The 68,679-nt window shown below is 43.0% G+C and overlaps 1 protein-coding gene across 1 annotated transcript; it reads right to left on the bottom strand.

Moving 5' to 3' along the window:
• Window positions 1-24,616: 24,616 nt before the first annotated feature.
• Window positions 24,617-50,639, bottom strand: vstm2b (V-set and transmembrane domain containing 2B). The gene is made up of 5 exons (XM_056384314.1): window positions 49,923-50,639; window positions 49,335-49,522; window positions 48,374-48,403; window positions 46,932-47,364; window positions 24,617-28,501 (listed from the first exon to the last, which is right to left on the bottom strand). The coding sequence occupies exons 1-5, from the start codon at window positions 49,984-49,986 to the stop codon at window positions 28,413-28,415; spliced, it is 804 nt and encodes a 267-aa protein (XP_056240289.1). The 5' UTR covers window positions 49,987-50,639; the 3' UTR covers window positions 24,617-28,412.
• Window positions 50,640-68,679: the final 18,040 nt, after the last annotated feature.

Genomic DNA, 68,679 nt, shown 5'->3' with positions numbered 1-68,679 from the left:
GTCAACAAAACCAGCCCAGGAACCACCATGACACCCTCCATAACAACACTTCTGACCAATGCAGCCCCAGAACCAGTTTTATATGAGATATGATGTATCATGAAAACCCCAAGTGCTTCTGGGATTTCTGCACAACATCTGAAACCAGCTCCTTCTGAGCGTCCACTTCCGCAGTGATTGACCAGGTGTGTTTGTGGAACTATGGAACTGGAACTATGTTAAACTCTATCGTCCATATTGAATAAATAGATAAACTCAAAATAAAACATCATAAAACTTACCATTATTCTGTTTTTAGGTATGACCTTGTATCAGTGGTAAACTCCAGTGTGGGACGAATAGTTTCCTGTTGCCACAAACCCATAAGCTTTCAGTATACTGAACTGTAACAGACCCTGACCCTGTCTAATGTTTACTCATGTTAACAGTGAACTGCAGTGGTCAGCTTTTGTTTTGCCCTTTTGTTTGTGTAATTGTCTCTAAGTGACAAATGAAATAGTGTTTTGTGCAGCTTTAGTGGAAAACACACAAGTGTTGTATAGTTTTATTAGTACTTCAGTCAGGGGTGGACAGTACAATTACAATTACAATTACTTTAGTACTTTACTTTGTATATTTCTCCAGTATTTGTTCTTTTTTTAAGTATTATTTTTATAAACTCCTGACTTTTCCTCCACTACACTTAAATACATATTGTTCTTTTGACTCCTCTACATTTCTATGAAGGACTCTTACTTTGAAGCAGAGCTTTCAGACAGTGAATGAATTTTATCAAATTTTGAAAATGTGATAGACCATACACTGTGTTCATCACAGCCAACTCCTCCACTGTCAGTCATGTTGAGGCAGAAGCTTCCTCACCAGAGACCATGGTCTGATCTGAGGTCTGTGTTTGAAGGTTTACAAATAAAGAAAAATTAATTTAGTGTGAAATGTTTGCTGTGTTTTGAAAGCACTGAGGTAACGTTTGCTTAACTCCAGACGAACCTTAAAACAGGCAGCTTGTAGTAGTTGACTGATCTTTTGTTGATTCAGCTGTTTTTATATCCATGTCTGTTCTACAGTCAGTCAAGTCAGTCAGTCAGTCAGTCAGTCAGTCAGTCAGTTCATTAGGTTCTGTAAATGTGGAAACAGCAATTTACTTTTGAATACTTCAGTATTTTTAAAATCAAGTACTGCAGTACTCTGGAGTAATCTGACTGAACAACGTTCACGTGTAACAGAGTCGTATTTGACCAGGAGGATCTACACTCTCACTCCAGTAATAGAGCTGTGGACTCTGTCCACCTCTGTTTGTACTAAACAAATGTGTCTGTAAAACATGATGATTACACAACTGTACATGAAGTATATAGAGTAGTTAAAATCAGCTCCAGCTCTGTTGATGCAGCTGGTTTGAGTTTCTGCACAATTCACCAGCAACCACCACAACACATCACTTCCTGTTTCTCTGATATAGGTCTGATGAAGTTGAGGGGTTGAATGATCATGTCTGACGCTGGAGACTGAGACACTCATGTTTATGTTTTAACTAATAAATTAAGTTTTCTCACAGAAACTTATATTATGAACATTATTAATTAACATTATAATGATTAATAGAACCTGCAGAGAGAGAGAGACATGAGGCAGGTAGAGGATTGAAAGAATGAAGGCCTGTGGAGGACAGATGCAGGGCTGCATGGATGGAGAGATGGAGAGATGGATGGCAGGTAGCAGTAGCAGCATTCCAGCAGCCAAGACTGGCCTCATTGTCCTGAGTGTGTGGGAACCTCTGAACACTTCCTTTAAGAGCGATTAACAGGAAACCTAAGACGCTGGATTACTGACCCTTCTCATGTTCACCTCAACCTGCTGCACATCAAGCCATTCAACCCCCGTTACTCATCCTCACACACATACACACACACACACACATGCACTGCTGTACAACAGAGCAACATTTTTTATGATATATGAAATAATCAGCCTCATATAATAATTTTTCTGAATCTATAAAAAATACCAAAAAAAATTATATTCAACAATTTAACAGCTCGACACATGACCTCTCCTCCCTCACCTCTCTATATTTGTTACCTGGAGGCTTCAGGTGATTGGACTGTGATTGACTTCAAGCTGTGATGTCACAGCTCTTTAACTGAGATCTAAGGTGAGCTCGGATGAATGTGAAAACAGACTCTGATGAGAAGGAGAGTGCAGACGGAGTGTAACGTTCCTGGGTGTGCTGGTGTCTTCATGAAATGTGTTTTGGACACACATCTGTCCTCCCCAGATGAAGATTCTTGATTATCTTGGTCTCTTCTCTGGTGCTAAAGGCAGACCACCCATTAGCACAGAAGAAGCCTCATGTTCAGATTGTGTTGAGCACATTGTGCTCAGCAGATGATGATCCCTCCATCAGCTCTCCTCCAGCGCCACCCTGAGGACAAACCTCTGTTCAGTTTGCCTGATGTCCAGTTGGAGGCAGGAGAGCAAACCATGAGCAGCTATTGTCCGTTTATTAGCTTCTGGTTCCTTCAGCTGTGGTGAGGCTGTGCTGGTGCAAAGGCCTGTGCTGCCATCTAGTGGTGAACACGGCTCATGACATCTGCACCATATTACAGTAAAATTGGAAATTGTTATAACAGCCTTAAAAGTCACAATTAATAATCTAGACGTAAACAAAAGGATCAACACATGACCAGGATTTACAACATTTACCATGATCCCATAATGACTGACAGGTCTGTTGATACAGACTGAGTCTAAATCTGAAGGTTTTCTAATGATGACATTTTCATCTGGCCCTTGAAGGTACGTTTGCTCCACAGTAACACACTCAGTAAACATTATTGTATGTAAATACCTCTTTCTAATCCAGGTGCCATTTTCTAGATCCACCTCTGCTGCTATTATAAACTTCTCTAGCAGAGCTAAAGGACTAGTTTTTCTCCTCCAGGTGCGTGTACATGGTCAGTTACTGGACTAAAACTGTGCCAACACCGAATCACAGCTGTCAGTAATGAATGTTGTTTCTAACATCTCTCAGTCAGGAACATTTGAGATTCTACTTATTCATATTCTACTGTTCCTGGTTTGAGTGGAGTCAGACTTTGAAACATTTAAAAGTTATTAAAGCTTGTTTGAAAACACTCTCATGCCTCTTATGATGTGTGCTAATTATACTTCAGTGATAATGAAGACAGTGCTTTTATTGTCTAACAGATTGGACTTTACTTTGGTGAGTAATTAAAGAGGCTCCATATCTTAAATGCATCAGAACATTTCAAACATCTAGTTTAATAGAGTCCATCCAAAGTGTTTCAAATAAAAATTGTGTACCTGCCTTCAGAACCTGCTTTCACTTTAAGACCCATGTGGAACAACTATCAAGTAGTAAGTACTAAAGTAGTAAGAGTTGGATTTTTGTACAGAAACAAATCATGTTTCTTTTCTGCTAATCTATTGTACAGTCGACAGTTCTGTCTGCTCTTGATTATGGTGATATTGTTTATATGTAAGTTTCTCCAACCACACTGAAGCCTCTTGACTCTATCACAGCCCACTGCGCTTCATCACGGGTGACACTTTTCTCACTCATCATTGCATCCTGTATATAAAGGAGGGATGATCCTCCTTAACAAAGCTGAAGGGAGAAGCATTGTATGGTGTTTATTTATAAGGCTCTGCTATAAAAACTACCTAGTTATCTCTGCTCTCTGGTTACAGCTAAACGTCAGGTCCCAGGACATTTTAACTTCAGATTAACCTCTTGTTCACATCAAACTCAGAAACATTCTGTAACTGCATCAGGTGCTTCATCTCCACATGCTGCTAAAGGAGGCTCCTGACACTTGTTCTTCAGATTCAGGACCTGTGAGACAGAAAAGACCTAAAACTGTAATCTCTGGCTTTGTATTAACACCTGTGGACTCAACAAAGGTAACAGCATCTGGATGAAGAACTTATGAAAGTGATAGCACAGGACTTCCACAAACTCTCCACAGTCACTGACACAAACACAAATGATCTTGACCCATTCTTCCATCCACCCATCCATCCATTTTCTTCCTCTTATCCAGGGTTGGGTCGCGGTGGGTAAACTGGGCATTCTAGACATCCCTCTCTCCAGTAACGCTTTCCAGCTCCACCTGGGGGATCCCGAGGCATTCCCAGGCCAGATGGGATATATAATCCCTCCAAGGTATACCCCGGGTCTCCTCCCAGTTGGACAGAGGAAGGTGTCCAGGAGGATCCCAATTAGATGCCTGAACCACCTCAACTGGCTCCTTTAGATAGATAGATAGATAGATAGATAGATAGATAGATAGATAGATAGATAGATAGATAGATAGATAGATAGATAGATAGATAGATAGATAGATAGATAGATAATAAAAACGGTTATTAATAAATAAACAATAATAATTAGATTAGTCCACTTCCTTTGGCTGAGGTGTTCTACAGCCTGATGGCAGTGGGAACAAAGGATCTCCTGAACCTCTCTGTTCTGCAGCGCAGTGAGATGAAACGTTTGCTGCAGCTGTAGCTGCTTCTCTGTCCTGCCAGAATGTTGTGGAGAGGATGGTTGATATTGTCCATGATGGCCTCCAACTTACATTGCATTTAGACATGAAGGAGCAGTGACTCTATTCCGAGCTCCTCCCCCTGTCCCTAAGGCTGAGCCCAGATACCCTGCAGAGGAAACCAATTTCAGCCGCTCGTATCCGCAATCTCATTCTTTCTGTCATTACCCAGAGCTGATGATCAGAGATGAGGGTTGGAACAAAGATCGACAAGTAAATTGAGAGCTTTGTCTTCAGGCTCAGATCCCTCTTCACCACAACGGTCCAGTACAACATCGACATTACTGCTGACACTGCACGGATCCATCTGTTGATCTCCAGCTCCATCTTACCCTCACTGTGAACAGGACCCTGACATACTTGAACTCCTTCACTTGGGGCAGCAACTCACCCCCAACTCAGAGGGGGTGCCAGGTCAAGACTCCCCCAACCTGGACTCATGATCCACTAAAATGGTGGGAAACTGTAATTCTGTTGTTCCCCGCGAATCAACCACCACCTCCACTCATCACATCAAACTGTAGCTATATGATACAGTTCACTGATATAAAAATGTAAGAGACAAGTTTTCACAGATAATTGTGGTCATTACATCAAAAACATTTTTTTTTAATTTGAATGGGAAGATCCTCTAATTAAATATGCAAGAAAAAGCTGTCCCGTACCAAAAGTTTGTAAGGATTAAAATTAAGTTCTGTGACGGCAAGTGATGTAGAGAAACAGAACAGTAACACAAAGTGTGTTTGTGTTTTTAATGGTGCACTATACTGACACCTGCTGGAGCATCAGAGCATTACATGACCTTCAGCTTCACTCACAACTACAAACCAAGAAATCTGCTCATCCTGACTGATGATGTAACTGATCATCCGAGTGTGTGTGATTCAGGTGAATCAGGGCATCAGTGAAATGGGATTAGATGGGATAAAGGTTAAATATTCCACCTATTGTCTTGTTTGGGATTTGTCAATGGCTCTGTTTGTAATATTTCCTTTGGTGTTTGTACAGTATTTTTATTTAACATTTTTATTTAGTTTAATTTAACAAATCACAGCTCAGAGTGCTACATTCAATTGAAGTATATATATAAGAAAAAAAATAACTAATTTTATAGGATCATTGATCTTAATGATAATGATCATGATTTATAAATTGATTGTTTTGATGTTTTGAATCAGAAATGATTCTCTGAAAATGAAATAGCAGCTAAAGCTGTTGAATAAATGTAGTGGTGTAAAGACATATTTGACACAAATTAACTAAAAAGGGATAAAAGGGAAATCAACTGATATAGACAGCACTGTGCACTGTTTTACTGTAGATGTTCAGATACTTCTCCATCATCATCATCATCATCATCATCATCATCATCAGGAGGTATCTTGCAGTAGAACGAGTCCAAAGACCTATCTTCAAAGACCAGGAGAACCAGGAGTCCTGCAGCAGATGGTCTGGCCCCCATAGAGTCCTGATCTCAGCATCATGGAGTCAGTCTGAATCGCATGAAGAGGCAGAAGAACTGAGACATGTTCTTCAAGATGCTGGAACAACGTACCTGACATGAGCCTGAAGAACTGTGAGCATGTGTACTGAGGAGAACTGGTACTAGTTTAAAGGCAAAGGGGGGTCACAGCAAATACTGATCCAATTCAGGTTTTTACTCTTTACTGCACTGGGATGAAGTTCACTGAGAAATTAAAACTCATTCATTTTCTACCGCTTATCCTCTAGTAGGGTCGCGGGGGGGCTGGAGCCTATCCCAGCATCTTTTCGGGCGAGAGGCAGGGTACACCCTGGACAGGTCGCCAGTCCATCGCAGGGCAAACACATAGAGACAGACAACCATTCACACTCACAGCCACACCTATGGTCAATTTAGATTATCCAATTAGTCTAGTCCCCATTTTGCATGTCTTTGGACTGTGGGAGGAAGCTGGAGAACCCGGAGAGAACCCACACTGGCACGGGGAGAACATGCAAACTCCACACAGAAAGATCCCGCGTCCGAGCCGGGACTCGAACCCGGCACCTTCTTGCTGTGAGGCGACAGCGCTAACCACTGCACTACCGCGCCGCCTGAAATTAAAACTGTTCATGGTTTTATTTCGAAAACCTCCTCACTTCATTTGAAGTGCTAAAACCCGTACACAGTGCAGTGGATATGAACCTTCTCTGAACTGAAACAACAGGAATCAGTCCAGAGTCATGTATCAGAGAGGAAACATGAGACTTTGTGGCTGTGTGTTTCAAACATGTGATTCAGTCTTGTGTTCTAACAGCTCAGGATCATTTCTATCCATCACTGACCTACAAAAAGTTCTACACGTATTTATCTCTTCTCAGTGTGATTATTGTGATGTACTTTATTCAGGTATCAGCCAGGCCTCCATCCACTGGAACTAACTGGTAAAATCTCATGATTCTCATACTCGCCTCCCTACACTGACAACTCTGCAAGGTCTTCTGGTCTTTCTCTTTTCAGAGCCTGAAGATGAACGTGTGAGCACAGCAAGTGGGTCAGGAAATTATTGTATGAGTCATACTACGAATATTATGTTGTATTGCTGCATCGTATTACCGCACTGTGCCATCTACACAACATTTCTGATGAAGTGTGCCTCCCATAATGCAGTGCAGCACGACACCACACAATGTCAGCCTCAGAGCTGAGCACAAAGTTGAGTCAGCAGCTCTCAATAAAGGATTTACTGCAGGACCTCTGCATTAGCAGCCATTATATTTTACACGTGTCCATGTGTGTATGTGTCCCACAATGTTAATTCATATACACGGTGTGTCATGCATGAGCACGCATACGTTCACTCACCGCCATGACCACAGTCAGTGCTGCTAATCTGCCGGCCCTTCAGCCTCCCTCCCTCCTGAACTAATTCAACCTGGACAGCCCACGCTGCAGCTAATCCAACTCCCTGGCATTTACATTTAGAATGCTTTTGGTTTATCAAATCATCCCAACATTGTGGTAAATTCACTTTCCCTAAATCCCCTTTGGAGAGGAGATTAAAATGGTGAAGCAAGGCAGGTCAGGGGGAAAATAAAGGCAAATTGAAAGGTGCTCATTTGTCAGCTCAGCCGCTTTCAGGGAAGCCTTATTGTGTCAAAATGTAATTAGTGCTCTTCAGAAAGCGTTTTCCAGGGGCCGGAGTGGTCTCTGTAATTCCAGAGGGCATTCACTGTGCCAGTGGGACACGTAGGCCGTGTCAAAGCCTAATGCTGTTCCTTTGTACAGCCCATCCACTGTCCACACAAACCGAATCATCCAAACATAATTATGGCCATCCAATATTGAAAATGGTTATTATGGCCTCTTAGATGAGATGCAGGTGGCTTATGATCTGTTTTTTTATCCTGTCAGTTTCACTTTATCACTCTGCCATCTCGTCTGCACAAACACAAACACAAACATACACACACACACACACACACACACACACACACACACCACACACACACACACACACACACACACACAAATACACAAAGCTGCATGGTAATGGATGGACCAGGAAAAATATGAGATGTCACTGTGGCATCAGACATCAGACAGTAAAAGAGCCGTTCTAATTTAGCAAGTGAAGCTTCTGAACAGCACAGGGCAAGAGTGTGTGTGTGTGTTTGTGTGTGTGTGTGTGTAAATGTGTGTGTGTGTGTGTGCGTAGACGTACATACCTGCACTCCAAAATGCATGTTTCTGAAATGGATCTTAGATTTACCCAACCAGTCAATTTAGATAACAAACACTGATCTAGTCTCTGTCCTTCTCATGGGCCCTCTGTTGACTGCTGAAGCCGAACATGCATGGTTAATGTGATGATATCACAGCCACAGTCTTCCTGCAGTCCACAGCTGCTGGGAGCACAAGAAAAACTAGAATGACCTCCTCGTGGTTGCCTGCCTCCTCCACTCAGACTAGTTTCAGGTTACGTCCCTGTTTATCCAGAGTCATATACTATATGAGCCACTTGTGTGAAATTTGGTCATAATTGCTGTGTGAAGTCTTGGGTAATCGCTATAAAGTGTTTTCTGAGGTCACTGTGACCTTTGACCAAATATCACCAAAATCTAATCAGTTCATCTTTGTGTCCGAGTGAATGTTTGTACCAAATTTGAAGATGTTCCAGTAAGACGCTGCTGAGATATTGTTTCAACGAGAACGGATGGACAGACAAACTGAGAACAATAGGGCTCTGGCTCTTGCCAGAGTGGAGACATAAAAACATCTTCATCAATTTGTCATGTGTTGTCAGATTGAGGTGTTTTCTGAATTATTTGTTTGTATTTTCTTAAGTTTCAGTGTGTTGGGCTCTCAGGGCCGCCGTAGTATACAGCTTTAGCTGTGTCTTTAAAAGTGACATCTGCTGAACATCCAGGTGCAGTAATGGGACAATGTGTGAATTTGTGTACCTATGACATCATTTCCAAAATAGCAGTGTGCCTGGTTAGAACATGGGACAAAATCAACTACTTTTTAAAATGCTTGTTTTTTGTTAATAAAGGTTTGATTCAATTCTAATGGTCTGAGGGATATGGAGGTGGCTCTGATGAAGACCCTGAAGACCCTGATTCCCAGCAACAACTACATGGAGAGTGAGGAGTCAAGTGGGCCTGGTGATTCAGATAGAAGAGAATCAAGCGATTAAGATGAAGTACCACAACCAAACATGAACAGTAGCAAAAACAACCGTCCAAGTTAAAACAATTTACAATTTAAAAGGAATACACTTTGACACTTAGACCCCGGCAGGAAGTGGATCACTGTGGGGAACAGTTCGTAGGAGTAAGTTTCCTCCTATTACAGGAAACTTCCCCAGTCAAGACACTAGTGGTGGTGATGAGGAGTAGAGCTTGCGGATGAGAACATCTTCATGTGAGGGAAACATGTAATTGAAAAAGGTCAGGCATCCACGGTTGAGGTGGTGAAGTGGTGGAGGTCGCACGAAATGAAAGCAGAGAGAGGACTCTTTTAAGGTTGATAGATTAAAGTGAAGTGGGTGGAGCTTAGAGGTGGCGGGAAATGTGCTTGTGACTTCATTCATTTCAGAGAGTTCAGAACAGCAGAAATGACTGAGTTATTGACAGAACAAAGACATTTGTACAGTGTAAAAAATCGAAATGCCACAGCAAACATCAGTGTTAAAGAACTTCCAATACTGACTGGCATCTACCTGTACAAGGGTCTCTGCCAAATGCCAGGAAATCATGCATACTCAGAAAATGATACAAGGTGTCCCGTGGTGGCTGACAACATATCATGCAACTGTTTTCATAGTTGAGTTCATGTTGGAGTTCCAGGGGATGTTCACACTGACCAGGTTGCACACTGGCCTATGAAACTACTTTTAAACAACATTTAGTCCTGTTTTGAAATGTTACAGTGTTTTCATCCTCATATCATCTACAGCATGATATGATATCTATGATACGACCATTTTCTATCGCATCAAGACTATCTGTCCCCCTTACATATTCCATATGTACGGGGGCTGACCCCAACGGGGGCAGCTGACGTGGATACTCTTTAAGACACATCACCTGTGGAGGCCACGCACTGATTAGCAACACGTGGTTATATAAGCACCACGCATGCGTAGCCTCTGTGATTCCTTGATTTCCACAGAGTCGAGCAGGCATTTGTATCTTGACATTTGAGTAGGAGAGTGAATGTAGCATTTGTGTTTGAAATCAGTGTGGTCCACTTACTTTGTAAGTGTGAGAGCTGGTCTACGGGCCCCTCTCTGGACTGCTGCATTGTCTGACACACACAGGCTGGTGAAAGCGTGGCAGCTTGTGGCACCAGGTTTTTCTGGTCTGCTGCTTGCTGGCAATTGTCCTACGTGAAATCGGACGTAGTCGGAGGAACCAGCGGGTGTGCTTTTCAACCGATCACTTTTACACCGTGGCTGAAGTGTGGCTTGTGTGTGTGTTGGCGACAGGGCTGTTTAACGCTCAGAGCCATGTTCCTCGTGGAATCCATTACATATGTAACTGTCTCAGGCTCATAGGACTCTTTTTCATCCCTTTCACCAGGGTTCTGGTGGGTGGTGCTGCACCCAAACCCTGCATTCCACTCTAAGATCTGGTCCGAGTCCCACGCTGGTCTGTCTGTTGAGCTACACCCTTTCCACCTTCCTCAAGATGGTGTTGTGGGGGTAAGTGAGACATCACTTATATGCCCTGTCAGGGCCTTGACAGTGTATATTCGTCGGACACGTCCCCACAGGACAACAGACCAGCTCTTGTGGATCAATCCAAGAGGCATACAAGCAGCAGGAAGGCCAGCCCTAATAGGGGTGCGTGCCCATTCTACATGGGGCCTCGCTACATCATGGGCATTATGCGAGGTGCTTCTCCATCTGAGATTTGGGTGGCGCCCCCTTGGTCGGCCCCATCCACGTTTATCAGGTTCTAGTGCATGAATGTGCCAGCCAGTACACCATTCCCTGAGCCAGGCTCCAAGGGACCAGGGCTCTTGCAATGAAGAGCTCCTTGTGATTCTCCTCCTCACAAACTCTTTTTAAAATAATCTGTGATTTGAGACATTTCTGCAAAAAAAAAAAAAACATACACGATGGGATGTAACGTTAATTTAGGGAAAGAAGTTGGGTGTGCTTGGATGTAAAAGAGATAATATTCATCTGTAGGGTTGTCACCTTTAATGTGAAAAAAGGTGGCAATTGGTTTTACTTGACATAACATGAACGAAAATACGGGACAAATTGTTTCCTGTATTGATTCAAAGTAGAGTAGCAGTAGTAGAGTATCGAGACTTAAGTACTAGAATTTTGTCAGGAAGCGGAGGCATCCCGTATTGATTCAGTACAGGATGCAGCATTTTATTTTCTGAGGATGAAGCCTCCATGTGTAATATTTGAATTTCAGAGATCTGTCTCTGTCCTCACACTGACTGATCAATCATAAAAGCGGTCATGTTGGTCTTGTAACAAATTAATGTCTAATCAGGATATTAATCAACATGAACATCTTTAAATGAATGTCTCTGATCTGCACTTTGACGTAGATGTTATGAATGAGGAAATGACGGGTTGTGTCAGAAGCTTCTTAAATCACAGCAGGAGGGGTGGAGACAGACAAAAAACCCAGGGTTTGTTGAAGAAAACCTGCCAGTAAGCAGGTTAGTTTCACAGAGTAAGTTACCATGGTAACTGACTCAGAGTTAAAGTGATTGCAGTTTCTAGAACTGAAAACCCAGAGTTTCCAAGAAACTCAAACCCACTTTCTGGAATAGACTCCTGGACCACAATAGAACCAACAGAGACAAAGACTAAATACACACAAGGAGAGTAGGTAACAAGACACAGGTGCAACACATGAGGGTGAGGGAATGTAGGGAAACATGGCAAAGACAGGAGGTAAAACAACAGAAATTAACTAAAATCCAAAGATAAAGTCTATATGGTCCTTTCAGGGTCAAACCATGATAAACTAAATAGTGAAAACATGGTGCTGATAAGTTTACTACATAAGTCAGTTAAGTTTGCTCAGTTTTCTACAGCTGTATTAGCTTGTTGAGAAGACCCCCGACATGATCTGTCCTATTTTCATTCAGTTTGTTCATGTTTGTGTTGCAAAACAAATCTAAGGAAGAATTTAATGTTAAATATAAACAGCTAAGTTATTATTTTGATATGGAAATGTCCAATGTAACATGTATTTAACATTACAGATCTTTGACACTAGAAGGTAGTATTTAAAAACATTTATGAAATGTGTTCCGCAAAAATGTGACCAAATGTGTTTTATATGGTCCATTTGGTCTGTTTTATATCCGCCATATTTTCCCTTTAAGGAGAGATGGGTCCAGGTGTTTGGCCAACAAATACCAACAAGTCCAACAATGACACAACAGAGCTTCAAACATCAAAACAAACCCAACCAGTATTAAATGCAGGTGGGGAGAAGCAGCCAACAACATCATCAGATTTCTGAAATGAAAACTGGGGACATTTACAGTTCAGTGCTAAATATATCATTAAAATATCCAATGTTTCTATCCAGGAAAAAAAAGGAGGTCCAGTTTCATGTATTTTGACCATGGTAACTGTTGTATTGTAATAAACAGTGGTTGGAGACAGGTGTTGAATTAGGACTTCTTAGGAGGGGGAGCCTTTGTCTGCAGTGTGGGGGAAATACTGTGATTTAAAACAGATTTTCTGCACTTTTACACCACCTAACCTCTTGGATTAAGTTAAGTAACAGCACCATGCACTAGTCTAGATTAGCTAGACTGAAGCGCAGTGAAAACCAAAAAATGCATCAACAACAGTTTAAAACTGGATCAGGACATGTAGTGATTATCAGAAGAATGACTGTTTCATATTTTTCAAACATTTTAATTTCTCTTAGCATGATATATACAGAAACAGACAGCAACCTATGGTAACAGACAGGAAAAGCCAGCAACAGCCAGTAACAGACAGCAACATACAGTAATAGCTAGTAAAAGACAGTCACAGACAGTAACAGACAGCAACATACAGTAACAGCCAGTAATAGACAGTCGCAGACAGTAACAGGCAGCAAGCCAATAATAGACAGTCACAGACAGCAACAGCTAGTAACAGACAGTCGCAGACAGCAACAGCCAGAAATACACAGTAACAGCCAGGAACAGACAATAACATAAAGTAACAGCCAGTAATAGACAGTAACAGCCAACAACAGCAAGTAACAGCCAGTAACAGCCAGCAACAGCCAGTAACAGCCACTAACATACAGTAACAGACAGTCACAGACAGTAACAGCCAGGAACAGACAATAACATAAAGTAACAGCGGCAATAACCAGTAACCGACAGTAACAGCCAGTAACAGCCAGGAACAGACAATAACATAAAGTAACAGCCAGCAACGGCCACTAACATACAGTAACAGCCAGTGACAGCCAGCAACAGTCAGTAACAGACAGTAACAGCCAGGAACAGACCATAACAGACAGTAACAGCCAGCAACAGCCAGTAACATTCACTAACAGCCAATAACAGATGGTCACAAACAGTAACAGCCAGCAACAGACAGTAACAGCCAGTAACAGACTGTCACTTAAGAGCAACATTAGCCTGAGTTGTTGTACTTCATAGGAAATCTGCCTCCTGGTGTGAGGGTTATACAAAAGGCCCGATCAGAGTCAGAGATCAGATATCAGGTCCAGACAGAGGTGACTAATGAAGCTTATCATTCTTCCTCCACAGATCCATCACTCAGGTTCAGGACTGTGCTCTTTACTACAGCTTTAGGTGGCTCTGAAAAGAGTCTTTGTGTTTTTTTTTAGATTAGGCCTGGAAGGAGATTAGGGTGTAGTGCTCTATGGACATCTGCCAAGCCACTGCACCAGCTGGAGAGGAAAGTAGGTTGTTAAATTCTCCCTCACTGACGTCGCCTCATCTGCGGCAGTCATGCTGCCCACATTGGTAATAAGCTTCACTGCCGTGTAAGGCTCTACAGACATGTTGACAGCATATACTTTGTTGTGGAGAAGGTGTATAAAATATTGTCAGCACCTCTTAGAACTGCCTAGAAGGTAAACACGAAGTTACATGATACTCCTTCTTGCATAGGGTCAATATGCATTACAGTAATTCAGGATCTGGCAGGTGATGTTTCTAAAAGCTCCTCTGCATCATGAAGTTTCTGTGTGCCACAAATACCTGACGTCTGGGCCCATGGCGGTACAGAGGTTTGACCGTGCAGCAGAGGGTCTCCAAAGACCAAATCCTAAATCCAAATCAACCAATCCTCCAAAGGCTCTAACTGTCCCTCAGAACTGTCCAGGGAACAAGGAGTGCACTTGAGAACTGCTCCCATCCAGAGCAGGCCAGTTCGATCCCCAGCACCTCCATTCCATTGTCGAAGTGTCCTTGGCTTAGATACTGAAGTCCAAATTGCCCCCAATGAACAAGCGCTGTATGAATGGGTGAATGTGACCTGTAGTATGAAGCACTTTGAGTTGTTGTTAAGCTTTACATAATTGCAGTCTGTAGTTTGGTAATGTAGCAAAATGGTGTCACCAGGTTGAAACACTGGTATGTGCAATGTGGTGCATTTTGACATTTAACTTGGCATATATAAAGTGAGGACACCTGCTGTACACCTGCTCCAGGTCCTTAAAAGTTTCAAAACAAAACTGTTCCAATAGAAAAAATATTTGGAATGATGTAGAGACTGTTCAAAGTATTAGACAAAAAAATAATTGATTGCTGGAATTTTAATGATAATTGTAATTATGTACTTTTTACAGTCATGAGAAATTTAATTAACTCTGAATATTAAGTAATATAAGTTATATTGCTGCTGTTGGGACTCATCATTCAAGAGACCAGATGTTTCTTTCCTCCAGTGGACAAAGGAACTCACACCCCACAGTTGCCCAATGTTCACACCTGGGGACGACCCTTCCCCCCAAGGACCTCACTGGCCAGCCAGTGTGGGTCAGCATGTGACATGTGACCCAAGGGTGTCACCAAACAAAACCAGATCTCTTGTCCCTCTTCTCTCTCTCTTCTCTTCTTGGCTTGCTCTGGAGAGCAGCTCCTGCTCTCTCCTCTCGGTTCTTCAAAGGGCAACAAGGCCCCAGCCCAGGTCAGCTCTGCTACCTGAGAAACCAGCTCTCTCGCCGGCCTGCTACCAGCAGCCTGCAAACACTCTTCTCCTCAACAGCATCGACCTGCTTCAGATTAACTCAGAGTGAACCAAGTTCTCTTCAGAATCAGCAGCTACGACACAAGGCCAGCTGATTTTCCAAGCAACAGGAGTCATAGCAGAGTTAGCATGGAACAGCTAACTCTGTGAGGAGAACAAAGGAGATAACAGCAAAGCAACACAGCCAGACAGGACTTTACTCCACCAGGAAACCTCCCAACTCAGTGGACTTTACACCAACACTGGAAAGGACCTCTTTGTTTGTTCCAAAGACTGGGTAACGTTAACTGACTGGGCCTAACCTTTCCCAGCACAGCACAGCACAGCACAGCATAGCTAAGCAGCAGAAGTCTTAACTTTGTTAATGTACTTGTTGATTGATGTCTTGTTGTTGTAATGTTTGCTTAGGTCGTGGTCAGTCATACAGTTAATCGAGTACTCGTATGTTCACACACATAGCAGTACGTCTCAGTTCTAGAACCTGCATGAAGCTAACCTCCTCCCTCTAACCTGGTACCTTTAGATTACATGAGCTAGGCTAACAAAGAAACACACCTTCCCTCTCACACACTCTAGGTGGTCTCAGTGGCCATTTTGAGTAGTTTCTTTGTTCAGGTCATGTGGTCACAGTGACCACTTTGAATCTGCCATCTTGCTTTTGTTTGTGTCCCCACAGACACACACACATATACCCCTACACACACACATACACACACGTGTATATACTAGATTAGACATTGTGTTTTACTCTACTCCATTGTAAATAAATGTCTTTAAGTAACTACTGGTGTGTTTAATGTTGCACAAGCATGAATACTGCCAACCTCTACTCGGTAGAATTCCAATCCTTCAACTTTAACTTACTGTTGATATGGTAATTTGGTTATAGTTAGTAAACTCTAATTGTTAATCAGAGTTCCAGATTAATGGTAATAAATTGAGACTGAAACCATATTGGCTATTTTGCCTATTAGTTTAGGCTGGTGCCCCAAGGACTTTAATTAATTTTAAAATTATTTAATATTAATATATTTAATACTAATATTTTCTTAATTTATGATAGCCAATAAATTGATAGACAACCGAAATCCAACATATTTGGTGTCCAGCTCATGAGGTAGAGCTCAGACCCAACACTGCTGTCAAATGATCAGATAGTGTTAGAGTAAAATAAAGATTTAAATTTACTTTGAATTCAATCAAATTTCATAACTTTTGTATCTGCAAAAAGTACTTGTTTTGATTGAACATTGATAATTTGTATTGATTTGACACATTTTTCTACAAGTTTCCTCCTTAGCAGATGATCTGTGTGCAACTAATGTCCAATCCAATGCATTTTTTTTTCAGTCCATTTGCCCAGCTCTCTGTATGTCCCAAAGAAGACCTCCACAGACCTACACTGTGGTCTGTAGTCCCAGAGGGAAATCCTGGATGCTTTGCCCCTGCAGTGGACAGTCCACCACATCCCTGATCATTTCTACCAGGCTCCACATGGCTCCTTTGTGCCACACTGTTAGAAATTCCCAGGGGGTTATAATACAGTTTATACAACAGTTAATTCTGATCAAGTAATGTGCCTGGACGAGAGGCATTCCATGAGTGCTGATATAAAGCACTGGGACATGGATAGGGCCAGTGAGAGAGTGACAGGAAAGTTGGGGAGAGAGAGAGGGGATGACATGCAGCAAGGGCCATGGGTTGGATTCAAACCCAGGCCACTGTAGTAAGGACCGAGTCTAAGTGGTATGCTCTCTAACAGAAGAGCCACCAGAGAGACTTTTAACTACATGTATCAGTCCACTTCACAGGTGTTTGACGAATTAGAGAAGAGCAAAAATGAAGCTAACACTGTACGGCAAACAGCATGGGCTTTGAACTGCTTTCAGACTTGGCTAAGTCCAAATAATAATAACATGGACAGTCTGCTGTGAAGACCGAGCTGAATACAGTCCCGAGGGAGTTTTATGGCTCCATCCGGACACCTAAATCTGTACAGCATCAGCAGCATCTTGGGCTTCAGGCTGGTTTAAAGTGTTATATCAATGAGCCTCTGGTTCGCCGTTCATGGAATTAAATGCAGGACCCAGAGCAGAATTCATATCAGCTAATAATTGTCACGGTTCAGTCCGTGCCTCCAGTTTCCCTGTCCTCCTTTGTTTCCCCTTCCCTTGTTTGTCTGTGTGTGTGTGTGTGTGTGTGTGTGTGTGTGTGTGTGTATGTGTGTGTGTGTGTGTTTGTGTGACAGAGCATGTGTGGCAGACCTGGTTACCCAGCACTCTGTTGACTCCACCCTGATTACATCATTCCATGTACCTGCTGTTCAACCCACTTGCCGGTCATCACCAATCAATTCACATTTGTTGTCACAATAATGTTTTCAAAGGTGTTTAAAATAAATATGAAGAGCAGGGAAAGACAAAACACACCACACCCCCGACCAGCGCATCTTAAAATATGCTGCAACAATAAGTCCAGACAATCCAAAAGGTTTACTCAACAAGGTCTGGTACGATATTTAGTTGCACTTTGGACGCAGGGGCAAGTAGGGGAACCTACTTACCTAAAATGTGACAAGAATGGAGCAAAGTATTTCAGTATGACATTCAACAAAGAAACAAAAGACCCACTGGAGAGAGACAGAGAAAATCGGAGGGGTGCGCTTTCAGAGGAGTGAGGAAATAACCTTTGCCAGGTAGCATCTCTTGAAAATACCTGACCATAATTTCCGGCAGGTGAAAAGGCCTTTATTTGCAGCACAGGAGGGTAACAGTGGCAACAGACAGCTTGTGGTATACTGCCGTTCCTCTCGGAGTAGAGCAGCTGTGACAAGTGCTACCCAGGATGTGCAAAGAGGCAGGGACACACACGTCTTACACCAACCACAGCCTGAGACCCACTGCCATACAGAAACTGTCTGATGCTGGACTCGAGGCGAGGGAGCGTATAAATGTTGACAGTCAGACATCTTCATTGTTCTTGCTCTGTCTGTGTTTAAAATCAAACATGGCTGACTTGCCCTGTCGACAAAGGAAATATTATGTATAAAAGAGGCAACACGTTGAACACTACTTACCAGATCTGGGTGTAAACAGTTTACACTCTAACCAAATTTGAAATCCACTGTTTCACTGTCTGCAAATATACATTAACCATTTAGCACAATGACATTAGAACACAGAGACCTCAGGAGATCCTGGACTTTTTTGGTATAAAACACTCCAGTCAACATTGTCCATACTCACACAGTATCATCATCAAATGTCATCTTCATTGGAGGGATGTTCCCTGTGAGATCAAATATAGAATATCTTCATAAGTTTTCTGCAACTTCTTTACAGTATGGTTTCTAGTTGTACAGTTTGCTGTCTGTGGCACTGGGAGTCAAATGTGGACTGCCTTTGATTGTTTATCCTGCATATATGTTTTTATTGTGCAAACCAGTGTCCCTCTGGTTTACAGTTTTTCTCAGTCGCTTTGGTACATTTCTCAGATCAGAATTGAAATTCTCAAAACTACTTGTTCAATCTTTACATCATTGTGTCACTTGTGCAAATCAAAAAAGCAGTTTCTCATTTCTATGAACAAGTTGCAAATGCTTTGGTTCATCATGCAAATGATTATGTAAAATTCTCTGCTGTTTCCTACATTATCAATTGCTTATGTCATGTTGATCAAAATGTATTATAATGGGTCTCTGTTGAATAGTCTCACCCCCCACAACATTTAGGCATTAGTTCATCGCATAAGTCTTTACATGCAAAATGGTTGAACAAGTTGTCATAAAATGTCAAGCATATCTCTATACATTTCCATTGGACTATTTTTTCTAAATCTGTCCTGAATTGGTAAATTGCTCCCAGGTGAATCTTGACTTTCTCTAACAAAGGGAAATGTGTGAAGCATTCGATCAACAAATGATCAACCACTTTTCTGAAATAGCTCAAAGGTGCAATTTACAATAATTGTCATCAAAACTTTAGCGATAGTTTACATCAGAACATCCCTCCAGAGTACATTTTTTTAAGGTAAACACAAGAAACTTGTGCTACAGAAAATAGACCAGACTCAGTTAATAGCTCCCTAAGCTTAACATGTCCTATGATAACTATTAATTTAGCTATACAGACTAATGAGCAGTGATAACTAACATGTGTTTGGGGTCATCAGGTGGGAACCTCCTTTCACCAGTGTTTCGTCTAGTTGGTCCCACGACACCTCCAGGAGGCTAGACAGTGATCACTGGCGTCCCAGAGTCACTCCCCTAATGCCAGCCATCACTGCTCCTCACAACACGACTATTTTCTTTATCTTGCCTATGCTACCACAAACAACACCATCATCTACCTCCCTCATTTTGAATGAGGGAGGTAGAATCAAGGAGAGATGCCTTTTTGAGCTAAACTCTCCCCCGCCAGATTAGGCTGTGCTCTCCCACGGAACAGTCAGCTCTATGAAATATACTTTCATTCTACTCCTAGACCACAAGACTATGTCAGGCCTTAGCTTTGTACTGGCTATTTCCTGGGGAACAACAAGCTTTCCTCCTAAATCTACCTGCATTTCCCAATCACAAGTACCTTCTAAGCTGCCTTGCCTTCTTGTTGTCTTACCAACTTTCTCTCCCTCTTGAACAAACTTGATTTTAACTCTCTTTATTTTAGGTCCTCCTAAATTTGCCTGCCTCCGTAACTCTTCAATTCCTGCAGCTAAGCTTTTTAAAACCTGGTTATGTCGCCACGTATACCTGCCTTGCGACAGACTAACCTTACAGCCTGACAGAATGTGCTTTAAAGTTGCAGTACCTGAACACAATGAACATAGTGGGTCTCCATTTACCCAGAGTTTTAGGTTCTGGGGAGTTGGCAGTACATCATAAGTTGTCCCTATCAAGAATCTAATACTACTTTCCTCCATGCTCCAGAGTTCTTTCCAGCTAAGCTTTTTCTTATCTACACCTTCCCAATTCACCCACTGTCCCTGCTTAGCCTGGGCCACTGCCTTAGCACCCCTTAATATTTCCTCCTGTCTACGAACCTGCTCCACGACTAGCTTTCTCTTCTCCTTGGGACCTGCTCTACTCCACACCGGTTTGCTTGGGCCAAGCCCCAAGCCTCCCCGGCCTATTTGGACATTACCCACAATCTCTGTATGCCTGAGCGTTGCTTCTGCCTCCTGCACTGCGATTCTTGGGTTCCACTTTCTCCCCTTGATTGGGTTTGGAACCACCTTACTAATTACCACATCTTTACTCCCAGATAACAGGAGCTCTGTCCTAACCTTGGTACATTTAAACTCCTCCACTAGACTAGTTACTGGGAGCTGAAGTATGCCTTTCCCATACAGTGCCACTGTGCTTAAACATCTAGGAGCCACTTCCTAATGTAAAAGCTAACTAATCTTTCCATTTTTTCTGCAGCAGATATTGGAATCTCATATACAGACAGTGGCCACATCAGCCTGGGAAATAACCCAAACTGCAGACACCACAGCTTCAACTTTCCTGGCAGCCCTGATTTATCTATTCTATCCAGTCCCTCAGCAACATCCTTCCGAAACTGCACTACCTGTTCTCCGCCATTCAAGTCTGCCTTGTACCACCAACCTAGACTCTTTACTGATTTTTCCCTAATTATTGGAATTTCCTCTTCGTCTATTACAAACTCCCTATCACTTAACTTCCCTCTGCTTATTGAGATATTTCAAGACTTACTAGGCTTGATTTTGATATTAGCCCACTTTAAGTTTTTATTAAGTCTCTCAAGTATTCTTTTCATACATGGCACCGTTGTAGTTATCAACGTCATGTCATCCATGTAGGCCCTAATTGGTGTAAGGCGCATCCCATCCTGCCGCCTCTCTCCACCTACAACCCACTTAGAAGCTCTAATGATTACCTCCATCGCCATTGTGAATGCCAATGGAGAAATCGTGCACCCTGCCATAATGCCTATTTCTAGCCTCTGAGATAGAAAAAAGAACATAATGACATACAGCTCACAGGCTCAGATACTTTCTACAGTTCAAGATGCTGTGGTGGAAGTGTGTATGTGCACATCTACATATCTCTTATTTGTTATGTGTGCCTGTGTGTAAGAGAGAGAGAGAGCGAGAGAGAAAGAGAGAGAGAGAGCTGCCCCAGCCTCACCCTGCCATCCCTCATGTTATCCCTCCTGACCTTGTTTAACCTGGAATCCAATCAGATTTGTGCAGAGACCGGAGGGCCCGTCAGATGTGTCAGCTCCAGCTCGCCATGGACTTCACTGCCAGATGTTCACTATGGCAGCTGCCTCACTCTGCTTATAAACTCTCACTGTTTCTTTCTCATCCTGCCTGACTGTTTCTGTGGATGTCTCTTTCCACTGTCTTCAGCCCTGTCTTTTCCCTAATGAATATATTTCTCTGCACAGATAATATTTGTCATTAGTTTTAGAGCATTCAGAGCAGGTAAAGCAAAAGAGCCAGGACTTGAGGACTTGATGACATGGTGAAGGACTTGATGAAATGATGGACTTGATGACACAATGAAGGACTCGATGACATGATAAAGGACTCGATGACATGATGAAGGACTCAATGACAAAATGAAGGACTCGATGACATGATGAAGGACTCAATGACAAAATGAAGGACTCGATGACATGATGAAGGACTTGATGACATGGTGAAGGACTTGATGAAACGATAAAGGACTCGATGACACAATGAAGGACTCGATGACATGATAAAGGACTCGATGACATGATGAAGGACTTGATGACATGATGAAGGACTTGATGAAACGATAAAGGATTTGATGACATGATGAAGGACTTGATGACACAATGAAGGACTTGATGAAACGATGGAGTTTATGACATGAAGAAGGACGCAATGAAGGAATCAAAGACAAGATGAAAGACTCCATGACCCGATGAAGCACTCGTTGGCATGGTTAAAGAATCAATGACACTATGAAGGACTCCATGATGTGATGAAGAACTCGATGATGTGATGAAGGACTCAGTGACATGATGAAGGACTTGATGAAATCATGGACTTGACACAATGAAGGACTTGATAACATGATGAAGGACTCGATGACATGATGAAGGACTTGATGACATGGTGAAGGACTCAATGACACGATGAAAGACTCAACATAATGAAGGACTTGATGAAATGATTAACTTGATGAAACAATAAAGGACTTAATGACATGATGAAGGACTCAATAAAATGATGACGGACTCAATGACATGAAGAAGGACTTGATGACATGGTGAAGGACTCGATGACATGGTGAAGGACTCGACACAGTGAAGGACTCAAATGATGAACTTGATGACACAATGAAGGACTCAACGATATGATAAAGGACTCAAGGACACGATGAAGAAGTTGATGACACGATGAAGAACTCGATGATGCGATGAAAGACTCGATGAAATGATGGAAATGACACAAGGAAGGACTCAATAACATGATGAAGGACTTGATGACACGGTGAAGGACTCAATGACATGATGAAGGACTCAATGACATGATGAAGGACTCAATGACATGATGAAGGACTCGACATGGGGAAGAACACGGTGAAGGACTCGATGATGGCCTGGTTCAACTTGGTAGTGCACACCTAGGAACACCTGTCCTCTCCTGGTACAGACTAACCACTGGACACAGAGACCAAACCAGTGTCAATCTTCTATCTACTGAGGCTGGACAGTATCAGCTAAAATCAATATCAGGATTAAGAGCCACAGAATCTATCTCAGTAATGATTTATAAACTATATGAATTACGGTCTATGTCCTCACAGTGGAGCTCCGATTAATACAGTGCACTAAACAATGAACAGAACAGAGTCTGTTCTATTGAACATATTCAGGGAAAACCTTTGTTTTAGGAAAATATTTTCAAATCTGTTCCAACCATCAAAATACTAAACAATCTGAATAAGATTATTATGACTTCTGTTATCTCGTTCTATCAGCAGGATGCTGTGTGGTACAGAGTGACATTATTTTTAACGCTGAATCAGCACTGTGTCTGAAACGGTTTACTTCATCCTCCACACTGAGTGGAACACAGCAGAGACTCCTCACAGCTCCAGGGTAAAGCTGTAGCTATGGTCCAGGTTAACTTCTGAGTCTAAAGTCTGATTGGCTCTCCAGCAGCTGTAGAGTTTATTTTCTGACAAACTGTAGGAGGATTCACTGTTACACACACACACACACACACACAGTGTGTGTATGATCATATTTTTTACACTTTTATTATTAAAGTACAGAATTGCCTTCAACAGTCACCTTGGAGTGTATGTCCTGTTGTTCACTTGGGAAGTCCAGGATAGAGGCTGTGTGGAGCATATTCTTCTCCACCACTCTTGTGTATCTCTTGGCCAGATCTTCGTGAATGGCCTGTTTGATTTCCCTGACGACTGATGTTTCACCACAGAAGCCTGCTTCTGTGCCATAGAACTACCACAGACAATGTCGGTGTGCTAACCTCAGACTTTATGGTGGTTGCCTCTTTCATTGACTTTACCGCCATAGCCATTTCCTATACGTTGGCGACGTCTGTTTTGTTTAGCTTGCAGATGTCGATTTCACATTTTCTTGCCTGAAAGAGAGCAGAGCAGCACAAATAGCCAGCTGTTGCTCGAGGAGTCTGTCAACCATATCGAACATGCTATTCCATCTTGTAGCCACATCCGTCTTCAGCTTGTGGGGTGGCAGCTCCAGCAACCTCTGTCTGTGTTCAAGGGCATGATTTACAGTGGTGAAAAAATCTAGTGATTTTCTGAAGCCTCCCCAGCAGACGTGACACAAGCGGCAGCTTCAGAGCTCTGTCTACAGTGAGGTTGATGATGTGTGCAAAACACTTAACGTGTCTGAAGTTTTGTAGCAGCTATCATGTTTGTGGTGTTAGGTGGAACTACGACCAGGTCAGGGTTGTGAGCTGCCATTCCTGTGCAACAGTCTGAAAAATCTGATTCTGATGTGCTCCTGTGTGGCTTTCATTCATTACTCTAGTTTGTAAAACACAAGGCTCAATTTGCCAGTTGTCGTCAATAAAGTGACATAAGACTCAACTGCTCTTGATGTCCACGCATCACATGTTAACACACGCTTGTTGATTTCAGCAAGGCTTCTGTGACCTTAACCTTCTTCTCATGCTTTATAGCATACGTGGGCTCAACAGTGTGTATCATGTACCGGAAGCCTTCGTTATCAACAATGCTATAGGGGTGCAGAACTTTGGAAATGAAATAGGCTATGGACTGTGTTATTTTCTTTGCCTGTTCAGAGTTGGCTGGAAGTGTCATATTTTGTTGGAAAAACTGAACCCAAATGCAGCTAACACAAAAAGGGGGTTGGTGGAAGAAGGTCTTTTAATAACAAAAAGTATCTTACTGACAGAACTCAAAATGGAGGCAAGACTGGTGGACACCCAGTAACAGGTACAAAAACCAGGAAATCCAAAAACACATGGAGCATGGGAGCAAGCAATCCAAACTTGAGTACATGGATCACTATATCCAACAAACTGACAGGGAGCACAGAGACTAAATACACACAAGGGAAGTAATTTCAATATACAGTAGATCAGGAAATCAACATAAAGTCCAAACAGAAATTGTCCGTCACGTCAAACCATGACAGGAAGTTTATGACATTGATGCAGAGTGCATTGGTCGACTTACTATGCTAGGTTGTCATTCATCCACGTCTTTAATCTCTGGATGACCATGTGAGTCCTGTAGTTTGTAGTGATTGTAGTGTAGTCAGTGGTGCAGAGCCTGCGTATGGCATGGGTCTTATCGAGCTCCTTCATCCCCTCAAGGTTATAGAATCCGAGATACATCCAAATGCTTGCTTTCAATGAGGATGAGGCAGGTTGAATTCCTTTCTCCTTTATGTTTTCCATTGCTCGCAAATTGTCTCTCCATCACTCTCACTGCACTTTTTCTCGCTCACGCCAAGGAGTAGTATCTGGGCGGAAACCGAGACGGTGCAATCTTTAGGACTGGCGAGCTGAATTCATGTCAGGAAAAAATGTAAACCAGCGCTGTTACAAGACTGAAAAATGTATGAATCAATTTTATGGAATTTATGAATCGATTTGGAATCTCTAGAGATAGATCTGCAATCTAATGTTAATTGATGTTTGTTTTGCACACCCTTAATAAGCGATACACTCAGCTAATTATTACAGCCAATCACCAATAATCATATTAATAATCTGCTCAACATCAGTGATGTGTCTCTGCTACTGTAAATGATGGTGACACAGTCAGTCCTGGGTCTTTCTCTTTGTTCTTGTCAGTAGGTAAATGTATCACATCATCATCTGCCCTCCTGTGTTGTGTTCATTTATTTTATATATTGTCAGACACTCAATTGAGATGGAGGAGAACAGAACTGACCTGTCAATGCTTCTATGAACTGGTGTGTATGATATATCAGTGTAAGGCTGTCTGTTGTTCCTATTTTTAGTGGCACAGATGGGGTGAGGTGAAACCCTCAGGTCGTGGTATCTGAATGATATTCAACAGGACACACCGTGGCTTATGTAAGGTCCAGGTGAGTCACATTCTGTAGCCTCGTTCGGCCTCGCTGAGATGAGATTAATTCAGCAGCGACTCGGTCTGACACCATGTCTGCTCTCTGGCTGTGGAATAATCTGAGAGCTGGATCAGAAGACGTGGAAATGGAGTTTTAGTGTAAAGCTGCGGGCAGCTGCCTGCTCAGATCTCTATCTGTCTTATTAATTCATGTTTCAGCAACTCGTCATATTATCTCCTGATCTCCCAGCCAGGATGTTGAATGACGCTCTCACAGGCTGTACAAGACAATACTCCTGTCTTCATCTTCAACCAGCACTGGGAGCTAGATCTAAACACACCCTGCAGACCAGCTGACTCATTCTGGACCTGGACTCCTGGACACCAGTTCAGTCACTCAGACCATACACTACACCACATTCTGGATCATCCAGTGTGGGCATGGATTTTAAAGCTCACATGATGCTGCTGTGATTTAACATAAAGTTATATCCCATTAAAACCAGTGAAGCGTTATTATCTTGTTTGTCAGAACTAAAATACTGAATGTCCCAAACCTCTGTCCATGAGATTGTTGAATATTAAGTTTGTGTTAGAAGCCATATATGCTATTTGGTTCCAGAACCAGATCTGGTTTTAGTCCAGTTGCGGTCAGGTTGGAGTCTGTGGGATCAGTCAGTCTGTTCAAGATTTGTAGAACTGGTCTGGACCTGTGAGGTTTGTTTATACAATGATATTAATGACACTAAATCGCTGAAATCAGTCGTATATGTGGCTCTTTTGTAGGACTGGACTGGTTCTTGTACCTGAGAGGTGATTTAAATGGTTTTATTGGTATAAGTCAACACAACAGCTTCAGTATACATGACTGTCACTTTCTCCTGATGTGCAGCTCCTCATGAGCAGGTGATGTTCATCAGTCTGCAACAAGTGATTTATCACAGGTTTGAGAGTCTGGTGAAGTGTAGGACAAAATTGTGTGTTAGTGGGATTAATTAATTATGACCATGACCATATGTTGATAATAATTTATACTTTAAATGTCCATATAGTCTAAAGGTAGATGTCCATGTGTAGTTTGATTATAAAGCAGGTCTAGCTTCTATATTAATACAGTGAAAGTATCAAAGCCTCAGTCCACAGAGAAATGCTCACAGCCTGTGTTCAGAAACTGAGCCTTAAAACCAGCCGTCAGGACTTCTGGAACTTTGTGATGTCACAACAAAGCAGTGCTCAGCCACGCCCAAGCCCTGCCCACCATCCATCCAACCTTGCAGGATTTGGTTTTTCTGAGTGTTAAACCTGAAACACAGAAGAGAGGCTCAGAGTCTCCTCTCTTCTGATTGGCTCACTGACTGTTGTTACTAGAGCTCCAGAGAGAAGCCTGAGAGAGGAGATGTAAAACTACACTACACCTTTTAGTTCTTAAAACCAATGGATCAACACTTCGAATAAAACACAGACGACAAGGAAAACATGGAGCTTTAAAATAGTTGCTGAGCATAAATGTGGACAAACTTCATGATAATACAAATACAAACTTATTTCTTTGGTTGATCTTTGGCCTGATGGGAGCATTAATCAGAGGTCATGAAATATTAGAACTGATGACTATTGAGACCAAACTTCCTGGAAATCTAAACAAGGCCTGGTCCTTTCTGAGGCTGCCGTCGTCTGTGTGGACGACTGCAGGTAATAAGGATTAATGTGAGTCATTTCCTGTATATTTCCTGTTGTGTATAATCCTGTGCTGAAAGAAATCCATGAACATGCAACGCCTTTGAAATCTACCTTTTATTACAAAAACAATAAATCTTCATCTGAGCTGTTACCAATAAATCATTCTGTCTCATAGAAATGAAATGTCACTTTGATCACCAGAGATTTAATAAAAATAAACATTATTGATGTGATTAACAACAACTATGGTCAAGTGACTTATCTCAGTCAAAATATATGAGCTGATTATTGTTTACATGATGGAACACAGAACGAAACTGTGTGTGTGTGTGTGTGTGTGTGCGCGGTGTGGGATGGGGGTGGACTTGACACACATCAGACTAACACACTTGATGCACAGTATCTCTGTATACTGACTGACATGGATCAAACCAAAGAAAACAACATGGCCGTCATGTGTTCCTCATAACTATTGACAGTGAGTGTGTTCAGATCATCAGTAGGACACACACACACACACACACACACACACACACACACACACACACACTGCGGTGATGTGTGCTGTCAGATGAACAGGATTCACAGTGGAGACGCTGGAAGGAAATGTGAGTGTGGCGTGTCTGAGGAAGCAGCGCTGTACAGGCCGTTAGTGATGCTCCACCGTTACTGTGAACACGTCTCCTCTCCACTCTTCTCTGACGACATTCACGTAGCCTCATGTCCGAGGAGCCTCCTCCTCCTCCTCCTCCTCTGTTTTACCTGGTCTCCTCCGTCAGGTGTTGTGTTGCTCTCACTCTCTGCAGTGACGTGTTGCAGCGGCATACATCCATTTAATGTGAGCCTCTCTCCTTCTGTGGGCACTGACTGCTGCTTGGTTTCTGTTTGGTATAGAAAGTGAGAATGTTGCAGGTCAACATAATTTTGGTTAAAGTCTGTTCAGTGGGCCAACAGGAAGGGGAGGAGCTTATGCAGGAACAGGAGAGTGATGCAGAGGAGGGGGTCCATGGTGCTCATCACGCTGCAGCCTGGAGAGAAGAGAGAGACAGGAAGAAGAAGATGACAACAGAGTTCTGAAAGTCTGGTTTCATCGTGTTAATAAAGACTGATCATAAATGAGACGGATCATGAATGAGTGGAGTCGTCACTCCAAACTCTGAGTCATCTTTTAAACTGTGGTTTCTTCATTTTAGACAAATTAAAGTAGAGTTTTAAGTTTTTTTTAAAGTTTTCTAGACAAGTAACTCCACCTGAGTTTTTTTATTAGTAGTAATTACTATCATCATTATTATTTTTATGAAATCCTTTATTTAAACAGGTCGTCTCATTGCGATCAGGATCTCTTTTTCAAGAGAGACCTGTGTACAAAAAATGACATGTACAAATACATTGACAGAGACGCACAAAGAGGCAATTAAAATAGATACACAGATCATTCACAGACATACACTTTCACATTTAAGAAAAGCACGTGAATGTGTGATTGTAGATACATAAGTACAGTCTTTTAAACATTTCTAGTGAAATAAGAGTGTAACTTTTTTTGTTGCTGTTTTGTTCTTTTGATTGATCACATGTGGTGGAGTGATTCAACTGATTGGAGGGGGTGTGGGGGTGTAACTAGTAGATAAAGCTGTAACATTAAAGTAGTGGAGTAGAAAGTACAATATTTCCCTCTGAGGTGAAGCAGTTGAAGGATAAAGTAGCATAAAATGGAAATACTCGAGTAAAGAACAAGTACTTCAAAACTGTACTTAGAGTACAGTACTATGAAACAGTGATTTAATCATGTTGCTACATGTAAACCCCCCCCAAATAGATTGGACCGACCCAAAGCTGTTCTGGTTTCTCCTGATTAGACTCCCTGTCCTGAGTCAGCAGGTCAACAGTCCTACATTTATCTGTGAGGTAAGGTGAGGTGAGGTGTGTTCACTCAATAACAACATCAGATTTAGTTGTTGTAGTGGTACGATGTATTTTGCTGGATGACCCAGAAGTTGAGGATATAAGTCAGACCTCATATAAACCTGAAGCTGGAAAACCTTTCAGCATGTCACCTAGTATCACACACAGACCCTCCAATAAATCACTGTTAACTACCCAAGAAAAGGAGACATTTATTTAAAATGTCCACTGAGCCTTATTTCTACTGTCCTACCCAAATGCATACAGCTCACATAATTACCCCACTCATTACAACCTGAGTGGAAAGAGAGGAAGTTGTAGAATAGGTAGAAAAGAGAAAGCTACCAAAGTTAGACAGGATTACGGTGAGAGAAAAACGTTCTTTAAAACTAGTAAAAGAAAAACAGTTGTGTATTAAATCCAATGATAACAAGGGTCAGGTGGTGTGTTGACTGCAGTGTGGTGTGTGTGAATAGTTTGAGTGTTGAAGACCACGTACTGGATAAACAGAGAACTTAGGCTGGAAATCAACAGCAACCTGGTGACTCAGATTCTTCTTTTAAATGCCTCTCTACGTGTAAACTTGGTATAAGATGGCAATCCTCTCAGCTGACATAAATACTTTTAGACTGAAATTCCACACAGACAGGAAACATTCATGTTAGAATCATGAACCCTGAAAACCAGTTCCTGTCCCTGCATCACTCTTGACTTCTTTTATTTTACCAGATTTGAACATGTCTCTGCTCAGGAGGAGCTGGCTGTAATTTTATTACAGGTGTGGCAGACAGGTAGACGAAGCACCTGCTGTCTCCTAAATGGCTCACAGACTTGAGGGTCCTTGTACGTGAGCTCTTGGTCCAGGGTCCTGATCAGCCTGAACCATCTCTATCAGCAGAGCGGTGCACCAAGCAAGCTGGTGTTCTTGCTGACGGGTTACCAAAGACCACTCCACCCAATCAGCAGACTGACACATGTGACATCATCACATCTTATCTAATAGTGGTGTGTGTGACCCTGTGTGACCTCCCTGTGTTATCTGTACTGACTCCATCTGTCAACACAGCAGCATCTACACTTCACCTGACAGACGGGGACCGAGTCAGACAACAGGAGCCGGACTGTGAGAGAAGAAGGCTTTGTATAAAGTCATGTCTCTGAATGATCTGTGCTCATAAATAAAGTTGGAATGAGTCACAGTAAAGACAGTAGAACTGCCTGCACAGTAATCTGTTGATAAGCTGATCTGAGCCTTTATCACAGCTGAACATGTGAGCTGCTGCTGCTGGAGAGAAGACACCACACATATATTTCCTCTGTAACATGACTGATGTAGTCAATTTAATTCCTCTATTGTAAATCTGAGATGATAACTGGAATTTCACCTACCATTAGTAAAAATTCGTCCTCAGTAACCTTCATACAGCTCACTGTTTGTCTCGTCCAACAAGTAAACACAGAATCAGGATCAGGTTTTCACATACAAGGAATTTGCTTTTGGTGCTTTTGGTTCATAACAATAAACATGATGAGAAGAAAAAATATAAAGAAAGATAAAGTATTGCAGTTCAGGTAGCTGATTAGATAGAATAGGAATAGAAACATTTTCAATCAAATATTTACAATAAAAAATGGTAAAAAATATATCTTTAAAAATATAAAAATAATACAAATATGTATGTGTGTGTGGGTCAGTGTTAGTCTCTGGCAGTCTGCTGTGTGACATTTTGGTCCTGATGGACTGTAGCAGGGCAGTGAGGGGAGGTCTACAGACCTGTTGGCTCTGTTGGCTCTGTAGACCTCCTGTGAACTGTGAGGGGGTCCAGTAGTGGGTTGTTGAAGGCTTTGAGGTGGGACAGCACAAAGCCCTTAAATGACCTCATTACCACAGAGGTCAGGGTCATTCAGTCCTGTAGATTTTTTCTCTATTGACTAAAACTGAATAAAAAAGGGTGACATCATCACCAAATGGCCAGGATGCGTACCACATGGGCTCAAACGCCCTGAGCAGTGAGCCCTTGGTTCGACTCCCGGCCATCCAGACCACTTGCTGCGTTTCCTCCCTCTCCCTGTATTTCCTGTCTGTCTCTAATGTCTTTATCAAATACATGGATAAAATAGCCCAAGAAAACTGACCATCATTTACTCTGCTTTATATGTTTAGTTTGCACAGTTTACTCAAGCATTTTTAATTACACATAAGATGTATTTTTCACAACTATTATTTTAAATCATTACAGTGTCAGGGTTAGAGTATAAAACACATATATCTACAACCCAGAACGCGCTGCTTCAGATACTGCTGCCTGTTTTTCTTTTGTCCTGGAGGATTCAAACCAACAGTGAGCTCCCTTCAGAGAGGAAAAGAGCCACGGTGTGACACTGCCGTGGAGACGTCTGCCATGATGACTCTACATCAGCCGAGAGGACAAACTCTGCTGTCAGGGCGTTTGTGTTCAGATGTGGTTGACTGTGACATTTTAATCTCCACTGTCTGAAACATTCACAAAGTTTAATTCATGCTCCTGAAGCTGCACTGGCTCAGTTTTCGTTACAGAGCTCTGACCTTGTGACACTTCTCTGTACATCCCTATAAATACAATATATATATATATATATATATGAGGACAGTAGTGACAGAGGCCGACCTGTATGAGGTCGGCCTTGTCAAAAGATAAACAGGACCACATTTACTTAGGCATTTGTACCTGTAAATGTACATTAACACATTATTAACCCTCTGCGCCAGTGACAGCCAGAGCTGTGGACATGATATCTCAGTAACAAATTTGGCACAAATTTTCACTTTGACTCAAGGATGAACTGATTAGATTTTGGTGGTCAAAGGTCAAAGGTCAAGGTCAGTGTGACCTCACAAAACACTTTTTAGCCCTAACTCAAGACTTCACACAGCAATTATGACAACATTTCAGACAAATGGTTCATATTTTATATGACTCTAGATAAACAGGGATGAAATAAAAAAAACTGTTTGTATTACAAGTACTCATAATTTGTTTTAGTGATATCAAACATTTTAACTTTCAACAATAAATGCACGTATAAATAATAAATTACAGGGTGAACATGGGGAAGACAACAACATGATTAACTGGACAAGGGCGAAGAGGTGAAATGCACCAACCCTGACTCTCCACCATGAAGACAGGTCGTTAACATTGAGACCAATCAACATCAGAAGCAGAATCTTCCAAGGGCATTTCACCACTGCTCTTCTGCTTTGCACTATCACCACTCAGCAACCTACTGAACAACAGCAGCTACAGGTACCAATCATAGAATGAAACAACTGTTTATCAACAACCAGCAGAAGGATCTACTCACCATTGTGAAGACCTTGAGCAACAATATCAAGATGGATTTCAGAATAAACAAGTGTGCCAAAACGTTCAAGAGAGGAAGCCTGAACAAAGTCTGCAAACTTAGACCTTGGTATGTACACCATGATTATGGAGCTAGACCAAGATGGCACAAAAAAGAACTTGGGAGTGAATGAAAGAAACATCAAACATGAAGGAGAAGATCTGGAACGAGTACTACAGGGGAGTGCATATGGTACTGAAAAGCGATACCTGTACTGGTGTACATCTTCAACATCATCAACTGGAAACTGAACAATATCAAGACAAGTAACATGCTGACCTTGGAGAAGATGCACCTACCAAAAGCAGATGTACACAGGCTGTAACTACCAGGAGATTCAGTAGGACGAGGTCCAGTCCAACATGATCTGACTTGCAAGACACTTTCAGGCTAGATACATACCTGACAAAACCAAGTAACTCCCAGTCTGAATGATAAAACATCAGATCTACTCCATCAAGATCACCAACAGAAAATGAGGCAACTAGCATGTACAGCAAATGAGTTATGCAGAGAGCGAAACACCAGGGACAGCAGCACCTGCAGAAACATTGGTAGGACAAAGCAATGCACAGGAAGTACCCAAAAAGGTTGAAAGAGGCATAAATGGACCAACAGAAGACAAACCAATGGATAAACTTCTCTTTTATTCCCCAAGGTCATATGAGTGAGCCAAATAATCACTACATGGATAAGAGCTTCAGTTCCCCCTTTGTTCATCACCACAGAAACATCTGAACCAAATCCTTTAACAGAGAAATGACAGACAAGGGTGGGATCATCTCCGTGGACCATAATGTACTGCAGTCATAAAACACCTTTCAGCTACTTACAACAAGCATTTAAGGAAAAGTAGAAAATTATTTAATCTTGATAATTAAAATTCAACCTCATCAAAGTGCTTCATAAAACAAATCAAAAAGTAATCACAATAAGACAGGTCTGTGTGTGTAAGCAAAGATGTGTTCATCTCACACATGGTTATAGAAATCACCACCTTATTTCCTATTTGAAAAGCGAGTCATCACTGACATGCAGTGAATCGTGGGATAGGTTGAGCCACAATGGATCCGCCTGTTGGAGCCTTTAGTGCCCAGGAAAAGGACGCATTTGAAGGAGCCTTTGAAATGGGACAGCCTAGTCATGCTACTTTGACACAATCTCTGCAGCCTCTGAAAGGATGCAGCCCCTGAACTGACACACCCTGTATCTGTATCTGGTGATGAGACCTGAAAAAAAACTCCACAGCACTACCAGTGGTCAGAAACCACAGTGTAGCTTTAAAGATGTGCTAATCAATATTTTACCTTTGGCTAAAATAAAAATAGCCAAATAAATAAATAGATCCAACTGACAATGACAATGATGTAACGTCAGCATCACCTAACTCTGCAGTTGCACCCAGCTCAACAAATTGTTTTAGCATCTTTCAGCCTGTAACCTCATACAGTAGACTCACTGTAACTGTAACATCGTGGAACATTCAGCAGCTAAAGAGCCAGATATTTCCATCAGGAGCTGGTGGAGACCAAACACAGAGCTAAAAGAGAGGGAACACTGGACTGAGATTCATCAGGTGACACAGACACCACTACACATGAATCATCATGATGCTGTTGGATGTGGAAACTGATTGCTGGCACTTTCTGAAGGGGTCAACAATCAAATATCCAACCATTGTCAGACATGTATTTTAAATTCATTCTGTCATTAATGTTCTCATTGTTTTCAGAACTGGCCGATGATGTTGCTGTGGCAGTGAACAACGAGCATTTGAGTACAAACACCTTGTAAGTACAAGTTGGTCAAGGGATGGTTTCCTAACTTTACAAGGTGACAGTGAATGCAGCACAGAGCATACTGACAGACAGACAGGGAGAGGAGGGGCAGACTTATCAGTTACTAGGCAAGGCTACAAAACATCAAATGAGAAATGAGAGGCAATGTGACACCTGACAGCTTACATCCCCCCATGCCCGAATATATTAATTGTTTCTGTCACTCAGTCAGATGACAGGAAAGTGACAGATGCCACCCCCCCCCAACACTGGCTGTTAATACTGAGGATAAGAAGGTGAGAGCGAGCAAAACATAATCTTTCAGTTTTGTCATGTTTTTAACCTTCATCTGTTGTCACTCACATCAACTCAGGGGAAACAGAGAACAAAATGTCCAGGAAGGATTCCTCTGGGTTCTTCCTTCAATAGGAAATTGTTAGTGAACCACTTCAACTGTTTTTGATTTAGTGTGTAACAGACACCAGCAGCCTGTCCGACCAACACTTCATTCAACGACTCAGATCAGACGATCAGACATACCACAGCTATATTCATCAGGAGCATGTCATATTCATATTTACATTGGCTGTATTCTACTCAAGTAAAATCCATTTCAATTAACAAATAGTTTCCTCAGTACAAATTTGATAATCAGACAGTTCTCAAAAACTCAATTTCATTTCCAGATTGAGTCATCTACATTCAGAAAGTTTCAGACCTTTTCACTGTTTTCATAGTTATGTTGCAGCTTTATGCTCAATTTGTTTGAATTCACATTTCCCTCATCAATCTACACTCAATCCCCCATAATGACAAAGTGAATTTTAGAAATGTTAGCAAATTAATGAAAAAGTAAAAATGGAAATCTCACATTGACATAAGTATTCAGACATATATTATTCAGGACTTAGTTGAAGCACCTTTGTCAGTGATTACATCCTCCAGTCTTCTTGGGTCTGACGTCACAACCTTTGAACATCTGGATTTGAAGATTTTCTGCTGTTCTGCAGGTCCTCTCAGGCTTTGTCAGGTTGGATGGAGACGGCACTGGACAGACATTTTCAGGTTTCTCCGGATGTTTGATGAGGTACAGTTCAGGACTCTTGCTGGTCCACTCAAAGACATTCACAGAGTTGTCTCTAAGCTACTCCTGTGTTTTCTTGGCTGTGAACTGAGGGTCATGGTCCTGTTGGAAGGTAAAGATACAGCCCAGTCTGAGGTCCTGAGAACAGGTTTTCATTAAGGATCTCTCTGTACTTTACGTTCAGCCTTCCATCGATCCTGACCAGTCTTGCTATCCCTGCTGTTGATAAACACTCCCACAGCCTTATGCTGCCTCCTTCATGCTTCACTGTAGGGATGGTATTGTTCAGGTAATGAACGGTGCCTGGTTTCCTCCAGACATGACTCTTAGAACTAATACCAAACAGTTCAGTCTGGGATTCATCAGACCAGAGAATCTGGTTTCTCACAGTCTCAGAGTCCTTTAGCTGCTTTTTTACAAACTGTCACTGTGGAGAAGCTTTGTCTGGACTCTGCCATAAAGCCCAAATCAGTGGAAACTGCAATGGTTGTCCTTCTAGAAGTTTCCCCACACAGGATCTCAGCCAGAGAGACCATCAGGTTCTTGGTCTCCTCACTCCAAAAATCCTTCTCCCTGATGTCTTAGTTAGTCCAGATCCAGCTCTGGAGGAGTGTTGACTTTTCCAGACTTCTTCATGCAAAAATGGTGGAGGCCATAGGGATCTTGGGAACCTTCAATGCAGCAGAAATATATTTGTATGCTTCCCCAGATCCGAGCTTCAACACAATCTTTTCTCTATGAGAGATAGAAGAGGTGCGTGATGTCATATATGGTTTCATAAGGCAGAAGTAATGTTAACAGGCACGGCAGTTTTACAACAGGGACGTTTTATGGTAGCAGGTGGGAGGCTTTTGGGGACATAGAAAAAAGTCTGCGAACATGTATGTTGGTTGCTACAAACTGTATGTTGAGAGCCGAGAATAAAGCCGAGCTAAACTGAGAAAAGCCTTCCCTCGATCATTCTACATGGTGCCAGAAGTGTTTCGACACACAAAGAAACAAAGACAGAAGACGGACAACATTAAATGGCGAAGTTTAACCCCACAGCAAACTTTCCCTTTGATAAGCCGACAGAGTGGCCGGACTGGAAACAACGCTTCGAGCGGTACAGACTCGCTACTAAGCTTAACAAAGACGACGGAGAAGTGCAGGTGAGCTGCCTGATTTATGCGATGGGCAACGAGGCAGAAAACATTTATAAGTCGTTCACGTTTACTGATGACGGACACCGTAATGACTTTGCCGTTGTGGTGGGGAAGTTTGACGAGTACTTCTTTCCGCGGAGGAATATCATCCACGAACGGGTATGTTTTCACCTGCGAGTCCAGCGGCCAGGGGAAAGAGCTGAGTGTTTTATCCGAGCCCTGTACGATCTATCAGAGCACTGCGAGTTTGGTGCAAACAGGGAGGAGAATATCCGCGACCGTATTGTGGTCGGGATACTGGACAGAGAGCTCTCCCGCAAGCTGCAGCTAATGGCGGACTTGACGCTAGCGCAGACGATACAGACTGTCAGACAATCGGAGGAAGTCGCAGCACAAGTAAGCCTGCAGGGAGACACTGTCGGATCAGTGCAGGAGGTGCAGTTTAAACGAAAAAACACAAACTGGAGACCACAGCAGCAACAACAGGGCAAGTCAAAAGACATAAAATGGGGGGGAAATGATAAGAAATGTGGAAAATGTGGGAAAACACAGCATAACAGAAATGAAAAGTGCCCTGCAGGGAAAGCTACATGCCATAACTGTCATAAAATGGGACACTGGGCTAGAGTATGTCGCAGCAGCAGGTCAGTGAATGAGGTGACAGAGACTGAGAGGGCCGAGCAGACCTCTTACTTTTTGGCTCAGTGTGTGATGCTAATGAGACGAGTGAACAGTGGACTGTGCAGATACAAGTGGATTCCACTCCAATGGACTTCAAAATTGACACAGGAGCTGATGTCACTGTCATAAGTGAAGACACATTTCACACACTCACTCCCGAGAGGACACTAGAACCACCCGACATCCCTCTGGAAAGCCCTGGAGGAGAGCTGTTGTGTCTGGGCCGTTTCAAGGCAAGGGTCAGTCACAAAGGGAAAGATTACCCATTCACAGCCTACGTAGTCCGTGGACACAGAGTCAACAATCTACTCAGCCGGTCTCTATCGGTAAGGCTGAATCTGGTGAGGCGAGTAAATGAAGTAAAACCCAACACCTTACATCTGCAAGCTCACGGTGAGCATGGCACACTTAAAACTGAACCAGTCAAAATCAAGCTAAGGGATGATGCTGTACCACACACTGTGCACACTGCACGTCGTGTGCCTTTTCCCATGCTGCAGAAAGTAAAAGAGGAACTGAAAAGGATGGAGAACAACGGGGTCATCGAGTGGGTGACACAACCTACTGAATGGTGTGCACCCATGGTTCCAGTTCTGAAAAAGAACACTGCCAAAGCCAGGATCTGTGTAGATCTGACAAAACTGAACAAGTCAGTTAAAAGGGAACACTACATTCTGCCGACCCCCGATGATGTAACAGCCAAGCTGAGCGGTGCAACCGTGTTTTCCTCCCTGGATTCTACCAGTGGATTCTGGCAAATTCCACTGCATACAGACAGCTGTAAGCTGACAACGTTTAATACACCATTCGGGAGGTAATGTTTTAAGGGATTACCTTTCGGAATAACAAGTGCACCAGAGATCTTCCAGCGGAAGATGCTGGAGACTCTGGAGGGACTGGAAGGCGTAGAAGTCTTTATGGACGATATTCTAGTGTATGGGACTTCAATGGAGCAACATGATGCCCGACTCGAGAAGGTACTGCAGCGTGTCGAGTCAACAGGCTTGAAACTCAACAAGGAGAAGTGCTCCCTCAGGCAGAGCCAACCACGCTTCCTGGGTCATCTTATTGACCAACCAGGGGTCAGGCCCGACCCCGACAAAGTTAAGGCTATTCACCAGTTGCCGCCGCCCGAAAATGTGCAGGAGCTCAAAAGAGTCCTCAGTATGGTAAATTACCTTGGAAAGTTTGTCCCAGCCCTTGCAACAGTGGGCCAACTGTTGTAAGAGCTTCTAAAGAGCAAAAACATCTGGAGCTGGGGCACTCACAGCAGTCAGCTTTTGATGACATTAAAAAGATGCTGACAAAGGCCTTTGCCTTTTATGACGTCACGAAGCCCACAACTGTGTCTGCAGACGCCAACAGTTATGGACTGGGAGCTGTACTGCTCCAGCTCCACGGAGAAGAGTGGAAACCGATAGTTTACTGCTCCAGGCTTCTATCTAAAGCTGAAACATGCTATGCCCCGATAGAGAAGGAGTGTCTGGCTGGAGTGTGGGCCTGTGAAAAGTTCCATAAGTATCTATGCGGCTTGGATGAGTTCAGGCTTGAGAAGGATCACAAGCCGTTCGTGCCGCTTATCAACAACCGGAGTCTCGACAACGTCCCTTTGAGATGTCAACGTCTTTTAATGCATTTCATGAGGTACAAACCAGTGGCAGAATACGTGCCTGGAAAAAAATCTACTCATTGCTGATGCTGTGTCCCGAAGCCCACAAACCTACACAAAAGAAGTGACGGATGCACATAGTGAGGTGGAGTGCTATGTAGCCACAGTGATACAGGGCATCCCAGCATCTCCAAGCAGAATGGAGAACATCAAAATGGCCACCGCAGCTGATTGTGAACTGCAGTCTGTCATCAAACTTGTGAGAGGAGGATGGCCAGAATATAGTGGAAATGTCCCAGTGAAGGTCAGAGCATACATGAAGGTGAAAAACGAGTTATCGGGTTAGGCTGATGGTTTGCTCATACGTGGGAGAAGGATCATCATTCCACATTCACTGAGAGCCGACATCTTAAAGAAAATACATGATGGACTTCAGGGGCTAACAAAGTGTTGAGACAGGGCAAAGTCATCAGTTTGGTGGCCAGGACTTACAGAACTGAAACATACAGTGATGTCATGCCACACTTGCCAAGAACAAAAGCCAGCCCAACAAAAAGAGCCGCTCATCTCTACGCCTCTGCCCGATCGTCCATGGAAAAGAATAGCTCTCGACCTCTGCGAACACAACAAAAACAACTACCTTGTCATATCGGACTACTACTCACGGTTCCTGGAGGTGCTTCACCTACCATCCACTACCAGCACTCGGGTTACTTAAAGTAAACTTTTTCAAGGTTTGGTATCCCGGATGAGGTGGTAAGTGACAATGGCCCTCAATTCTCCAGCGCAGAATTTCAGGAGCTGGCAAGACAGCTAGACTTCAAACACATAACGTGAAGTCCCCACCATCCTCAGGGGAACGGTCATGCAGAGAGAGCAGTACAGACTGCAAAGAGAATCCTCCACCAAGAAGACCCACTAATAGCCCTCATGTGCTATAGATCAACTCCCTGCACCACCGCAGGAGTCAGTCCAGCAGAACTCTTAATGGGGAGAAAGATCAGAACAACACTCCCTACACTGGAGAAGAATCTTCGACCCAAATGGCCCAACAGAAAGACTGTTGAACAAAAAGATGCCGGTGAGAAGGCGAAACAAGCTTTCTATTACAACCGCCGCCACAGAGCCAGACCTCTTCCACCACTTCGACCAGGAGACGCAGTCTTCACCAAGTTTAATCAGGAAAAGGCCTGGGTGACCCCCGGGTGAGGTCACGACCCTCACACACACCACTGCACAGACACCAGGACGATTTCGCTCCAGAGCTGGATGGGTGTACAAACCAGTCGACAGGCTAGTCCTGTAGACAAACACTGAAATATCTTTCATAGAGCCTTTGGGGGGGGGGGGGGGGGGGAATGTATACTGATTGTATTGTTCAAATTGATTGTGAAAATTGCAACACTAATATTGCGGTGCTTTGGTTGAATTTAAAAGTGACATAAATGTTACAATATTTGTTGAGTTATAAGTCAAAGAAATTGCATTTTGAGTTTTGAAATGGCATGATTACAACTATTACAGTTATGGGAGAAACGTTTACAGGGTGAATGTGTTTACTAGAGAAGTAACATTACCAGGATGTTAAGATACATTTTATGTTGTAAAGACAGCCTATTTGACATATTTTCTGGCTAATATATTGTTTCTCATGGTTTATTGAATGCTGTTATACGCACCTTGTGTTATTAGAAAATAAAAGGGGGTGATGTCATATCTGGTTTCATAAGGCAGAAGTAATGTTAACAGGCACGGCAGTTTTACGACAGGGACGTTTTACAGTAGCAGGTGGGAGGCTTTTGGGGACATAGAAAAAAGCCCACGAATGCTGTATGTTGGTTGCTACAAACTGTATGTTGAGAGCCGAGAATAAAGCCGAGCTAAACTGAGAAAAGCCTTCCCTCGATCATTCTACACCTGATACCTCTACTAATACAGGATGTGAAAGCTCATTGGATTTCTGTTCATTAAGGAGTGTTCCAGATGGTATTTCTGGTAGGTGAGATTGACAGCTTGGTGGAAATTTCACCAAATAACCAACAGAGTTGGGGTTTTTGAAACAAGGATGGTGTGTGATGGAGTGACTTCGGATTTTGATAAAGTAGCTGGTCCTGTTTTTCAAGTACAAAAACAGAGTTTTGAGATGATGTAGTTTACAGATTTGAACCAGGGGGTGGGGGCTTGATGCAAATCATTGAGAATCAGTTGTTTATCATGGGTAGTATGGTCATTTTGAATCTGACTGTGAGCGATATTGGTAGATGCATCCATCGTTGAAGGTTGTCCTCTACTGTTTTGAGTAGTGGATTGAAGTAGGGAATGACTCAGACACCCTATGAGATATACTGAGACATAAATATGTGATATTGTGAGAATGGTGGATTAGGACCAGTTAATGGTGCAGTCTGTGATTTTAAAGAAAGTGTTTGGGAGTTGGATGCTTCAGGTGATGAGTAGGAAAGGTTTTGCAGGTAAAGTAGAATGTCGTCGGCGTAAAGGCTGATCTTGTGGACAAATGTTTTGTTTCGATTCCTGTGATGTTTATTTTTTGATGAATGGCTGCTGCAAGTTGTTCCCTCAAGATGTTGAATTACAAAGGGGAGAGTGGGCATTCTTACCTAACACCCATGTACAAGGTGAAGCATTGTGATATTAGTCCATTGGTGATGTGTACAAAATCCTCACCCAGTGGATCAATGACTCAAAACCATTTTTAATTTTGTGTATGTTTGTTTGTGTCAGAGGTGTAGTAAGGTGTACATTTTTAAATATTTCTTTTTATATGTACAGCAACAGCTAGTTAAGATTAAGTTAAGATTTGTCCCTTAGATTTGTTAGGTCTAAACTTTCTAATTCCACAGTATATTTATTCATTGGTGATAAGAAAACCCACTAAGTCTCTTCATGATTTGCAAAGTCAATAAAAAGAAGCTTGGGGCAAATACAGAGTGGACTCAGTCATTTCATCTGGGAGTTGGTGTGAAGCCAGCGTAGTGCTCTGTTAGCTCTGTAGTCAGCTGAAATGAACAGTGTCAATTTTTTTATGATTACAGTGAAGCGTTTTAATCCAACCAACATGTTGAGGGCCATTGTGAGACAGAGCCCATGGATGATCCTTCGTTAACTGCTTCATCAGATGGATTAAAGTGAGAATCTGAACACGGGTTGTGTTATTAATTGAGCTAAAATTAAAACAGATTTAAACATGAAGCAGCTAAGCCGTGGAGGCTGTAACATGCTTCAGTGAACTCATCAAACAAGGAGGCATCGACTGGGGGGTAAAGTGGGGGGAGCGGAGATGAAGCAGAGCTGCTTATTCAGACCTCAGTAGTCTGACAGCTCGTCCCTGTGATCTACTGTTTATACTCCACATGTTCTCTGCTTCCTCTTTCATTTGACTGCTAACAAACTGTTGATCTGCAGAGAAGGGCCATGTGTAACCTGGATACTCATATACAGTCAGAGGTTTTCAGTTGGTCATGCCTATTCTGAGTATAATCATTCCATCTTGTCTGCCTCTAAATTAGTTGGTGCTTTTCATCGTCTCCTGGAAATACTTGTCCCATCTTTATTTAAACACCACACAGCTCTGTGCTGCACTATCTACTTAAATGCTACTTGAATGATAACTGGTAGATACATTCAGGCTGTGGCTCTTTTAGTTTTAACAATTTTTAATATTTTAAATATTATATTTTACACGTGTGACTTGATGTGACTTCTTGTCCACAGGTACAAACTAATGCGGGTTGCAGTCAGGCTATACAAGCTACTGCTGCAGTGGGCTAAACTCAATAACACTGCAATGTGTGAACCTGTAACATGCTGAATATAAAGTCAATGAAATACAAATTACAAGCTGCTGTTTAGTTTGATGAGTTTTCATCTGTAAATCACTAAAACCGCTCTGACTGGTAGCAACAGTAAAATGTAACTTTGTGAAGATAAATCACAAGCCTCTGGTCCATGAATCACTTTCACTGTAAATAGATCTTCGTGTTTTAACACCATGCTTGCAGCCTGCTGAAGACTGGCTCAAGTGGACAGGGAGCTGAAGAATGGAGCTGAGGATATAAAGGGAACAGCCCAAGGACTGGGCAATGAGAAGTAGGGATGGGTACGAGTACTTGAGAGTACTCGTTGTTGACGTCATTATTCGAGTAGCGTTTCACTACTCGCACACCACACCAGCCGAAAGAGTATTCTCAACAGCGGGACTAATTTTAAATCGCCTCCGCACTCAGTTGTCACTTGAACATGTGGATATGCTTTTCTTTTAAACAAGAATAAGTAAATTAATCCACTTCATGTCTACTAAAAAGGCTTAAGGTATGGACAATTACTTAATGTTGTTGCTAGTACTAGTTTGTTAACTTAACCTATTTATATTATCATCATCATTAAGTTGAACTTTTATTCACAGCTCACCATCGTGTAATGTTATTTTGTTTTTTTCCAAGGGAAACTGCGGGCTTAAAATGCTGTAATTTAAGTTTAATTTATTATTTATTTTATCAAAACATATTTATTTTAACTTTGAATTTATGATTTAGGTTGTTGGTTAAGAGTTATGTGTTAAGCAATATAGTACACAAGTCCATAAAGTGCCTGTTGTTCAATAAATGCATTTGAAATTGCACTTGCTTTCCATTGTTGGCTTTTTATTTACATGAATGTGAAAGTATTAGACAGTAATGTTCTCCGGCAGTAGGCTTGGTCTGGGAGGTCCGTGTCCGACTGGAAACACAAGCTTAACTTTGATTCTGCTTGTGTTTCCAGTCGGTCACAGTCCTCCCGTATTTCTTTTTTTACAGTAAAAATATATTTATATATACTGTATATATAAATCATATATATCATTCTGGAGGCTGGCAACAATGCTGGAGGTCCAGAAAGGTGGCTGACACCAGAAGATTTAGCTGCAGGTCGGGAGAGGGTGCAGGGCAGGTGGCAGGCAGCCTGAGGTTAGGCTGGGTTTCAGCTGACTGGAGATCAGGAGCAGGGATCAGCCGGGTTGCCACCGAGAGATCAGGAGGTGGCGACTGTAGATCAGGAGCTGGTGTTGGCTGGGCCGCCGACTGGATATCTGGAGAAGACTTGATGTCGAGACGTCGGCTAGGACCCCTGATGGAAGAAGCAGCTCAAGAACAGATAAAACATAGGCTGCAACCTCCGATGCAAGAACAGACAGGCCAGGACGGAAACCTCAGGAACAGACTCAGGAACAGGCGAAACGTCGGTCAAGAGAGCAAACTGAGGGTCTGACCTTAGGCCTGTGTGGGCGTTGATCACAGCACTGGCCAGCTAAATCTCTGCGGTACTGGGTCCGCTTGAGGGGTCAACGCCTCCGAGACCCATGTTTCCTTCTAGGGTCTCCATGAGCTAACTGTCTTGAACGCAGTACGTTAGCAGGCTGAAAGCTAGTGTCCTTGGAAGCAGGCTGGTGGCTAACAGGCCTGAAGCTAGCTGATTCAGGAGTAGCCAGCAGGTTAGCAGAGACTGGAACAGGCTGGAGGCTCATAGAGCAAGAGATTGGCTGGGTGTTAAGCGAGTCAGACAACAAACTCTTTAAACATGGCTTTTTTGAGATTTCCCTGCTAAGAACATTCCCAACAAATGTCTCTTAACCTCGAATCAAATCACAACACAGGAGCATGAGGGTTCATGTTTTGACAGAAGTGTCTGCTGGGAAATAGGTTGGTCCATATTGACTAATATACTACACTAAAAACTAAAACAAGGACCCATGTGACTCTGAAACAATCAGAGGCATTAACAGTCAGGCCTGACAGAGAGCAGTGATGGATGTGGAGCCTCTGACTGTGAGGTTTTATGTGCTGCATCAGTAATCATCCACAACATAACCACCAGATGTAGGTTACATAAATGAACAGTGGACACATGACCTCACAACTTCTTTGTTAATCATTGGTTTGTCTCTGGTTTGGGGCTTACTGAAGACTACACAGACACAGAGGGAGGAGGACTGAGTCCAAAGATAGACAGGTCTGGTTTTGGTGTGTATCTGGCCCGGTCAGAGGTCGGTCTGCTGGTGGCCAGTCTGCTGGGTGGGTCTGTTTGAACCAACACAGACTGTTCCTGTGGTCAGATCCTGTATTTTTCATTTCACTGCACCAACATGTGTCTGGACTCCACCACAGGGCTTCCCTCATTAGACCTGCAAAGCCTGGAGCAGATGCAGCTGTCTGCAGAGCAGCTGTGTTATTAGTACCTGTCCTGATTAAACTGAACACTGTTTCCACGTGTCTGCAGTTACTGAAGCACACATTACTTACTTATATACATATTATACTGTATATATTTAACAGAGGCAAATCTTCTTATGTGATCATCATTGATACTTTTGCAAATGAAGACAAAGTCCGATGTTCTGGCTGGTAACTGTCATAATTATATAAAAACAGCTGGAAAAGATCAGGAGCATGTTTATATACTTGTGATAAATCTGTCACAAATATAAAGTTGCTGATATATCTGGATGGTTTCAGCAGTGGGTCTGGTAGGCAGCTATGAGTGCTCAAGTCTATGACTAATATTTATTCACCACACACACAAAGACACACACAGTCTAATAAAAGGTGACACAGCCACATCCCTGTGAGGAGCCTCTGACTGACTGATCAGAGCTGTGACTTCAGGCCTTTAAAAGAGATCAACTGTAATATCTCCAACATCCACACGACTTTTGACACCACTGTTACTGTAGCAACACAACACCAGCATGTGGAATAAAGGTCAACGAGTCACAGACACACTTCATATCAACACATGGTGTTTGCATGTCTCAGTCCACCAGCTGACTGACCTCTCTCTATATCAGCAGAACATCTGACCAGCCACTAGACTTTGATGAGTGTTAATTGTTCACAGGCAGCGGTTGATCAATTAACCTGTCGGCTGATTAACTGATCTCTGGCATTGTGAGGTAATCAGCTTCAGCAGACACAAACAGACAAACAAAACAAAAACAAGCCTCAGGACAGTTTAGTGAAGGTGAAAAAGTTTGAGCCCTGTACGTTAACTCTGCACCCTGATGTAAACGTTGACCTGAATCTCCTCTGTCACCAGCGTCTCCTCTCGAGGTCAACATGTTTCTGATCTAAACCCAACAATGCCTCACATTAAACATATGTTATGTCATGAAGTATAGATTAAAACAACAACATAAAAATCAGTCGACCACCATTCACAAGTTCACTTCATTGAAAGGAACTGGGGCAGGAGAAGAGCAATGGGGAGGTAGATTACAACCCTCCAACCCCTCTTGCTCCCACCCCTCCCCTACCATCTGCCAAGCCTCTGGCAGAAGTCGTCATAATAGATGTTACACATTCACAAAGGAGTCAGGCTAAATGCCGCCTGATTGAAAGAGGTTTAGAAGTGTGACAGAGGTGTGGAAGATGAGCTCATACACACAGTGTGAATGTGTCGATGAATGTAGGAGGATTCATGATGTCACACAGAGCTAACACCAAATCTTCAGAGTTTACAGACAAGGAAAAATGTTATTTCACCAGATGTCGTTTTTATGATAAGTGATAATATAACAAGCTGTCATGCACAGCTAATGTTACACATAACTTAAATGTGTTCTCTGTGTTCTGTGTCTCTGTCCCTTATTTCTGAGGACGGACTCCAGGATAGATGCATCAACCGGATGTTATTAACTCACAAGAGACGGCTGAACCCTGAGACACACACTGTAACTCCTGCTGAGCTGTGTGTTGAAGTCTCAGGTGGGTCCCCCTTCTACCACCACTCGGGGTCACTGTGGCTCTGCGCCCCCACACACACACACACACACACACACACACACACACACACACACCCACCCACCCCCCACTCACTCACCCGCTCCGTGCTGCTGGCGGAGGATGGCTGCGTTCCCTGGCAGTGGCGAGGCCGACGACTTGGCCACCGAGGTGGTGGTGGTGGAGGAGATGGAGGGGAGGAGTCCGGGCTGATGCACCCGCTGCTTCCCCTGCCCTAGCCTCGGACCTCCCGCCAGGCCCTGGCTGGGCTCTGAGGTGGCCCTCCCCGCCGCACCCGCCCCCAGGGCCGTGTTGGCGTTCCTCAGCGGCCAGCGGTTCTGGATGTGCGACACGGCCTCCTCTGCCACCATGCCGTCACCTGGCATGACGCGTAGCGCGGCGTGGACCGTAAATTCCTGAGTCTCGTCGGCCCACAGGTCAGACACACGGCACTCGTACACCCCCTCGTCTTCCTTCTTCACCTTGGACAGACTGAGGCGGTGGGAGATGGCGTTGCCCTGCACACGCACAGTCTGGGTGCAGAGAGAAGAGGAAACACTGACACACAGAGAACGTAACACGTAGCGGTCAGTTTTAGGATGCATTCATCACCGGCTTAATAAGGGGAGCTGCGTGTTTTATGAGCGGAGGTGGAAGTGGAGGCACCAGCGTCAGAAAAGCACCAACTCATGCTCCTGTATTAGCTGCTCAGCAGACCAACACATTAGCTCCTACAGAGCTCAATTATCCATAATGAGGGCAGCTGTAACAGCACAGATTCATCATATTATCAAAGTTCAGTCTGACACAGGGTGTTGAACATACACGCTCCTTCACAGTTATGAAGACATGATGAACCGACAACGGAGGGCTAAAGAAAAGTGATCAGGGATGTTTTAAATGACGAATGTGTATAAATGTTTAAACAGGATCAGTAATGAGTCTAAGTTTATTTCCAGTTAAAACACTGAGCAGCAAAAACCTTCTATCCAGACTGGTGAGAGTCACACACACTGGTTCAGTCTCCACCAGCTCATAAAACACCTGGATCACAGTTAGATCATGACAATTAATCAAATTTTATTTTTGATTACGATTTTGGCTTCCAACGATTATGAAAACAAGATAATCGAGCTGAAACTATTATTATTATTATTGTGCCACATTCTGTTTCGCAACAAATCTGTTCTTTTATTCGATGTTTTTTCTTTTTTGAGAGTGCTTGATATTAGCTTTACTATCAACAAGCTGCTGCCACGGTTGATGTGTTTTAGCTGATCTTATATGTTTTCATTATTTTTTATACTATATAATTAATTGTATATATTTAGACATTTATTTTTTATTTATTTAATTTTTTGTATTTATTTTTTTATTTGTTTTTCAGTTAAATTGTATTTAAAGTTCAATAAATGTGCGGTGAGTAATCATGTTAAATAATCATGATCTCAGGATTGATCAAAATAACGGTGATTATGATTTTTGCCTTAATCATGAGGACGTGCACGGCTCACATCAACAGACAACAAAATGGACACTTACACTTATTTTTGTGGCTTCCCTCGGAGCAACCTGAAAAGAGGAATCACATGTTCATCCATTAACACAACAGTGGCTGTTATATCACTAACACATACACACACACACACACACACACACACACACACACAGACAGACACACAACGACAACAACACGACATTCTTCATTTCATGTGGTGGAGAGAGCAAGCAGCACGAGCAGAGTTGGAGGTGTACATCTCTGAAAGACGCCATTGATAACCTCCCTCTCTCTCTCTCTCTCTCCCTGTCTGACTGTGTGTAAACCACAGACGTGACTGTGACTCCTCACACCACCGAAGAAAACTCTGGCTGATCTGTCATTCCCTCTGCTTCCTGCCTCACTCTCCCATCATGGCGGTTTTTAGGCAGTAGACCTGAGAGGAATGTAATGGTGTTGATAACCAACAAGTGCCCTCTCTGCATTCTGAGTGACACCCGTAGCCCCCGCATCCTGGCTAATGCACATGCTCGCTCCATGCTCTGGCCCGATTGTACAGACAAACAAACAGTGCAGACAAGGTCACAAACACATGATGCAGTGGGGATAAACTGATAAAGTGCAGGATGTGACGTATGGATTTATAGATTAGAGAAGAAAGTGCTTCAAACACTGGTGATTATTTGTTTTAACATGCAGAGGAAGTGAACCTGCTGAGGCTCAGAGATTCTCTCTGCACCAGGCTCAGCTCAGATATTTGCAGTCTGTGGATTTAGAAACAGACCAGAGCAGAGTGGGGACATGCAGAGTGTGCAAATGTTGATCTCTGGCAGGTTTACAAGTGCAGCTGACATCTCTGACAAAATTGAATCAGATTTTCAGCTCCTAACTAACTGAATGTGCTTTGAAGATGTAGTGGCTCAGGTGAGCAGGAACAGTCAGTATGTGCAGGCTATATAACTAAAGAGCACACGCTGCTCTGTTCTGTTCTAAGGGTGCAGGTACCTTGGCTCTGTTGGCCGGGGCGCTGATCTGCAGCTCATGGGGCACATCCTTAGGCATGTCCTCCTTCAGGTACCACCACTGGATCTCCAGAGACATGGGCGCCGAGCTGACAGCTTTGAAGGCGCAGGGCATCTCCACATCCTCTCCCTCCCCCACACTCACATCTTTAGGGACCTCAGTAAATGCAGCTTTGGTGTATATGGAGGGGAACAGGCAGCAGAAGCACAGATTAATGAGCAGGATGGCTACATGAAACTGTTTCTACACCCTCCATCAGCCTACACCTAAGGTGGCCCTCATGCAGACCCCCACCTCCTGTGGACCACATTGACTGTGATTTACAGACTGAAGTGGTTTTAATGGAGCACCTGTGACCTACAATGTGCCTCAGGGCTGATTTGATCAAATAATGGAACTCCATCCTGGTCCAGATGCTGTGACGTGGGCACAACTGGGTCATTATGTGTGTTTTTTTCAGTGTTTTCCACTGTTCCAATCCTCCAGAATAAAATACACAGGCTTCATTTCAACACTACCAGGGGACAGCTGTCATTTAAACTCCCTCCCGCCTCCTCTCCGTCCACTTACCATTCACACAGAACACACAGAGAGAGCAGTAATAGAGGAAGCCGCAGAGTCCCGGTGTCTCCATGTCACAGTGAGGCTCGTCACACTCGGCTCGGACAGCAGACGGTCATTTGACCTGGATGTGATGTTTACCCGACGGTCAAATAACTCCAGATATGTGCAGAGAGGAGCCGCGGTCCGGAGGCAGCCTCCGCATCAGTCAGGCAGCAACCCGAAGGTGAGCTGGAGCATCATCAAAACCACAATCAGAGACCAGAACCCAGAGCGGTGGCAACAGCCTCAATGTAAAAGAAAAACAGAAAACAGCCCGCGCCAAATAGCAATTTTAATCCTCCGCTGGCTCCTCCGGTGGGTCTTCCCTCCGGTGGGTCCTTTATTCCCCGCTGAGCGTCGTCTTGAAGTAGAGAGCGAACTTCCCGGTCAGCGGCAGGATCCTGCTCCTCATCATCACTCCGCTTCCCTGGCGAAGGAAAGCTCTCCCGGGCTCCGCTCCAACACCCATCACATAACCGATCCTCTGTGGGTGTGTGTGTGTGTGTGTGTGTGTGTGTGTGTTGTGTGTGTGTGTGTGTGTGTGTGAGAGAGAGTGAGAGAGAGAGAGAGAGAGAGCTGCAACAGCAGGAGAGGAGACCGAGAGGACAACTTCTCCCTGATACTGACGAACATGAATTACTGCTGAGGGGAGCTGCGTCTCTCTCTCTCTCTCTCTTTCTCTCTCTCCTCTCCCTCTCTCTCTCTGATTGGTGTACATCGCGAGCGCATCCCGAGGAGGCGCGAGCAGAAGAGGTCTCTGGGCGCCCTCCCACCTCTCTACGTCACCCTCCCTCTTCCCTGTCTCATCGCCAGCGGCCCCAGAACAGTAAACATAGTTTTTTTCTGTCACTTATGAAAACACACACAGTGTCAGAGAGTCCGTGAACGCACCACAACTATACCGTTTTAAATGGAGGGCATCAAGATAATCTATAGGCTGCTTCACACAGTCAGATGTGGAAGCTTAAAGCAGATTAAATCTCCCATCTGAGTCAAAGCTGCTCTATGAAAACCATTTAGGGTGCAGGCTTTTATCAGGTGTCTGCTCACACTGTGTGAGACTGGCCCTTTAAGCGTGGCTGATGGCATGATAGCAAACAATAAGCAACTGTTCAGCAGTGGATCACTGGGAGAAACACAGTGATGCAGGACCCAGCTGTTTCCACTCAGAAAACAGATTCCAGTACCCTGACCTGGGGTATCAGCCAGTATCGTCAGTCTGACACCAGTGCTGTCCTCCTCCCAGTTTCATAGTCAGTAGATATTAGCTCCGGTCATGGTTCCACAGAGAACCTCTGGTTCAGACAACAGCTCTTATCGTAGCTTCAGCAAGACACTTAAGTCATTAGATGTTGACATTGTTTGGCTGTTTTAGCTAAAACGCCTCTTTAATGTTACATGGAGGTCAGGCTGACTGGGTAACCTCAGATCCAGGAGCAGTGATCCAGATTCCATCCTGGTCCTGGAATAGTGCACCATTCAGGGTTACCATGAGAGTTTGCCCATATAGTCTACATGTGTTTTGTTGACTTGGTGAAGGCTTATGACCTTGTCCCTCAAAGAGTTTTGTGGGGGGTACGGTGTGTCCATACATAACCTTAATGAGTCTCCACCGGTCTGCGTCTGTGATTTTCATGAACAGGTTCTCAAGGTGCAGCCAGGGTTAGAAGAAGGTCCAGTTTGTGGGCCTGAGAATCTTTTCTCTGCTCTTTGAAGATGATGTGGTTCTGTTCACGTCATCAGACCAGGGCCTTCATGGTGCACAGGGGGGGGGGGGGGGGGGGGGGGGCAATGTCCCAGTTCACCAGTTGATCCAGGTTCTAACCCTCAGCTCTGGTCATGAGCTCTGGGTAGTGACTGAGAGAATGAGACTGTGGAGACAAGCAGCTGAAATGTCTGGACTCAGACATCTGGAGGGAGATCAGAGTCGAGATGCTGCTCCTTCGTGTCAAAAGAAGCTGGTTCAGGCATCTGATCAGGATCCTCCTGGGTTTCTTCTCTAGTAGGTTTTCAGGGAACATCCATCCAACTGGTAGGAGACCCCAGGGTACACCCAGAGCACACTGGAGAGAATATAGCTGTGTCCCAATGTGTCCGGTCTACGAAAGTGTGGCCATTCGTAGCCGTTGTAGACCACAAAGGCCGAACCCAAATGAGGAAATGAGACGATCCGTTCCACGGAACATTTTCACTGTGCGTCACCAGCTTTGCCTGCCCTTAACTGTTGCGTCAAAACGTCCTTCTGCCTAGCAACCTTGACAACACGTTAATTTTTTTCACAAGGCCCTTGGTTTTTAGAAGTACGCTATTAGCTGTTGAACTGAGCTGAAACCCAGTGCTTACATTTAACAGTGTAATCCTCAGGCTCTCTGTTGGTGTTGTTTGCTTTCGTTACTGGCGAATGAATCTTGGGATAGGTTGGGCCATGCCCTGGGAAAGGAGGACGCATTTCTTGGTCGCATTTGAGAAGGTTGTCTGGACATCCACGACCTGGCCCTGGACACACACACATGGATGGGTTTTAGGAGGCCTATAAGATATGGATGACAGGAGCTGGAACCAGATATTTTAGTAAAACTCTCTCCACATATGAGCTATAAGGTGGTGCCCAGAAAAATATCAAACTAGACTGTTTTCTATGGATGGGTGAGGAACTCAAGGGCTCAATTTAATAACTAAAGGCCATCCAACACATGACTCCAACATCCACTGTAGTGTCAGTATTCTATCAGGTTGAGATATGATGATTGTGAAGATCATAACATATGATTATTATTATTATTTTCATCCTCATCAAACCATCTCCTCTGCACTGTGGAGACATTTGTTTTAATATGTTTCTCTACTCATTTATTCAGGTGTCACTTTTAATTTGTCAACTGTCTATATGACGAATGGAAGATTTGATAAGGTTCACTTTATGTTGTTTTTCTATTGATAAATAACAGTAAGTCTAAACTCTGTTTCCTGTTTAAGCTTTAGTGAACAGTACAGTATATTGGTATATCCACATGTGTCTTTATGTTCATGTAATTTATTAATTGATTTTATTTATTTTCTCTTATCTGGACCTTTGATCTTGACCACCAAAATCTAATCAGTTTGTCCCAGAGTCCAAGTGAACATTTGTACCAAATTTGAAGGGATTCCATTGAGGAGTTCTCGAGATATTGGTTGACAAGGCCAAAATATATGTTTTCTGAGGTCACCACGACCTTGACCTTTGACCTTTAGCCATTAAAATCTAATCAGTTCATCCTTGAATCCATGTGAATGTTTGTGCCAGATGTAAAGAAATTCCTTCATAGCGTTACTGAGATGTGTCCATGAGAAAGGGATGGAAGGACGGACAACCCAAAAACAATATACCTCTGGCTCTGCCTGTCGCCAGCGCAGAGGCATAAAAACCTTCACAGCAGGGATGGAACATAACTGTCAGTGGCCCAACTGGAAAACTTTATATGGGGGGGCCCCCAGGCCACTCCATCACACAAAGAGAGAGAAAACACACTGATTATTTCCCCTGTCACTGTTATTGTTCTGCTCCGGGGTAAATCTCAACAGCCTGTTTTAATGGAATTCTTTCAGTCAGTGGAGGCTTGTGATTTCCAGTAGATCAGTAAGCAGCTTCAATGTATTCAACTGTGGAGAATACATAGGTGGATTAAGGATTGTGATGCATTAATGGCAAGAAGCAAAATGCATCGGTATTATTGTATGCTCTCATGTTGTGAAGACTTAACCCTCTTGTCTCCTCACTCAGGACAGCACACATACTGTCTGGCACTGCCACACCCAATACTGCAGCCACCATGTAAATCGGGGGTCTCCAACATGTTGCACGTGAGCTACCATAAGGTCGATCAAGTAAGTCGCACAAAGGTTCAGAGAATATATTCTTTACAAACCATATTAGAAACATTAAGCAACATAACTTCACTCAACAAATCCGCTTTAAATACAGTAAAATAAAAAACACAGATGTCCCACACCAAATAATCATTTGTTAGGTGACATCCAGTGTTAGCAAATCCTTTAGATAATGTCACATTAAAAGTTGAGTCTTCATCGATATGAACAGATTTAAACTAAATTTTTACAAGAAACAGGAAATATGTTGACATGGATTAAGTCAGTTTCACTGTGGGCTACTACATGAGCCCCCTTTTTTTTAGGGCTACGTTTGTTTACGTTTTCGAAAATGAAGTGTACTGAATTGTCTATTTTAAGTTCATGTTTGTTATGTACAGAAAAACATCACCCAGAAATGGCACAGTACTCACTGACATTTGAGTTGACGCCTGTTGATACTAACCAACTTCACTCTCTTGCCCTCTGCTTCCTGGGTCTCACTGCAGGACAAAGCTGCTCTTTTCCTGGTTGCACAGGCAGTTGTGACTATTGATGGACTTACTCCTCTCAGGTTCAAAAATACCATCTAACTTCAATGTTACCAAACACTGTGACAGTTGACGCTGAGTCAATCAGAGGACCTACTTGGTGAAAGTGTCGGCCGTGTCAAAGATGCTTTGCCACTGCCAAGAGTGATTGACCATGTTGTTCCAGACCAAGTATTTTCCACTCTTGATTCTTGAGGTGCCTGTTAACCCTGGTCACTGCTGGAAGATTCACAACCCCCATTGGCCTATATGAGTTTGACCTATGGCTGCACAATTAATCAAAATATAATCGAAATCTCAATATCCAAATCGCTGGAGCTACCATTTTTGATAAATACATTGTTGTGCATTGTTAGCACCGTACAGTAGGTGCACCATAAGGTGCTACAGAGATGCGCCAACCTAAGGGAACATGTTTGTTTGGTCCATGCTCCAACAAAAATCACATCATCATTTTTAAAAATTTTCAGTGAAAAGGAAAATGCATAAACAATCATTCTAACTTAAATCATGACTCATCACAATATCTGCTCAAATAACTGCAATATGATTTGTTTGCATATTGTTCAGCTCTGTTTTGACTTGCTGTCTTTTGCACTGTGCAGTTGCTCCTTCAACCTTCCAAAGATGGATGGACTCTTGCTTTGGTGATATGAACTTTGAGTCACTGTTGATTTGGATGATGTCATGTTTTCATCCCTGACTATACTACTCACCTTAATTATCTTGAGCCCGTGTTCACTCACTTGGCCCAGCATGGTCTCAAGTCGATCCTGTTAAGTGTCACCTGTTCCAGCCCTCTGTCCAGTACCTGGGCCAGGTGGTGCTTAAGAAAGGTGCCACCCCCAGGGAAGAGAAAGCTGTTTCAGAGTCCCCACAACTAAGAGCAGTGATGGTGGTGAGGGCTTTTCTGGGACTGGTAGGTTGCTACCACCACTTCATACAAGATCTTGCTAGGATAGGCATCCCACTACATGCACTGTTACGCCCATTTTTGACTGGTCAAAAATCCTGCTAGGACCTGCTAACAATGGGCTTTTGTTGGCAATAGAAAAAGGGACAATCGGCATTCACACCTGGGTCAAATGACTCTGCAGTAGACACAGGTATTTAACAGCTCTGGCTCCAATCAGCATCAATGTAAATACAAGACCCGAGCAAACGCGCAAATTTTTGCCCCTTTTCCTGCTGTTATGTCTTTCAGAGCACACACACTGTACACACAGCTGTCACCTGTACAGCATGGTGCTGTTAAACCAGAAACACTGAGGCTACACTGCACAGGGATGAAAGAGTGAGCTGCAGCCCCAAAATAAATATTTAAAACACACAATCACTGATCGAAGTGTCTCTCACAGAGGCTCCAACATTCTAGGAGCTCCAACCCGAGGATGAGACGTGACAGATCTGTTTTACCAGTCTGCACGGTGGCTAGCAGCTCACTCTCTCTTCACTGCATCTGTATGTGCGCTCTGTAGCTGCATGTGATGACATCACTCCTGCAGTTGTGTGTTTCCTCAGTCCGAACAGAAAGACAAACTCCACTGGCGGTGGAGAAGAGGTCAATTGGCTTTTATTAGCTGGTTTGCCCGTGTTTAAAAAACCTGCTTATACCTGATAATATTGGTGGAAAAAGAGTATCAGCTGGACGCCCTCATAAACAAACTTTCAGGGCTCTGCAGCCATCAGTGACAGAATAGACCACTGAATGTGAAGCAGCATTTCAAGGGTTGAAAGAAGCTCTAACTAAAGTTCTTGTTCTTGTCTTTGCCAACTTTTTACTGCCCTTCATTCTCTCCACAGACGCTAGTGAGCGTGGGCTGCTGTCTGTAAAGCCGAGGTGCTGCAGATCCAGCTGATACTTCTTTGTAGGTTCATCTCTACCACAGACTCCTCTCACACTGTCACACTGTGTTAATTACTGACTGAATGAAGATTTTTTTTTTTAATATACCTGGTTGGTTTACCTTTAGTTTCAGTCACTTTGCCCATAAGGGATACATTTTCATCTCCACTTCTGTAACCGGTGTTTAATGTGATATTTTAACCTCATACAAACAACGTTTTCTTGAAATAATTACAAATACAGACACGTGAAAGAGACGTTCTCTACATGGCGCCCTTGTGTTTATGTCACTAAATGAATGTAGAGTGACCTTGCTCTGTCAGTGCAGACATCAGTACATCCACTCTCCTCCCTGTGGCAAATCACACTTCCATCTTAATCACCTCTATTGTAACAGAATGGACAGAAAAGCACACATTCTTTAGTTAAGAAAAGTCATTTCATATCAAACGGGAAGCAGAAGCTTTGTACATTTATCTCAGTAGTCACTCTGATAGAAATGTCATTTGCATCTCTGCTCACATCTTCCTCTCTGTCTGTCTCGGCTGCTCTTAGTGAGTCTTTTTTTCTTCATTTTGTATTCCAGCTGTCTCTGCAGCAGAGCCAATTTATTTGTTTCGGACAACACAGTGCGTTGGCAGAATCTTTCAGCTGCACATTTCTTTTGAATATGAAAAAGTATAGAGAATAAAAGACAAATTGTTTCTGTTCAACTTGCACAGCATCTTCAAACACAAGACTTTAGACTACCACTATCACACATGGGTTCACATTATTCAAGTTTGCTTTGTGGTGCAGACGTGTCTCATTCCTAATGTTCAGCTACATAAAGTTTATGGTTGGAGGAGGAGCGTCCTGTGTGAGAGGACCTCCATCATTTCTGTTAATTGGATTTTATTTGATCCTGTGGAGCTCATTAAGAGCTGTGGCCTTAAGGTTGTCACTGCCTGTCGAGGTGGCAACCTAAGAACCCGCTGATGGACTCCAGCGGTGAGGGAAGCCTCAAGCTGAAGAAGGAGGCCTTTAGGGCTTGCAGCCGAGTGTGAAGTCGCTGGGATGAGAGTCAGCACCTCCAAGTCTGAGGCCATGGTTCTCACCTGGAAGACGGTGGACTGCTCCCTCTGGGTTGGGGGTGAGTTACTACCCCAAGTGAAGGAGTTCAAGTATCTCGGGGTCTTGCTCACGAGTGAGGGTAAGATGGAGCTGGAGATTGACAGGTGAGTCAGTGGCTGGGCTCAGCCTTAAAGATAGGGTGAGGAGCTTGGGCATCCGGAGGGAGCTCAGAGTGGAGTCGCTGTTCCTTTGCGTCGAAAGGAGCCAGCTGAGGTGGTTCGGGAATTTGATAAAGACACCTCTTGGATGCCTCCCCTTTGGAGGAATTACATATCCCATCTGGCCTGGGAACGCCTCGGGATCCCCCAGGAGGAGTTTGAAAGTGTTTCCAGGGACGTCTGGGACCTCCTGCTTAGCCCGTTGCCACCACAACCCGACTCAGGATAAGCGGAAGATAATGGATGGATATTTAAAGTCAGTGTTTGAGCGACGCTGTACGGAGGACAGAGACTCAGGGAAGAGTTGGAGCTGAGATTGATGCTAACCTTTGTTCTGATTGTTTCTCTGATAACTTATGAAGCAGACGTTCAGCAGGTTTTTACCAGCAGCTGAATTATCCACAGAGGTGTCCTCCTCTCCATAACAAACACACCAGGGGATTCAAACCAGTAGAAACACCCAGAAAGCAGTTTACCTTTAAAAAGCAGAGATTCAGCGACGCTCTTCAGTGACACAGGACAGGACGTCTCCAGCAGCTGGGAGCTGAGCTGTCTAACATTTCCTCAGCTTGTTTCTCTGATAACTTCAGATCCAGACGTCCGACGACTAAAATCCTTCATCTGGTTCAAATATAGAGCTGAAATGATGGAAACATCTGTGATAATGTAAGAACACAACTCAACAACATATAGAACACAGGTCTAGTTGTTTTTAGACATTTTAATGTGGATCCAATCATCACTAAAGCATATGTCATGTAGAGAGCTAATAAAAACAAACTGAAGCCTTTTAGCTGAGTTTGACCTCTGCCTGCACTGCAGCTTCTACTCTGAATGGATGTGACTTCCTTTGCATGGATGAGCATGTGCCTCCTGATGATCAGAGAATTTCAATCCATACAATATCTGTTGGGATGTTTGAGTCTGTAGATCATTGTTGTGGACGTTGTCGTCCCTACAGCTGAAGTTGAGTCCTCTCAGCAGGTGTGTGATTTGTGTCCAGGGAGCTCAACAGAGAAGTTCTGGACAATTTTATTATGGAGACAATTAAAATGTAATCAAAAAATATGAACCATGGTTTGCCACATTAAGTTTCATGATTGAATCAATGTGTTGTGACATTGGTTGTGATTGAGAATTTATTCTGAGGGGGGAGAGGACACCACAGGAGCTGTTGTAGAATGTTGTGGTGTGTGTGTGTGTGTTTGTGTGTGTGCGTGCGTGCCCGGTGTGTGTGTGTGTGTGTGTGTGTGTTTGTGTGTGTGCGTGCGTGCGTGCGTGCCCGGTGTGTGTGTGTGTGTGTGTGTGTGTGTGTGTGTCCTCTTGATGAAACATGGAGCCATGTTCATCCTTCCTCCTCTGCTTCTAGTTCACCTCAGTGTGCTGCATTCAGACCTGATCCTGCCCCTGATCCAGGACCACGGTTCCTCACCTGTCCACCAGCAGCACTAACTGCTGACTTCCTGCTCATCACCAAACCCAGACACCTGCTCACAATCTTAAGCAGCCGTCACACCACAGACTGACATTTGCTCAATGGTGATGTACTGACTTGCTGCAGGGATGGAAGGTGAACTGTTGACATTAACCCACAGAGCTGCTCAGTCACAGCGGCTCCTCAATCCCATTTTGTTCAATAAAAAGTTACTAAGGAGGGAAAATAAAGCTTTTTAAAGACCAGTAAACAGACTCATTAGTTTAGCTCAGCTGCTGATGGGACAATAAATTCGGACAGTTTGCTGTGAGGACGTTCTCCTGCCTCCTGACTGTGTGTACACCACGTCTGTTCTTAGGAGCAGTTTATATTGACGGAGGATCAGTTCCAGTGAAACTAGATTGTGACACACAGCTTATCACCTCCAGTAGCTTCGTTCATTCTGGACTCTCCAGCTCTCTGCTCCACACTGTCCAGACGGCCTGGTATTGGTCAACATTGGGTTCACCAAAGCTGAAGTCTTTGCAGGACATTCAGTGGATCCTTCATTCTTTAAATCCTGGTCCAGGCCTTTATCTTGTCAATGCAGTCAAGGTACACTGATATTCAATCAAAGTAAAAAATCTATCTGAACACAACACTGATATTTCATTACATGCTGGTGGCTGTCATCAGTCCATCTGTCCGCACTGACTGAAGAGAGATCACTTCCTGAAGTGAGTGATGGAGGACAACATCCACAGTCATTGTTCCGTGTGAAAGTTTATCCGAAGCTTGTGCATGTGGAGGTCTTCAAAGGTTTGTGGCTGAGCTGAAAGGGGGGGACTGAAAAAGACCCCCTTTGACTGTTGAAACTGAACTGAAGTCTGTGATTTACATCTAAAATGACAGGGGAAATGATTGCAGTGACCAGGGTCTCTGTTAATGTACATGTGGACATGTTATAGGATTGTATTTGTTTGGCTGATGAGGCATCCTCACTGGGCTGAACATGTTACGCCCCTGTAAGGGGGAAATAGAAAGAAATAAAGCAGCCATGATGTTGTGGGCTTCAAGTCCAAAAGTGTAACGAATGAGCAAATACATACATTACATGTTGAACAAACAGCAGGAAATATACATACTGTTCCTATAACAGCCAGCTCTATAGAAAATATAAACCTTCTGTCTTTAATGAACAGATAAATATGCATTGTCCCCTTGAGAGACTACACAATTAGAAAAATACATGTATGTGACCTTTAGACTAATGACATAATAGATGTGCATTGTCCAATTCGATCATCCATACTGCCATTATTCACTTAAAGTACAATACACTTTACTCTTGCTTTAACTTCGTTATGCACCTGCACAGTTAACCACTATATACATTAAACTGTAACACATCAACATTGCTATCTTACCTGGCACTTCTCTGTCACGTTCTGCCTACATGACCGAGAGCTAGTTAGTTAGCATGCTGCAGTCGCACTGACCTGAGAGAGAGGGGATGACATGCAGCAAAGGGCCACGGGTCGGTGGCCACTGCAGTTAGGACTAAACAAATTCACTTGCTTAAGTTATTCTTGACACAGATATTTTACATTCAGCATGTTCCTTGTGAGACTGAAAACATATGTATACAGTTGAACATATTACTATGGTGACCGACAAGGGCAAACGCGCTGCAACGGCCCAAAACACTTCCATGAGGAGAAATGAGCTGCAAATACAGAAACGATGCAGCAACAAAAACATATGAACCACATGATCTGCAGATCCAGACAACACAACGGAAGAGCTCCGGGCCTCTAGAGGGAGCTCTAAGTGGAACACCCATAAACTGTATATAAGCATGCTAACGCTTGCTACGTTATCTGTTGTTCTTTTATGATATTGTAAAAACTATGGCCAAATGTAAAAAAGAACACAAACATTTTTATCACCTTTTATCACTTTTTTATGTCGCCTCTTATTTCTTCCCTCACTCTCTCTGGTCAAAGGTCAAAGGTCCAGTGGTAGGTCTGCCCTCTTGTGTCAAAGCTCAAGTTCATGCTCAAGGTGTTCCACTTAGAGCTCCCCCTAGACGCCTGGAGCTCTTCCGCTGCGTTGTCTGGATCTGCAGCATTTTTTCCGTTGCATTTGTTTTGGAGGTTCGTGTGTTTTTGTTCTTGCATCGTTTCTCAATTTGCAGCTCATTTCCCCGAATGGAAGTGTTTTGGGTCGTTGCAGCACTTTCGCCCTTGTCAGCCACCATATATGGCAGCCATTATTCTTACTTGTAAGGGGGAAATAGAAAGAAATAAAGCACACACGATGTTGCTGGCCTCAAGTCTAAAGTGTAATGAATGAGCCGCGAGCATAGACTGTAACCAAAGATGGATGTAGCCTCTATGACATTACCCACAGGTTTATGAAGAGTGGTGTTGAAGCTCACAGTGGGCCGTTCCACCAATGCATCTGACTCCACTGAACCAAAAATGGACAAAGAGGAGGGGCGGATGTCAGGCCGAGACTTCAGTCCGGTCTGTGGCAGGTATACACTCACCCACCTGTCACTCAAAGAGGCCACACCTTCAATTCTACATAACTTCAAGCCTTAATAAAATGTAAACAGGTGAGTTATATAAAAAAGCAAGATTATAAAATGTTATTTCAAATGTATTTTCTCAAACATTAAAGAAAGTGAATTAGTGTGTTTAGTGTTTTTTTAACACACGTCATTGTTCACCGTTCACAGATCTGTTTTTCATAGGCAGAGACAAACTGTTTGATTCATGAGCTGCACTCAGAGCTGTCCTCACTGCAGAGTCAGACTGTCAGCAATCAGAGCACAGGAATAAATGAAGGGCTGCATGATCATTCACACTGCCTCACACTTAATGTGTTAAATTGAGATGAATATTCAACAATAACCATAAAATATCTGTATTATTGGAACAAATTTCTTTACAAAACAATGAAGATTTTCAAACAATAAAGCTCTACGTGGCAACTGTTTATTTTGCCATAATTCTTCTCCCAACTGAAATATTACAGGGGCATTTATTAATTAATTTTATTCTAATGTCAGCATACAGCATTCTTGTTGACATTTTAAGACACAGAATTTCTATTTGCTTTGATCAGATTTAATGCACTTGTGTTTGTTGGATGTATAATGATGTGAATATGCTGATCTGTTTGGATTTTACTGAGCACAACAAACCACCTCTGAACTCTACTGTCCTCCAGGACCAGAGAGCAGACGGAGTCAGAAGGAGAGAGGAAACTAACCTCTGTGTTTGTTGTCAGCAGACAGCCTGTGATCAGCAGCACTAATTTGCGGGTATGACCTGAATGTGAAAGGCTGATAGAATGATTGAGAATGAACCTGTGAAAGGTTTCAGCTGCTCCACCGGACACACAGATGTAGTGTGAGTGCAGAAGCACCCGCTCTGACATGTTCCATGTCTGGGTTTGATGGTTCTATTATGTTTTTTTTAACAGCAGGTTTGATGGGAACTTGACTATTGTTCACTTGTTCCACATTTCATTTCTTTATTTCACAGTAGTCAACACTTCTCTAAATGAGACAGCTTCAGTTATACTGGTGCGTTCCATTTGTACTCGGAAGTCGGGATTTCCGAGCTCCGAGTCGGAAATTCCAATCGGAACAACCCCCGAAGTCGGATTTCCGAGTCGGAAAGTCGGACCATCAACACAATCCCCGAGTTGACATTTAAAGATGGCAGCGCCAGTTGTAAACAGTAAGTAGAAGCTCCTGTAAAAATAATTTTACTAACACTTTTTACTATTTGTTGTCACAATAAGTCAGCCGTATACATAGTATTGTTAGATGTATATATATGGAAATGCTGTCATAGTGTAATTTACATTTTTCATGTGTATATGCAAACTACAAAGCAGGCTGTGCTAACAACGGCTAACCGTAGCCTGGTAGTTTTTTTATTTGTGTTTTTTCAGTGACCTGTTTATGCGGAGGGTTATAAATAGTAGCCCACAATGAAGTGAATGACCTCTGGATTATGGATGCACAAATTATTAATTTTCTGAATGTTTTTTTAACGGTTAAAACGGTAATCAGTTAACGAGCCTTAACGGAAGTCCGTTAACTGAGTGTTTATTTGCAAAAATGTTTTTCATGTAAAAACAATTCATGCGGGAAATGGCTGTGATGTAAAACTTTTTTTCCTTTTTTTTCCCCCAGTCTATGTGAACAACAATGCGAATCTATATGTTGACCCAGATAGGAGGACACCTTTTCCCGGACCTCTTTATCAAAAAGCACATGACCTGACCAGGTACTACGCGAATGCGGACTGCACTACTGAGGCAAACCTGGTCATGACTGAGGACAGTCACACTGCAGCAGGTTAGATATAATAATAATAATAATAATAATAATGATGATGATAATGATGATGATGATAACAAAAGTTATGTCTATGATACAATGTTTGATAGCTCATATGTGTATTGTAGAGAGCTTCAAGGAGAAAGCTGCCCCCCTCAGCCCATCACCATCACCATGTCCTGCCCTGCCCAATGAAGGCTTCAGTTACAAGCAAACTCTGTTTGGGCCTCCAGCTGTCACGGCACCTCCAGCAGAGGCTGCTTCTCGCTCCAGCACCCACACAGCACCAACACACACACGGCCTCATAAGCGTCGGCGGGAAAAAGAGGACATCCTCCATTTCCTCCGGGAGTCCGAGGAAGCCAGTCAGAGGCGCCATGAGGAGGCACAGAGGTGCCACAAAGAGTTCCTGGCTCAGCTCAAGTCAGCCCAGCGAGGGTTTGAGGGCCTGATGTGTCGATTCTTAGACAAACTGTGATTCCGTTATTCTTGTTAGCATTGCTGTTATTGTTGAATCTTTTGTTAATTATAAGCATTTGAACTACATTCATTACACATTTTATATATTATTTATTATTTTAATATTTTGAATATTTTATTAATATATGTAATATCAAATTTCTGCCTGGGGTGTCAAGTTATTTGCAATATGTTCATTGCACTATTTTTATTCGCACTACTTTGTATCTAAGTGTTTTTTCTTGACTCAAAAGGGAACATTTTGAACATTTGAATATTTTATTGAATTTGTAATTTGTGTTGAATATTGTATTAAATGTATTCAATTGTATTAAATTTCTGCCTGGCATGTTGTTGGATGGGGTAGGATCATTTCATTGCATGGCCTCATGACATTTGCAGTCACTCATTTTCATCTGCCTGTCTTGGGCATCCATTTGGGTGTTCCTGACAGATCTCTGAAGCACCAATGCACATGTTGTGTAGAAAACAAGCAGCCATTATGATCATCACCACTGCATCGATCCGGGTGTTCTACAGATCTCGTAGGCGCCTACACTTGCACTTCATTCTTCCGAAGGCTTGCTCTACGACCACCCTCCCACGGCTGATCCTGGAGTTCTGCAGCTCGTCGGCCTCAGTTAGAGCCCCGTTGTCACGCTTAGGCGTGATGACAAAAGGGAATGCCTGTCCGATGTATGCGCTGTCTCCCAGCAAGCTGTTGTCACCCATCTTCTCCTGCCATGTCGTGTAGAAGTCAAGGCCTTCAATATGCTGGCATCTTGGACCTTCCCTGGTGGTCCAGCGAAAATATCAATGAATCGCCCCCTCTCATCCACAATTCCCTGAAGGAGGACAGAATAAAAAGACTTTCGATTCATGTAGTCTCCTCCTCTTATTGGTGGTCTTTGCACCCTGATGTGGCATCCATCAATAGCACCGATGACACCACTGAGACCGCAGAGGCGGTGGAAAGCAGCAGCAGATGCTGCTTTCTCACGGGTATTTGGCCAGGATATAAAGGATGATCCTATTGTGCACATGATGTTGAGCACTTGTAGGATGATCCTGTGTGCTGTGGACTGTGTGACACATCAAACTTATCAGAGATCTCACGGAAGCTGTTTTGGTTGACCATGTACCACAGGAACATCAGCACCTTCTTTGTTGCAGGAACTGGTGGTAGACATTGACAGTGTTGTTTTTGAATACCATTGTCCTGCAGCTTCATCAATACATATTCAAACTGGGGCTTGGTGACACGTAAATGACGTGAAAAGGTGTGATCATCCATGTTCAGCATCATCTCCCACTCCGTTCCAGTCTTCAGTATAATTCGCTGCGTAGGCTGCAGCACAGCCAGTATTCTAGGTGAGAGACAAAACGTGTTTCAGTAAAGACTATGACACATTTTATAGTCCTTATAGCATCACTGTATCATTTCTAAGTAATATGAGCAGCTTTTACTTCCTTTTATTAGTGGAGTGCATTTTCCTTGTTGTATTTTTTGAAATCTTTAACACAATCAATGGTCATATCAACAAAAAAACGTGATAAAACAGATTACAAAAGAAAGACAGAGATAGGACATATAAACTCTCTCACCTATATCAAATCCCATATATCCTATTTTTCAGACAACTGCTGATATTACATTGAGAAAAATCGATTTTATCAATATATAATTGATAAAATGCGTGTATGCAGTCAAGAGCACTCGCCGTTATTAACTGATGGCTGATCAAACGGCGATCGATACTTTTTGTAAACAATGAAATACTTAGAAAGAAAAAAATAGACTAACATCTGTGCCTTTGTGTTTCCTCTTCATGCACCGTGTTTGCAGGTTGCAGAAGAACCGCATATTTGTCCAGAAGTTGTTTATATTCGGACAAGGCAAGCCCGAGAATAACTTTCGTAGATGTAGCCATCTTGTTTCCGCTTCCGTTTTAAGCCGTTGGCTATTTTTTTCCGATTTGGTAACTGAAACGCTGATAACTCGGGTGTGACGTCATTCCCACCACCGACTTCCGAGGTAAATGGAACGCACCATACAACTCTAAACTGCAGCTCTTCAGCAACATGTTTAAAATCCAGTGAGATCACAGGTTCAGAAAAACAAACACAAGACAACTTATGTTCAAATCACATGATTTTCTCTGGATCTAAAGACCATTCTTCTCCTTCATTCCTGGAGGCTAATAGTTTCCACATCACACAGTGTCACTTTTATACTGGTCCGTGATTGGCTCTAATAGTGGTGATGTCATAAATCAGACAGGTATTTGCAGGTGTTAAATAAAGCTTGAAGGTAAGCTCAGAGAAACTTTCCCCCTCCAGCAGACAAAGGTGAAAACACACTCTGTACATCATCCATCAATCATCCATATATCATCCTTCATCCATCCATCATCCATCCATCAACCATCCATCCATCATCCATTTACCATCCATCATCCATCCATCAAACATCCATCCATCAACCATCCATCATCATTCATATATCATCCATCATCAATTAACCATACATCAACCATCCATCCATCCATCAACCATCCATCCATCCATCCATCCATCCATCATCCATATATCATCCATCATCCATCATCCATCATCCATCATCTATCATCTATCAACCAGCCATCATCCATCCATCCATCCATTAGCTACACCTCTTATCCTTTTAGGGTCACAGGGGGGCTGGAGGTAGTCCCAGCTGACACTGGGCAAGGGCAGGGTACACCTGGACAGGTTACCAGTCTATCACAGGTCTGACACACAGAGAAACAACCATTCACACTGACATTCACACCTACAGGTAATTTAGAGTCTCCAGTGAACCTGCAGGTCTTTGGTCTGTGGGAGGAACGAGGATCACCTGGAAACCCACTCAGACACAAGGAGAACATGGAGACTGAAACGCCTCAGTCAGCAGGTTCAGAGGCAGAAGACGTGACAGTGCACGACCATGCTGCCCTAAGACAGGACTTAAGTAGCCATTCAGAACGATGTAATGTCCATCCATCATCCATCAACCATCAACCATCCCTCCATCATCCATATATCCTCCATCATCCATCCATCATCCATCAACAATCATCCATATATCATCCATCAACCATCTATACATTCACCCATCCATCCATCCATCCATCCATCCATCCATCCATCCATCCATCCATCAACCATCCATCATCCATGATCAGACAACACCAGAACCACACCTGAGAGTCTGGCAAATGAATAAATTGATTGACAGATGGATGTTCAGTCTTAATAGATTAATCTGATGAAGTCTGATGGAAGTTGTTGGGTTAAATTAAAATGGTAGTTTTACTATGGTTTATCAATACAGCAGATGACAGTTTAAGATTTGACCTCATTCAGTGAAATATGAGTGATGATTACTTGGTATGTTTTAAATGTATTTGTTACATCTGGTCTGGTTCACTGTGGAGATCCAGACACCAGACTGGTAGGGGGATTTGTTTCACATGCAAATGAACTGAAGATGATTTTATTAATAATGCAGATGAACACAAAAACAGATGCATGTGGCTGAAGTTGCTACGTGACTAGTGAACGATGATGTTTGTTTTATGGTTTGGTGATGAATAATAACCTGTGTGGCTCTGAGGATGATCCAATATGTACCACTGTTACACAGTGCAAAAGGGAGGGGGGTGGGTGATGTCATCATCACTGATAGAAAACATGACCAACACCATTAAAACAAGAGACATTTCAGTTTTTCTGTAAGCAGGTTTACAGTATATACAGCAGATCTGGACCATATCCAAGCAAGCAGTCATCAGCAGGGTATCGCCTGGACAATGAACCCCACCCCCATCCCCTACAGGATAAATCCCATGAAATCTCCAAAGCCAACTATGTGTCAGTCTGTCTCTCAGTGCCTTCTCTCTGGTTCCTACTGGACAGTTTTCAAAGATTTGTGTCTCATGAACATATAGCTACAGTTTTAGTAACACTGGTGTTGTGGCTGTAGGGACGGTGTTGTTGGTCATTCTAAAACTATGATCCAGAAGATTTGGTTTATGCATTTCTGGATCCCGGTTGATCCTGTATCCTGCTGACTTTGGTGACCACCTGACCCTTCCTCTGTCACTGAGGTTCACATTTTCATGCCTCTGCACTAGAACGGACGTTTTCGGATTGTCCATCCCATTCTCGTGGACCTGAAATCTCATTAACGCCTCGAGGGAATTCCTTCAAAGTTGGCAGAAACATTCACATGGACTCAAGGATGAACTGATTAGACTTTGGTGACTAAAGGTCAAAGGTCAAGGTCAAGTTGACCTCACAAACCAGGATTTTGGCCTTGTGAACACAATATCTCAAGAACTCTTCAAGGGAATCCCTTCACATTTGGCACAAATATCCACTGTGACTCGAGGATGAAATTATTAGATTTTGGTGGTCAAAGGTCAAGGTCAGTGTAACCTCACAAAAACACTTTTTAGCCATAACTCAAGATTTGACACAGCAATTACGACAATATGTCACTATGGCCAATGTTTTATATGTCTCTGGATAAACAGGGATGTAATCTGAAACTAGTCTGAGTGGTGGAGGGAGACAACCATGGGGAGGTAATTCCAGTTACTTTTGTGTCAGACGTCTATTGGATGGACATTTATGGTTCAGACATTCGTTCTCCCTTTCTCCCACAATTTAATCTCTCCAGTATTCTGGTTTCTGACCAGATACAATTCCCAGACATTCCCATGAGCCTCAGCTGGTCTTTGTCATTGCAGCTAATTAGCTGATGTTAGCATGCTAACATGCTAAAGTAAGGTAGTGAACATGACAAAGTTTACTTGTCAACATAAGCAATAGTAGGATGTTGGCATTAGATCATTTTAACGTTACCTGCTCTCGTCAGTGATTTAAATCCCAGAGAATGTGGGTAACGTATTGCAGGGCTATTCTCCTCTTAGCACTGTTTTTAGCCAA

Source organism: Seriola aureovittata, chromosome 1, assembly GCF_021018895.1.
Source record: "Seriola aureovittata isolate HTS-2021-v1 ecotype China chromosome 1, ASM2101889v1, whole genome shotgun sequence".
NCBI classification, from domain to species: domain Eukaryota; kingdom Metazoa; phylum Chordata; class Actinopteri; order Carangiformes; family Carangidae; genus Seriola; species Seriola aureovittata.
The sequence above is the reverse complement of the archived record's forward strand: the minus strand, read 5'-3'. Positions and strand labels throughout refer to the sequence as shown.

Coding starts and splice junctions, on each gene's coding strand:
- vstm2b (XM_056384314.1), bottom strand. CDS start 49,986: ATGGAGACACCGGGACTCTGCGGCTTCCTCTATTACTGCTCTCTCTGT. Junction 48,404..49,334: donor CCCCGGCCAACAGAGCCAAG/GTACCTGCACCC, acceptor TCCTCTTTTCAG/GTTGCTCCGAGGGAAGCCAC. Junction 28,502..46,931: donor CCGCCAGCAGCACGGAGCGG/GTGAGTGAGTGG, acceptor TCTTCTCTCCAG/GCTGCAGCGTGATGAGCACC.